This window comes from Aquarana catesbeiana, linkage group LG02 (genome assembly GCF_042186555.1).
Source record: "Aquarana catesbeiana isolate 2022-GZ linkage group LG02, ASM4218655v1, whole genome shotgun sequence".
Lineage (NCBI taxonomy): Eukaryota > Metazoa > Chordata > Amphibia > Anura > Ranidae > Aquarana > Aquarana catesbeiana.
The window spans coordinates 560,755,455-560,827,543 of NC_133325.1; the positions used below are offsets into that span (position 1 = coordinate 560,755,455).

The 72,089-nt window shown below is 43.4% G+C and overlaps 1 protein-coding gene across 1 annotated transcript; it reads left to right on the top strand.

Annotated features, from left to right (window-relative positions):
- The first annotated feature begins 5,935 nt into the window (after positions 1 to 5,935).
- On the top strand, positions 5,936 to 55,715 carry LEMD2 (LEM domain nuclear envelope protein 2). The gene is made up of 9 exons (XM_073616044.1): positions 5,936 to 7,224; positions 45,436 to 45,476; positions 45,929 to 46,004; positions 47,991 to 48,067; positions 48,154 to 48,233; positions 48,386 to 48,528; positions 51,152 to 51,253; positions 51,358 to 51,460; positions 54,681 to 55,715. The coding sequence occupies exons 1-9, from the start codon at positions 5,973 to 5,975 to the stop codon at positions 54,862 to 54,864; spliced, it is 2,058 nt and encodes a 685-aa protein (XP_073472145.1). The 5' UTR covers positions 5,936 to 5,972; the 3' UTR covers positions 54,865 to 55,715.
- Positions 55,716 to 72,089: the final 16,374 nt, after the last annotated feature.

Consider the following 72,089-nt stretch of genomic DNA (forward strand, 5'->3'; position numbering starts at 1 on the left):
TTTTTTTCGTGGGACTTACTGTCCCACTTCCTGCTTCCTATCTTCGGCCCCCTAGACGAATCCTCCTCTCGCCCTAGGCGGCCCCTCCCTGCCAGTAATCTTCTGGGACACAACTCAGGTCCCAGAAGATTGGCTGGCCAATAGGAAAGCGCAGTGCACGCCCGGTCATGAAGCCATAAGCTGTCACGGCCAGATTCCCACAGTTACCATGACAGTGCTGAGGAGAGGAGGGGGAGAGGAGCTAGCCTCCGGCCGGCCACATCGCTGGACCGTGGGGCAGGTAAGTGTCGGTTTATTAAAAGTCAGCAGCTATGCTTTTTGTAGCTGCTGACTTTTAATAAACTAAAAAACGGGTGCAACTCCGCTTTAATAAATACGCTTAATGGGATTTTTTTTTTCTCACACAATAAGTTTTTATTGAGCATAGAAAGAAATTGTACATACATGGTCCAGAGCACACAAGTACACAAGATCTGTAAATTTCAACATATACAGACATCCCAACCTGCAGAAACTCATTTCAGGGAGGTGGCGCTTCGTGCCTGCAAACGCCCCACCCCCTACGGCAAAATATTTTTTCACAGTGCTTTTGGGGAAGGGGGTGGGAGGTGTGTGGTATGTGGATGGGGTAATTCGTTTTTTTTATTTTTAATAATTGATTTTTTTACAATTTAGTTTGTTTTTAATTTTTTTTTTCACAATGCTTTTTGAGGGGAGGGGGTTGGGGCATTGGGCAGTGTTGGTAGGGCAGGGGAGAGTGGTGTCAGTAGTTTTTTATTTTATGTTTTTTACACTTTTTCATTTTTTTTAGAATTTTTTTTACACTTTTTCGCTCACTGTGTCCTATTACTAGTTCCCCCCACAGCCAGCGGGAGAGGAGAGGAGGGGAGCCGGCTGCAGGGGACGAGGGGGGGGCTGAGGGGGAGGATGGGGGGGCTGAGGAGGAGGACGGGGGCTGAGGAGGAGGATGGGGGGCCGTGAAAGAAATGGAGGGGGCTGGAGGAGAACGGGGGGTGGAGAAGGACACGGAGGGGGACGGGGGAGGAGCACACAGAGCAGCTGGGGATGATTGGTGCGGCTGGAGGGACAGCTGTGATCACCAATCTCCCTGTATAGCTTTTTAGCTGACAGCAGCAGGAGGGAGAGAAGGAGAAGCAGCTGTCAGCTAAAAATCGATACAAAGGAGATCAGTGATCACAGCTGTTCCCCAACGCACCGATCATTCTAGGGAGATTGGGAGGCGCTTGTGGGTGTGCGGGAGCTGCCACAGAAATGCGGGAATCTCCCGCACCTCGTGGGAGACTTGAGATGTCTGCAGGCCCGTTGCGACAGGACAGGCAAAACAAGCAATTGCCTGGGGCCCCGAGCTGGCCTGGGGCCCCAGCCGAGCTGCCGGCCGCCGCTTCCTATAAGCCGCAGCCTGTAGCGTGGCCGAGCTCCTCTTCCTTCCTCCTGCAGTCCGCGCGGTACAGGAGATTCAGTTTCCTGTTCCCGTACGGACTGACAAAGTGCACACACTGAGTGCTCACTTCCTTTCAGTCCGGCCAGCTGGGAAAAGAAAACTGAATCTCCTGCCACGCGGTACGCGGTAGGGGGGGGGGGTTAAAAAGAACTTGAGGGGGGGGAGTAGTAAGGGGGGGAGGCAATCATCAAGACCCATTTAGTAATAAAAATATAGTAGCTTGCTGACCATAATAAAAACAATTTCCATAGCTTTCTTTCCATTTTCTTCTTTCTTTACCATTCCATTTCCATCTTATTGCTTCTTTTTTGAATCAATGGTAGAGTGGTGTTTTTTTGCAAATGTTCAATTGTTGAAAATGTTCAAATTTTATGCACATTATATGCAACAGAAGTATTTGCACTGTAAACCTTTTTTGTTTATATAAAGTGTTGGTGAACTTAAACTGTATCGCTATGCTGTGATTCCTGTAGGCTTTGCGTGCGTGCGGGTTTGGGGGGGCCTCCATGTCCATTTTGCTTGGGGCCCCCAAATTCCTTCAAACAGCCCTGGATGTTTGCATATATAAATTCAATACATTATACAAAACATTCTGCAGAATGACACCCCACCCGCCCATACATTCAAATAATACCTTATCCATCAACATAAAGTACAGCCGTACAATCAATCATCCAGGTCTTCAGTTAGGCAGGGTAAAAATGTTAACAAACATTAGAACGTTAGCGTCATACACCAGATCTACTGGGGCTAGGCCCGGGATATCGAACCATGGGGCCCATAGTTTATCGATTTTGCCACTTTTACCCCTGTGTTGATAAATGAGCTTCTTCAATCGAATAGTGTCACCCATTTGGGTAATCCATTCCTGCAACGTGGGTGGCTCTGTGGATTTCCAGTGTCTCAGAATCATTTTCCTGGCCTGGAAGAGAGCTCTTGCTACAGCCTGTCTAGGGATATCTGGATTTTTTTTTTTTTACCAAAAATATGTAGCAGAATACATATTGGCCTAAATTTATAAAGAAATTAGATTTTTTACATTTTTTTAATTGGATGTGTTTTATAGCAGAAAGTAAAAAATGTTATTTTTATTTTTTTTGTCTGTCTTTTTTTTGTTTATAGCGCAAAAAAAAAAAAACTGCAGAGGTAATCAAATACCACCAAAAGAAAGCTCTATTTGTGAAAAAAAAAGACATCTATTTTATTTGGGTACAGAGTCACACGAACGCGCAATTGTTAGTCGCTTCATGCAATAGATACTGTGGGCACGCGCGCAATCGCTCCACAGAGAGGCAGAATGAGGATCTGCCTATGTAAACAAGGTGGACCCCTGTTCTGACAGGGGACAACATGGAGATCTGCTGTTTCTAGTGATCAGGAACAGCAATCTCTGTGTTGTCCCAGTGAGCCCATCCCCCACACAGTTAGAACACACCCAGGGAACACAGTTAACCCCTTGATCGCCCCCTAGTGTTAACCCCTCCCCTACCAGTGTAATTTATACATTGATCAGTGCATTTTTTTTAGCACTGATCACTGTAATAATGTCACTGGTCCCCAAAAAGTGTCACTTGGGGTAAGATTTGTGCGCCCCAATGTCGCAGTCCCGCTAAAAATCGCAGATCACCGCCATTACCAGTAAAAACATTAAAAAAAAAAAAAGTCCAGAAATCTATCCCCTAGTTTGTAGATGCCATAAGTTTTGTGCAAACCAATCAATATGCGCCTATTGCGATTTTTTTTTACCAAAAATATGTAGAAGAATACATATTGGCCTAAACTGATGAAGAAGTTTGTTTTTATATATATATATATATATATATATATATATATATATATATATATATTTATATATATATATATATATATATTTGGATATGTATTATATTATAGCAGAAAGTATAAAATGTTGTTTTTTTTTCAAAATTGTATCTTTTTTTTTTATAGCGCAAAAAATAAAAACTGCAGAGGTGAACAAATACCACCAAAAGAAAGCTCTATTTGTGGGGAAATAAGGACATCAATTTTGTTTGGGCACAACGTCGCACGACAGCGCAATTGTCAGTTAAAGTGACAAAGTGCCATATCACGAAAAATGGCCTGGTCATTAAAGTGGTGTTCCGGCCGAAATTATACTTTTTAAATAAAAATACCCCTATAATACACAAGCTTAATGTATTCTAGTAAAGTTAGTCTGTAAACTAAGGTCTGTTTTGTTAGTTTATAGCAGTAGTTTGTTATTTTATAAACTTACAGTAGGCCGTGGCCATCTTAAGTGTGGGCATCTGAAGCCAGACTGTATTTCCTCCTGGATCTCATCCTTGCAGATCTCGCACATGCTCAATGTAGCACAAGCAGTGTAATAGGTTTCAGGTCAGGTTTCCAGAGCAACGGCAGTTTCAGAGGAAGTTGCCGCCCCTTCCCAGAAGGCATTGCAAACAGGAAATGATGCGATGGGCCGCGACCAGGGAGGAGGAAGTGAAAAATGAATACAGCAGATATACAGTAGGTGCTGAGAAATAAAATAAAAAAATATCCAATTTGTTTACAATGCACAGTTTAGTAAGGGATGCTGAAGAGTTGTAAAAGTGGGTGGAACTCCACTTTAACCACTTCCTGCCGGGAGGGTGTACATGGACGTCCTCCCGTTTCAGTGTTAAAGCTGGGATAATGCCTGCACCTACATTCTCTTCAGCCGGCGATTCCCTGCACTGTAAGAACAATCATAGTGGCTGTTCAGCCGCTTGATTGTTCTTACAGGTGGCAGGAGGGGACCCCCCCCACCACCACCACCTTCCGGTGCATCTACCAGCTCGCCCGTAGTTGACGATAAAGATTTCCAGGGAACAGATGGTCCCCAGTCATCTCTAATGCCCTGTACGCACGGTCGGATTTTCCGACGGAAAATGTGTGATAGGACCTTGTTGTCGGAAATTCCGACCGTGTGTGGGCTCCATCACACATTTTCCATCGGATTTTCCGACACACAAAGTTTGAGAGCAGGATATAAAATTTTCCGACAACAAAATCCGTTGTCGGAATTTCCGATCGTGTGTACACAAATCCGACGGACAAAGTGCCACGCATGTTCAGAATAAATTAAGAGACGAAAGCTATTGGCTACTGCCCCGTTTATAGTCCCGACGTATGTGTTTTATGTCACCGCGTTCAGAACGATCGGATTTTCCGACAACTTTGTGTGACCGTGTGTATGCAAGACAAGTTTGAGCCAACATCCGTCGGAAAAAATCCATGGATTTTGTTGTCGGAATGTCCGATCAATGTCCGATCGTGTGTACGGGGCATATGACTCTCTGCCATATACTCGGCTGGAGAGTCAAGATTGTCCTGTTTTTTTTTTATCTCAGGCTTTCCAGCCTGGAGGAGAGCTGTGGGGTCTTATTGACCCCATATCTCGCCCTAAAGAGGACCTGTCACGTACTATTCTTATTACAAGGAATGTTTACATTCCTTGTAATAGGAATAAAAGTGATAAAAAAAAATGTAAAGGGAAAATGTAAAAATCAAAAAATGAAAATAAAATAAGCAATAAAAAAACAAACTTTAAAGCGCCCCCGTCTCCGCGAGCTCCCACGCAGAAGTGAACACATAAGTACATTGCGCCCACATATGTAAACGTTAGAGCGAGAGTAATAATTCTATACAAGGACCTCCTCTGTAACTCTAAACAGGTAACCTGTAAATAATTTTAAAGCGTTTCCTATGGAGATTTTTGAGTACCGAAGTTTGGCGCCATTCCACGAGTGTGCACAATTTTCAATCGTGACATGTTAGGTATCTATTTACTCGGCGTAACATCATCTTTCACATTATATTAAAAAATTGGGCTAACTTAGATGTTTTTTTTTTTTTTTTTTATTCTTTTTAACACGAAACTGTTTTTTCCACAAAAAAAAAGGCCGTTTCAAAAATTGCTGCGCAAAAACCATGTGACATAAAAAATTGCAACAACCGCTATTTTATTCCCTAGGGTCTCTTCTAAAAAAAAACCATATATATATGACTGATGTGAATGTACAATGTATATGTAAAACGCTGCGTAAATTGATGGCGCTATATAAGTACCTTAAATAAAAATAATATATAATGTTTGGCGGTTCTGAGTAATTTTCTACCCAAAAAAATGATGATTTTTACATGTAGGAGCGAAGTGCCAAAATTGGCGTGGTATGGAAGTGGTTAAGGGAGTAAATCCTTCTGGGGCTGAAGTGGTTAAAGTAACGCAGTGCCATATCGCAAAAAAATTTCCTGGTCAGGAAATTGGGTAAAACCTTCCGGAGGTGAAGTGGATATAAGAGTTTACTACCGCATTAAAAATGATTTATTAAAATGACATTACCATGCTAAAACCTGCTATATGAGAGTTTAGTGATAAGAGTTACATGTACTTTAAACTTGAACGCCAACTAGAACTCCGTGCTCTCTCTATACTGTACAAATATGGTCAGCTTCGGCGTAGACCCCGCCCATCTACTTGCCCTTAACCAACATGGCGCTTCGGAAACGGCGGGCAGGCGACGTCATGGCAGCCACCAAAAAGATGGACGCAGAGCTCCGGGAAGAGTTGCAGGAACTAGGTTTTTCTCCGGGACCTATCACTGACAGTACCCGAGGGTTGTACCAAAAAAAGCTGGTAAAGTTAAAAGCAGACGCTGCGAAAAGCCAGAAAAAGGAGAGCGGGAGGGCGAGGAGAAGCGAGGGGAGCACGAAGACTAGGCGCAGCGAACCCCTAGAAGACAATGGAGGGGATTGGGAGGATGAAGAGGACCGGTCTCCCGTGCTGGACAGGAAGAGCTATGGAGGGAGGTCGGGAAGAGCAGAGGATAGGTTTTACTCTTCCAATAAAAGTGTCCCTGCTCAAGTGGGAGACGCGGGACAATGGAGGAGTGACAGGTTCTCAGTGGTAGGAGGCCCTTTAGCTAGAAGCACTACTGACTATGGTGACTACACGGGATATGAACATAGATCTTCTCTGGGAGGGGACAGGCTTCCAAGAACCACTTTTGATTCTAGTGGAAGCTTGGAACAGAAGAGCAGGTCCTCCCTGGGAGGGGACAGATATACAAGGAACACACCTGATTATGGTGGCTACCTGGGGCAGGAGGTCAGGTCCTCCCTGGGAGGTGAAAGATTCACAAGCAACACCTCCTATTATAGTGATTACTTAGGGCAAGAGGTCAGACCCTCCTTAGGTGGTGATAGATTTCCAAAAACCACCTCTAATTATGGTTCCATGGAACATGAGGTCATGTCCCCCATGGGAGGTGATAGATTTCCAAAAAACACTAATAGATATGGTTCATTGGGGCACGAGGGCAGGTCCTTCTTGGAAGGTGATAGGTTTTCAAAACCCACTTCTGGTTATGGTTCCTTAGAACAGGAGGCCAGGTCCTCTCTAGAAGGTGAGCGATTAAAAAAAAACACTCCTGATTATGGGGGCTACCTGGGACAGGAGGTAAGATTTAGATCAGCAGGTGAAAGGTCAGGCTTGCCTATTAGTAGGGATGAGGGTAGACCTTGGTCCAGATACAATGAAGGGGATGCAAAGGGCCAGCTTTCCTATAAGGACTATCCAAATCTGAGTCAAGGAAAATCTGCTCAAAGTAAACCGAATTGGAGTCGAACTCTAGAGTATTATCTATCAAAACTGGTGCGGGCACTGTCAGCTGGCCTAGTAATTGTCTTCTTTGGTATTCTCATTATGAAGAGTGGAATACTTTACAGTACACAGCAGGATGACAGTAAGTTGGTTTTGTTAGCCATTTTTTTTCATCGTGTAGCTCACTAAATCGAACTAAATGTTAGTCTGTGTATGTGTATATCTATCTATCTCTCCCTGAGTTGTACAAGCTAAGTTCCAGATGTGTTTTTTTTTTTTTTTTTATTATTTATTTTTTTGCAGAGTGGACCTATGCAAATCTGCATATTCCATACCTGAAAGACCGCTTGCAAGCGGAGAACCACTATAGTAATCACATGGATACTGTACAGAGCACTGCCCTTCTGCAAAGTGAACCTAGGGGACCACTTGCTTGGCACAACTATCATTCTTTGACCACCTTGTATATATTTTTTTTTTTTTTTTATTGCATAGAAGATGTTCTGGACAAGGTGGAGATTGTGACATCACTGCCCCACGTCCTCACCTTGTCCAATTAGAGAGGAAATAAACTTCCTTTACTGACTTTTACCTATAGGTAAGCCTATAATAAGGCTTACCTATAGGTAGTGTAAATATCTCCTAAACGTGCGCCGTTTAGGAGATATTTACATTACATGCAGCCAGTGACTTCACTGGTGCATGTGCTGTGAAGGAACGGCCACCCGCGCTGTGTCTTGGAATGGCAGCGCACGTGCAGGAGTGACTTCATCACGGTTCCGACCAGTCACAGGGCCAGAGCCCGCGAAACCCAGAAGCAAGACGGATGAAAATGGAACCTGCTGCAGCGCTGACATTGCGGCGCTGGAACAGCTTCGTTTTAAGGTAGGTTTCACATAATGTGCTAGTATGCAATGCATACTAGCACATTATGATTTTACCTTGCAGGGAAACAAACGTCCAACGGTATACAACCGCTTTAAGCAGTTCAATACTGGGCACTTGCACCCCCTTCACCCCAGTCATGAAACATTGTACCTACCGTATTTACATAGTAAGGTTGAATAAAGACACCAGTTCATCCTGAGTGAGTGTGCGTGTCTACAATTATCCCTATTTATTTAAGGTAACCCATATAGCGCCGTCAATTTATGCAGCACTCCACACATACATCGCACACTCACGATCCCTACCCTCAAGGAGCCCACTATCCAAGGTCCCCAAACTCTCATCCATATACTAGGGCCAATTTTGGACAGAAGCCAATTAACCTACCAGCATGTCTTTGGAGTACCCGGAGGAAACCCACGCAGGCACAGGGAGAACATGCAAACTGCAGGCAGGTAGTGTCCTGGTTGGGATTCGAACCAGCGACCCTTTACTGCTAAGCAAGAGTGCTACCCACTACACCACTGTGCTGCCAATTTAAAAAAAATAAATAAATAAATATTCTGAACCAAATGGTGTACTAAAATATTTACCAGTGCCCATGAAATGCAGCCTGACCATTGCCATTGCTCAGGCTGCTCTTTCTTCTGTCTCAGCAAGTGTCAGGCCCAGCCGGGAGATTGCCCGGCACTCACGGGGGCTTTGGGATGTCTGTCCTCTGCTCTTCTGCCTTTCTTCCGGTACTAGCATGGCGACGGGGGCGGTGCCTGGTGTATACTTGCTCCATAAGACGCAGAGACATTTACCCCCATATTTTTTGTGGAAAAAAGTGCGTGTCTTATGGTCCGAAAAATACGGTATATAAGATTTTTGTGTTTTTCTTTTTGGTGGTATTTTAATCACCACTAGGTGTTTTTGCTAAACATTTGAAAAAAGACAACATTTTATAAAAAAAAAAAAAAAAAAAAACATAAGTAGATTTTTTTTTTTTTTTTTTTTTTCCTTGACTGATGGGCATCGATAGGCTGCTCTGATGATCGGTGTTCTGATAATATACTGAGGGCATTGCCCATTATTGGCTCTCCTTTCCTCAGACAGACACAGCACGTGAGGAAAGCATTTCCGATAACAGGCAAGTCTTTTTTACATGTGATTTGACACAGCTGAACATATGGTAAAGGACTGCTGTGATTGGCGCTTAACCCCTGAATTGGGATCAGCTGTGTCCAGAGGTCACAGAGCGTGCCCTAAGGGGCACATAGGGGGTGGCGTTCTGGGAGGACATCTATGGACTCCCTCCCAGAACTAGCAGATGGCGCTGTAGCCATTTTTCGGGTACAGCGCAGTCAGTAAGTGGTTAAGAATGCCTTGTAATAATTAAAACAAATACAAGTTGTTTTGCAAGTTGTGGCTGTGCCATTTACAATGCAGAAGGGCAACAAGACCCAGAAGAATGCGACAGTAGCTCTAGTAACACCAACTGCTACAGTGATTCTCCACTTCCACAATGGTCCCTCAGGTATAGAATATGCATACTTGCATTGGGCCACTCTGCAATAAAACCATACCTAGAGTTCAGCATTAAAAGGAAGTTCAGCCAAAAACTAACCCTAAATCTACTGGCAACCACATTCTAAGACCAATCTATCTAACCCTGTAAAGCAAAGATCCCTATACTTACCTTTTCTGAAGCCAAATCGGTCTCGTCTCCAGTGGCTGTGTTCAGGAGACAGCCGACAACGGCTGTGAAATTCCTGGGAAGTGATGTCACCCATAGAATTACTATGGGGATTCCTTTGACGGCTCCCTCTCCTGCACACGCCTACACACAGAAGCAGCTGACAGCTCAGCATGGGACCTGCTTGGCTTCGAAAAAGGTATTTATAGCAGTTTTTGCTTTACAGGGCTACATAGATTAGTCTTCAAATGTGGCTGCCAGTAGATTTAGAGTTCATTTTTTGATGAATGTCTACTGTAAGTATTTCAGAGTATCCACTGAGATAAACTTCTAATCCTGCTTTCATTAAAGCCTAACTCCAGCCAAAAAGTTTTTCTGTTCAGTGAATGCTCCCAGAATTTTGAATATGTGGGAACATTTTGGATTTTGGCCAGACACTGTAGCTAATCAAAAAGATTACCTGGTTACTGGGTTATCGGGAGTTTCCTACAGTTCTGTATCCATCACTAACTGGGTGACTGCGTATTTATGTCTCATATTTGGCCACCCAGCAGCAGGAGAATGGATCCGACAGTGTGGAGAGTTCTGGGCTGTTCTCTGTCCTCCTCCCTTTGGCCCTATGTGGCTTATGCTGTCCATACACTATACGAAAAATCGTCCGAAAATCGGTCATTTAGACCATTTTTTCATTTTTTCGGCCCGTTAATGGGCACAAAATCGATAATCGTTGGGATGTTTTTGAGCAGAAAAAACTAAGGACAAGGTTGGACATTTTATGCCGAACAAACGAAAAATTGAAAGGTTAACGTGTTTCCCGTCTGAACTGTCTGCACTAGGTAAAAGTAAAAATTTATTTATGTCCACTGAATGATTTATCGGTCATTTGATGATGGCACAATCGTTTGCGGTCACGGCCGAACGTTCATTTTTCGAAAATTGGTTCGGCCAATTTTTCGTATAGTGTATGGCCAGGATTACAGTCTGCTGCAGGATCAGAACTCTTGAGCAAGGTGAGGAAGATTTGGCTCCAGTTGTTGGCACTGTTAGTTATTGCCACTCCTGTTATATGTTGCCCCAAGTAACATTTCACCCACATGCCCATATGTCACATTTGCCCCCCGTATCCCATGTGTTATCAGGATTGCTGGGATTTTTTAGGTCAGCACTGTTTGTTTAGAGGACAATATTGCTATAATTAAACTAGTTTCCACCTGCCTATGGTACATTTACTGCGGGCAGGCTGGATCACATACATGCATGTCATCCAGCTTGTTCCAAGTTAGGGGCACGCATGCGCACACCCCCTGCTAATTTGCGCTGTCACGGTCTACAGCGGGATTTTGTCAGCAGGTCCCAGCCAGTGATTTATGGCTGAGATCTGGTGATTGGCTGTAGCCAATCACAGCACAGAATCCCGTGTTTACGAACCTACAGGGTTCTGTACACAGATCAGCAATCTGGCTGTTTCTTGCAGGGATTAGAAACAGCTAGATCTGTTAGTAAAAGCAGCATGCGTTACACACATTACGCTTGTTAGGCATGATGTTAACCCCCTTCCTAGCCAGTGTCATTAGTACAGTATTATATCTTATTATTGTCACTGTTGATGTCAGTGTCAGTCAGTGTTACTCCAAGCAAGGGCCTTTGGGGCACCAGATTCCTGCCACACTATAAGACGCTGATTAACGGTGTAGCGTCATAGCTGCGTAAACTGCAGTTTATATACTATCGTTTTTAGATGCTAGAACTTTTTTGTTTTGTGTCTTTTTATTTATTATTTTTGTTGTTTTGTGTCTTTTTTTTTTTTGTCGTTGTCTTGTGTCTTTTTTGTCATTGTTTTGTGTTTGTTTTTTGTGTGTTTTATATATTATTATTTTTTTCCCTGAGTTTATATAATAAGTAGAAAACCTAGCGATGATCAAATGCCACCAAAATAAAGCTCTATTTGTGTAAAAAGAAAAAAAAAAAAAATTATATAAATTTAATTTGCATACAGTGTTGCATGACACTGCCAGTTAAAGTAGCACAGTGCTGACTAGAAATGTCCTGGTCATGAAGGGGTTAAAACCTTCCGGCGGTGAAGTGGTTATTTCCCTGTGGATCCAGGAAAATAAAGACACTATTTTGGCTCCACCTAAATTCACAACAGCACACAAAACCAGACACTTTTTTTTTTTTTTTTTTTTTTTTTTTTTTTTCTCCCTCCAAATATCTTACTGCTATTAGCCAACACAAGGTCACAGCTTTTCTGCAATAACACACTTCTCTGATAATCATCATAGCAAACAACATTATATTTAGAGTAAATCCCACTGATTAAGCCATGACAATAAACAAGAAGGGGGAATAGTGTAGAGATAATGTATCTTCAGCACGCATGCTCACGCTTTGACTAAAGCTCAAGGGAACCCTGGAGATGGAATGAGGTTTGTGTTACACAAATAAAACCGCTCTTTTACATAATGGTAAACTTGTAATGAAGTCAAACATTCTACAATTATTTTATTACAGAATATCGAGTGCCATAAGGTGCCAGGAAAAACTTTACTGTTACTACTTATACCCAGAGTGCTGCTAATGAACCTATGCAAGATGAAAAGCATTAAAACATCAAGTGTTTTGTACTTCTTTGGCGGCACTAGCTAAATAGCTGAAATAATTTTTGAGCTGGCGCAGTAGTTTCTGAAGGAGATCTTGAGCCTGACCGGGAGGGTCTTGGATCAACTCTGGGGCAGAGGTTTATGGAATGGCCTGGGGCTCAGGCTTTAGAGCAAGGGTCTCAAACTGGTGGCCCTCCAGCTGTTGCGGAACTACAAGTCCCATCATGCCTCTGCCTGTGGGAGTCATGCTTGTAACTGTCAGCCTTGCAATGCCTCATGGGACTTGTAGTTTCTCAACAGCTGGAGTGCCGCCCGTTTGAGACCCCTGCTTTAGAGCAATGCTGGTGTTTTGGGCTTTGTTTTTATACATTCAGATGGGGCTGCTTGCAGTTAGATGTGGCAAATCCAGTGGGAGTTCTATGTGAATAGCTGTGGGAGGGACGCCCCATTGAAAGATATGGGAGGCTGACAGGTCCTGTATCTATTTATGGCTGCTCGCATGTAATCGCTCATGGAATGATTACCTACAGAAAAAATATGGTCTAGGACACATACGGTCTGAATTATTACAAGGTGAAAATAAAGCCTGAATTAAAAGTAAATACAGCCTTCTCTAAGAATTGTTAACACTGCAATACATATATTACATTTTTGTTTTTCGGTTTATATATACTTTAACCACTTGCCCTCCAGAAGATTTGACCCCCTTCATGACCAGGCCATTTTTTGCAACGCTATACCTAAATAAAATTTGTCTTTTTTTTTTTTTTTCTCCCCACAGATAGAGCTTTCTTTTGGTGGTAATTGATCACCACTGTTTTTATTTTTTGCGCTTTAAAGAAAAAGACCGTCAATTTTTGAAAACAATATTTTTTACTTTCTGCTATAAAACCTATTCAATAAAAAAAAATAATTTCTAAATAAACTTAGGCCAATATGTATTCTGCTACATCTTTTTGGTTAAAAAAATCCCAATAACCATATATTGATTGTACAGATAATAGGCTGCGCTGCTAGTAAATGAACGTGATCATAATGAATACAACCACCTTAATGACAATTAAACGTAAGCAAAGTATTCCTTGACAATTAAATGTGAACAAAATAGTAAAAAATATACAGTAATTGAAAAAACATAAATCGCATGCAGAAATAGTGAATAAGGAATTCAGTGATCAAAACAATTGAATCAAGTCCATATATTCAAAAAATAAAAAAAAATAAAAATAAAAGTTCCTGTGGGTGCAGAAAATTAATGGATAGAGGGAGAAAGACACCCTTTCTTCAAGTGATGTAAAAAACTATCTCCGTGAGGAGCGTGGTGTTATAGGGAGTTCCTCCACCTTAAGTAGGTAAGCCCCTTACCAGATCCAAAGATCTCCTGTCAAAGAGATCATACACTAATGATGATGTTTCCGCTCCCAATCCTTGGCTCCTTTTTCGATCCAACGCGGCTTTTGGTCAATGTTCCACAGAACTCTGTTCAGCAAACAAATATTCATCTGTGTGAAAATAAAGAAACTATGGATACTCTTGAAGCCCACTAGATTTGTACCCTTTTGCTGTTATGCACAATTCAGAAACTCACCCGGCAGGATATTGATTGGTTTGTGCAAAAGGTTAAAAAAAAAAAAAAAAAAAAAGCATCTACAATCTATGGGAGATGTACTGGAATCTTTATTGATCTGTGCGAATAATATGCCACTGGCTTGGAAGGGGTTAAACATTTAGGGCGATCAAAGGGTTAAATGTGTGCCTAACTAGCGTTTTGTGTGTACTATGTGTGCTGTTTTTACTTGATGTGATGGATTTTTTTCACTACTTTTGCAGGGAAAGAAAATCCATCACTCCCCCCCCCTTCAGGACAGAACTCTGCATTGTTTACATATGCAGAGCTCTGTCCAGCCTCTCTCCTCAACAGTCAGTGGGTTCCGGCAGACATCCATTGGCAGGCACCCGCTGATTGGCTTCGGCTGCGACAAATCACAGTAGAAGTGGCGGCAGTGCGCCCCCTACCTGGAAGTGCAGAATCACGTGTGTGTGTGATTCTGCACAGAGCGGCCACCCTGTAGCATTAAAGAGGAGGTCCAGCCCCCCCACGAAAAATTAAGTCAGCAGCTACAAATACTGCAGCTGCTGACTTTTAATATATGGACATCTACCTGTTCAGGGAGGCTGAGATGTGAGCACCCCAGCCGATCTTCGGATCGGCTGTCGGGTGCAACCGTCACCATTCCAGGTAAGGGAACCCGACAGTGAAGCCTTTTGGCTTCACAGCCCGTTCCCTATTGCGCATGCGCAAAGCGCGCTGCGCTTTCTAAATGGCGTGGCGGAGGAAGGAGGGGAGCTGAACTTCCGAGAGACGGTGCCGTCTCTGGAAGTGGGGAACAGAACGGAGGAGATGGATAAGCGGAAGTTCCACTTTAAATCTGTTTACAGGGCAGTCGGCCGGGAAGTGGGTAAACTCCGGTGCAAACCTAGAGCTCTGCCAACCCATACTTTGAATGCACAGCAGCAAAACTTTGAATGTAGTAAAATTATCTTTATTTAGTGTTGCAGTTGGCTGTTCATGTTGCCTTCAAGGGCCTTCCAGAAATAAACACTATGGATTGCTACTTATTTGGTCATAGGTAATACATTCCGATTGAAAAGTATGTGACCAGCATTAGCTTTTTGCAAATTGTGACAGAACAGAGTAAAAACCTAAATGTAGTGCCCTCTAGATATCACAAGATTCATAATCAAACAAAGCCTCCCACTTGGATTGTTACAAGAAGAGTTACTGCAGAAATAAAAATAAATATTAACTATGTCAGCTGCTTTATTCTAATCCACACACACATAATCAGGGAACATGTTTCATAATAATGACTGGAAGTAGAAAAAAATTCCATTGATATTGCAAAAATAACAGAAATCTCGTTTGAATTTTATAAAGGGTCCCCCCCCCCCCCCCCCCCCCACACACACACACAAAATTTAAAAGTCAGCAACTCCAAATACTGTAGCTGTTGACTTTTAAATAAAAGGACACTTGCCTGCCCAGGGTTCTAGCGCCGTCCCCACCCGTCCGGTTTCCTTGACGGTCTTGGGGTCCCTGGCACTAACATGCTAACTGTAGGAAGCCAGCTGCGACACCTTGTGGCTTCACAGCTACTGTAGCGTCCCACTGCGCATGCATGGGCTGCACTGTGAATTGCCCCACAGCCTTTGATGACCTGTGTAGTATCCCAAGAGGGTGGTGGGATTTCCGTTCTGATTTCCTAGCTGATCCGAGTTTGAGTGGGAGCAGGTACCTGTCAAAAAAATATCCAAAAGTTGAAGGGGGGAGAGGAAGCAGGAATTCAGAAATTTCCCTTTTGGGTGAAGTTCGTTTTAAGGGCCCGGTCTAGGCACAACAAAAAAAAAATACCCTTGCAGTGCCCCCCCGCATTGCAAGGGTTAAATGCTGAGGAGGTTTCAAAAGACGCTGTATTAGGGTTTGTTTCCATGGGTGGGGTTTAAGAGCAGACAGTTGAGCCATGGATTTGCCACCCATCTAAACACAGACATGCAGCTACTCAGGACTGTACACCTGCTACAATGCTTTGCTTCACAGCCATGGCAACAACTGTACTGATGAAGTGAGGGTTAAAACTGGCTGCAAGGTGGAAACCCATTGCCCCCCTCAACAACCATTAAATGCCGTCTGAAGGGCGATCCACTACGAAACGATTTTCAGAGGGGTGTCAATAATGGCCACACCTGGGTACAAACCCTTAACTTTTTCTCGAATCGTCTTCCAGGGTAACATCTGAGAGATAGGCTCCTCCTCCCTGAAACAGGAAACACATTAGTCCACCATTATAAATATGCCTCAGTTGTTTGTGTTTCCTCCGGACCCACAGGAGCTGCAAAATAAACGTTTGTTATTTTGCTTCAGTCTCTGTGCTAGATGTAGGAGACCCCCTGCCAGCATCCCATCCAGCCCTGCGGCGGCGACCTATGAGGCACAAAACCTCACTCCGCCACGCGGGATCAGAGCACACACAACCAGTGCCTGGGCTACCTCGGTCGCAGAGAAAGCAGGGGCAACTCCGGAGCAGATCTGCAGGGCAGCGACATGGTCGAGCTTCAGTGCCTTCGCAAGGCACTACCGCATAGACCAGCTGTCTGACCAAGACCAGGCACTTGGTCGCAAGGCGCTCCAGTCTCTATCCCCACCCTAGTAAGTATTGCTTGATACATTCTCTCAGATGCTGCCCTGGAAGACGATTTGAGAAAACAGAGTTGGGTACCTGGTAACTCTTTTTCTAAGAAGTCTTCCAGGGCAGCACTAGTTCCCACCCTTGAAAAGACAAATACCAGGTACAACGGGGGAGCTTTTAAGATTTGCTGAGATTTCCTTTGGTGCTTTAATACAGCTGAGGCACGCAGGTAAGACTGTGAAATTTTTATAATGGTGAACTAATGTGTTTCCTGTTTCAGGGAGGAGGGGCCTATCTCTCAGATGCTGCCCTGGAAGACTTTTTAGAAAAAGAGTTACCAGGTACCTAACTCTATTTTCTGTACTCCAGCAGCCTACTGTGTCAGCAGCTTTTGGCCACGGTTACCCTCACTACCCCATTTGTTTTTACTTTGAGCAAGTTAAAAAATAGTTTTTGCCGGGAGTTTGCCTTTCCTCTCATTTGTCCTTGCTCCAGACTAGCAATCATCCTTTGCACAGAATCCAGAGACAATCGGGGAACGGCCTCTGGATTCAGTGCAAGGATGATTAATGGGCTGTAGCAAGGACACAAGAGAAGTCAGAACTTATGATCTGCAGACTTGTTCTGGGCTTGGAGAATACAGTATATTGAAGAGGTTAACCACTTAAGGACCGCCTAACGCCGATTTACGTCGGCAAAGCGGCACGGGCAGGCAAAATCACGTACATGTACGTGATTTGCCTTCCGCGGGTGGGGGGTCCGATCGGACCCCCCCCCCCGCCGCCCGAGGCGGTCCCGTTCTGTTCCCCGGCGATCCGAGATGAGGGGGAGGCCATCCGTTCGTGGCCCCCCCCTCGCGATCGCCGCCGGCCAATGGGAACATTCCTTTGCTGCTGTATGCTAAACAGCAGCAAAGGAAATGATGTCATCTCCCCTCAGCTCGGTATTCCGTTCCAGCGCCGAGGGGAGAAGACATCAATGTAAGTGCACAACACACTACACACACAGTAGAACATGCCAGGCATACAAAACACCCCGATCCCCCCCCCCGATCGCCCCCCGATCCCCCCCCAATCACCCCCCCCCCTGTCACAAACTGACACCAGCAGGTTTTTTTTTTTTTTTTTTTTTTTCTTCTGATTACTGCATAGTGTCAGTTTGTGACAGTTACAGTGTTGGGACAGTTAGTATTACCCCCCTTTAGGTCTAGGATACCCCCCTAACCCCCCCTAATAAAGTTTTAACCCCTTGATCACCCCCTGTCACCAGTGTTGCTAAGCGATCATTTTTCTGATCGCTGTATTAGTGTCGCTGGTGACGCTAGTTAGGGACGTAAATATTTAGGTTCGCCGTCAGTGTTTTATAGCGTCAGGGACCCCCATATACTATCTAATAAATGTTTTAACCCCTTGATTGCCCCCTAGTTAACCCTTTCACCACTGATCACCATATAAACGTTACGGTTGACGCTGGTTAGTTCGTTTATTTTTTATAGTGTCAGGGCACCCGCCGTTTATTACCGAATAAAGGTTTAGCCCCCTGATCGCCCGGCGGTGATATGCGTCGCCCCAGGCAGTGTCAGATTAGCGCCAGTACCGCTAACACCCACGCACGCAGCATACGCCTCCCTTAGTGGTATAGTATCTGATCGGATCAATATCTGATCCGATCAGATCTATACTAGCGTCCCCAGCAGTTTAGGGTTCCCAAAAACGCAGTGTTAGCGGGATCAGCCCAGATACCCGCTAGCACCTGCGTTTTGCCCCTCCGCCCGGCCCACCCAAGTGCAGTATCGATCGATCGCTGTCACTTACAAAACACTAAACGCATAACTGCAGCGTTCGCAGAGTCAGGCCTGATCCCTGCGATCGCTAACAGTTTTTTTGGTAGCATTTTGGTGAACTGGCAAGCAAGCACCAGGCAGCGTCAGGTTAGCGCCAGTAGCGCTAACACCCACGCACGCACCGTACACCTCCCTTAGTGGTATAGTATCTGAACGGATCAATATCTGATCCGATCAGATCTATACTAGCATCCCCAGCAGTTTAGGGTTCCCAAAAACGCAGTGTTAGCGGGATCAGCCCAGATACCTGCTAGCACCTGTGTTTTGCCACTCCGCCCGGCCCAGCCCAGCCCAGCCCACCCAAGTGCAGTATCGATCGATCACTGACACTTACAAAACACTAAACGCATAACTGCAGCGTTCGCAGAGTCAGGCCTGATCCCTGCGATCGCTAACAGTTTTTTTGGTAGCGTTTTGGTGAACTGGCAAGCACCAGCGGCCTAGTACACCCCGGTCGTAGTCAAACCAGCGCTGCAGCAACACTTGGTGACGTGGCGAGTCCCATAAGTGCAGTTCAAGCTGGTGAGGTGGCAAGCACAAGTAGTGTCCCGCTGCCACCAAAAAGACAAACACAGGCCCGTCATGCCCATAATGCCCTTCCTGCTGCATTCGCCAATCCTAATTGGGAACCCACCACTTCTGCAGCGCCCGTACTTCCCCCATTCACATCCCCAACCAAATGCAGTCGGCTGCATGAGAGGCATTTTCTTTATGTCCTCCCGAGTACCCCTACCCAACGAACCCCCCAAAAAAGATGTTGTGTCTGCAGCAAGCGCGAATATAGGCGTGACACCCTATTATTGTCCCTCCTGTCCTGACAATCCTGGTCTTTGCATTGGTGAATGTTTTGAACGCTACCATTCACTAGTTGAGTATTAGCGTAGGGTACAGCATTGCACAGACTAGGAACACTTTCACAGGGTCTCCCAAGATGCCATCGCATTTTGTGAGACCCGAACCTGGAACCGGTTACAGTTACAAAAGTTAGTTACAAAAAAAGTGTAAAAAAAAAAAAAAATATATATATAAATTAAAAAAAAATAGTTGTCGTTTTATTGTTCTCTCTCTCTCTCTATTCTCTCTCTATTGTTCTGCTCTTTTTTACTGTATTCTATTCTGCAATGTTTTATTGTTATTATGTTTTATCATGTTTGCTTTTTCAGGTATGCAATTTTTTATACTTTACCGTTTACTGTGCTTTATTGTTAACCATTTTTTTGTCTTCAGGTACGCCATTCACGACTTTGAGTGGTTATACCAGAATGATGCCTGCAGGTTTAGGTATCATCTTGGTATCATTCTTTTCAGCCAGCGGTCGGCTTTCATGTAAAAGCAATCCTAGCGGCTAATTAGCCTCTAGACTGCTTTTACAAGCCGTGGGAGGGAATGCCCCCCCCCCCCACCGTCTTCCGTGTTTTTCTCTGGCTCTCCTGTCTCAACAGGGAACCTGAGAATGCAGCCGGTGATTCAGCCAGCTGACCATAGAGCTGATCAGAGACCAGAGTGGCTCCAAACATCTCTATGGCCTAAGAAACCGGAAGCTACGAGCATTTTATGACTTTGATTTCGCCGGATGTAAATAGCGCCATTGGGAAATTGGGGAAGCATTTTATCATACCGATCTTGGTGTGGTCAGATGCTTTGAGGGCAGAGGAGAGATCTAGGGTCTAATAGACCCCAATTTTTTCAAAAAAGAGTACCTGTCACTACCTATTGCTATCATAGGGGATATTTACATTCCCCGAGATAACAATAAAAATGATTAAAAAAAAAAAATATGAAAGGAACAGTTTAAAAATAAGATAAAAAAAGCAGAAAAATAATAAAGAAGAAAAAAAAAAAAAAAAAAAAAAAGCACCCCTGTCGCCCCCTGCTCTCGCGCTAAGGCGAACGCAATCGGCGGTCTGTCGTCAAACGTAAACAGCAATTGCACCATGCATGTGAGGTATCACCGCGAAGGTCAGATCGAGGGCAGTAATTTTTGCAGTAGACCTCCTCTGTAGATCTAAAGTGGTAACCTGTAAAGGCTTTTAAAGGCTTTTAAAAATGTATTTATTTTGTTGCCACTGCACGTTTGTGCGCAATTTTAAAGCATGTCATGTTTGGTATCCATGTACTCGGCCTAAGATCATCTTTTTTATTTCATCAAACATTTGGGCAATATAGTGTGTTTTAGTGCATTAAAATTTAAAAAAGTGTGTTTTTTCCCCAAAAAATGCGTTTGAAAAATCGCTGCGCAAATACTGTGTGAAAAAAAAAAAATGAAACACCCACCATTTTAATCTGTAGGGCATTTGCTTTAAAAAAATATATAATGTTTGGGGGTTCAAAGTAATTTTTTTGCAAAAAAAAAATAACTTTTTCATGTAAACAATAAGTGTCAGAAAGGGCTTTGTCTTCAAGTGGTTAGAAGAGTGGGTGATGTGTGACATAAGTTTCTAAATGTTGTGCATAAAATGCCAGGACAGTTCAAAACCCCCCCAAATGACCCCATTTTGGAAAGTAGACACCCCAAGCTATTTGCTGAGAGGCATGTCGAGTCCATGGAATATTTTATATTGCGACACAAGTTGCGGGAAAGAGACACATTTTTTTTTTTTTTTTGCACAAAGTTGTCACTAAATGTTATATTGCTCAAACATGCCATGGGAATATGTGAAATTACACCCCAAAATACATTCTGCTGCTTCTCCTGAGTACGGGGATACCACATGTGTGAGACTTTTTGGGAGCCTAGCCACGTACGGGACCCCGAAAACCAAGCACCGCCTTCAGGCTTTCTAAGGGCGTGAATTTTTGATTTCACTCTTCACTGCCTATCACAGTTTCGGAGGCCATGGAAAGCCCAGGTGGCACAAACCCCCCCCAAATGACCCCATTTTGGAAAGTAGACACCCCAAGCTATTTGCTGAGAGGTATAGTGAGTATTTTGCAGACCTCACTTTTTGTCACAAAGTTTTGAAAATTGAAAAAAGAAAAAAAAAAATGTTTTTTCTTGTCTTTCTTCATTTTCAAAAACAAATGAGAGCTGCAAAATACTCACCATGCCTCTCAGCAAATAGCTTGGGGTGTCTACTTTCCAAAATGGGGTCATTTTGGGGGGTTTTGTGCCACCTGGGCATTCCATGGCCTCCGAAACTGTGATAGGCAGTGAGGAGTAAAATCAAAAATTTACACCCTTAGAAATCCTGAAGGTGGTGATTGGTTTTCGGGGCCCCGTACGCGGCTAGGCTCCCAAAAAGTCCCACACATGTGGTATCTCCATACTCAGGAGAAGCAGCTGAATGTATTTTTGGGTGCAATTCCACATAGGCCCATGGCCTGTGTGAGCAATATATCATTTAGTGACAACTTTTTGTAAATTATTTTTTTTTTTTTTTGTCATTATTCAATCACTTGGGACAAAAAAAATAAATATTCAATGGGTTCAACATGCCTCTCAGCAATTTCCTTGGGGTGTCTACTTTCCAAAATGGGGTCACTTGGGGGGGTTTTGTACTGCCCTGCCATTTTAGCACCTCAAGAAATGACATAGGCAGTCATAAACTAAAAGCTGTGTAAATTACAGAAAATGTACCCTAGTTTGTAGACGCTATAACTTTTGCGTAAACCAATAAATATACGCTTATTGACATTTTTTTTACCAAAGACATGTGGCCGAATACATTTTGGCCTAAATGTATGACTAAAATTTAGTTTATTGGATTTTTTTTATAACAAAAAGTAGAAAATATCATTTTTTTTTCAAAATTTTCGGTCTTTTTCCGTTTATAGCGCAAAAAATAAAAATCGCAGAGGTGATCAAATACCATCAAAAGAAAGCTCTATTTGTGGGAAGAAAAGGACGCAAATTTCGTTTGGGTACAGCATTGCATGACCGCGCAATTAGCAGTTAAAGCGACGCAGTGCCAAATTGGAAAAAGACCTCTGGTCCTTAGGCAGCATAATGGTCCGGGGCTCAAGTGGTTAAAGTGATTGTAAAGTCTTTGTTATTAAAAAAAAAAAAAAAAAAAAAAAAAAAAAATGTTATAGTTTCCTCCTTCTGTGCGGTTGGTTTTGCACAGAGCAGCCTGGATCCTCCTCCTTTCGGTCCCTCTTTGCTGCTCCTGGCCCCTCCCTCCTATTGAGTGCTCCCATAGGCAGCAGCTTCCTATGGGGGCACTGGAGCCAAGTCAGAGCTTTGTGTATCCATTCAGACACCAAGCCCTGTCCTGGCCCTGCGCCCTCTCTCTCCTGATTAGCTGACTGACTTTGACAGCTGCGGGAGCCAATGGCGCTACTGCTGTGTCTCAGAGTGTCCCGGACGGCTAAGACACTTGTGGACATCACTGGGGAGAGATTGGCTCAGGTAAGTAATTGAGGGGTGCTGGGGAGGCTGCTACGCACAAGGTTTTCTTTTTTATCTTCACGCATAGAATGCGTGAAGATAAAACACCTTTTGCCTTTACAACTTCTTGAACATGACAAAAAGGCAGCTGGCATTTTTAAAGAGAAAACTCAGTAGTGGTAGCCACTATATTTCTGTTTAGTTAGGCTTTTACTACGTTTTTTGTCCAAAGTTCAGCTTTAAGTTAAAGTATAACTAAAGGCAAAACATAATTTTTTTTTTTTTTTTTACCTTTTGAAAGAGTGGAGAAGGCTGGAAACGCTTGTCAGTTTTTATTGCTGTATGTGCCCCCGTTAGGGAGATTTACCCAGTCTATTTGCCCTGTTTACCATTTTCATTTAAAAAAGAAAATCCTAAATTTTAGGTTGTCCCCAGAAATGTAATAGAGGTGAAATCTTCCAATGGGGGCATTAATTCTAGTGACTTGGGGGTCCCCCAGAAATTCCCCTAATTTGCAGGGATTTCCTTTCACTGCCTGTTTGGCTATGGGACCGGAAATGAAGGGAAATCTCCACAATGGGACACAGATGGCAAAAAAAAAAAAATCTGAGAGGGGTTATATTCTTCCCTTGCTCTATCCAAGATTTAAGTTTTTTTTCCTCGTAGGTTTCCAGAATTTAGTGCAGTACTAGAATCTCAGTTTCCATTTCCCCATAAATACCTCTCTGATCTGCTGAATAAAGAAACGGCACAGGTAGCCTGAAAGGAACAAGTGATGACACCTGTTGCTGGCTAAAATTGGATGAAATGCCATTTGCAGTCCCCGAGAAGTGCCATGCTGTAATATTATCTCCTTGCGAATAAATAAAATGTCATTCAGAGTATAATAGAGAGTGCCCAGTATTTGAATACTTATCTGCTGGTTGTATCTCTGGACTTTCTGTGATATAGTACAAAGGCTACATTATTATTAAGGAGAATGAGCAGAAAATGGTTTTGTCTGTAAAATTGTTGCAGGCCTTGGTATAGTAGCTCATCGATCACGTCATGTAATTTTGTATATGGTAATCATTGCTAAATGTGCATTATTGGAAGTGAAAATGTTATTTTAAAGGGGTTTTTCTACATTTCAACCAAGCATTTCATGAGATAAATATGGTGGCAGCCATTGTCATTTCCTGAAATTGATAGTTGACTAGCTTCCGCTGATATTCGGACTTAATGGCTGATTCACAATGAACGCACAGCTGCTGGTGTTTGTTGGGAGAACACAATGCTAAAGCGCCGATCCTGGTGTATCAACTGATTATTATTTTATTTTATTTTTTTTTGTTAGAACGTTTTATTTAAATATCTTAAGTGACATTTGATTACTCTACTCTCTCACAGCGGTGTTGAGATGCAATGGTTTGCAGCCTGCTGCTATGAAAAAAGTGCTGCATGTAAGTTTCAGCAGACACCACCAAAATGCATTGGTGTGAACTGACATAGGAAACCAGGCAAGTTGCCTTGTCTTTGTGTTGGGACAGTGCTAAGCAAGGCTGGCCAGCACAAATGATATGAATGGGCATTCAATACAGTCACTGGGTCTATTCAAATTTTATTTTTTATTTTTTTTTTGGTACAAATATGGCTTGTTTATAATACAGAGCACCCCCCTTGAGGGGGTTGGGGGCATTTTAGTATAGCACTAAATAGAGCATATGTCACTTACCTCCTTTTTTATTTATTTTTTTTGCAGCATGCTTAGATATGGTTTGCAGCCTGCCAGTTGCTGATCACATCCATTTAGTAAAAATAAAGTCCCTGGCACAGTATAACTGTAGGGCCATGGTCACTAAAATGACCCATAAGCTTACATTCTGGGTAAATGTTTACCCAGCTTGCTGCAAGCTATAGTTGTAAAGTCTGAAGGTTTTTGCCTTTATGCATTCTAGCCAGTAAGCCAATGAGGAGAGAACGGGTCTGGGGCAGAGCTACGGCTCTGTATCTCATGGACGCATAGAGCAGGGCTCGGGAGCCAGCATTCATCATTGCCCCCATAGCCATTGGCTTGCTATTGGGGACGCTGGTCAAGGGGATGGGAGCCAGGAGTGGCGGCAAGGGGCCTTTAAAAAAAAGAGGGTGGTGATAAATGGGGAGTACTCTGAATGGTCAGGGGTGGGTAGTGGGGTCCCCCCCCCCCCCCTTGCAAAAAGTTCTGAACAAATTAATGGGGTGGGCAACTACATGGCAAATGAGGTTCAATGTAGAAAAATGTAAAATTATGTATTTGGGTGGCAAAAATATGAATGCAATCTATACACTAGGGGGAGAACCTCTGGGGGAATCTAGGATGGAAAAGGACCTGGGGGTCCTAGTAGATGATAGACTCAGCAGTGGCAAGCTGCTGCTAACAAAGCAAACAGAATATTGGCATGCATTTAAAAAAGGGGATCAACTCCAGAGATGAAACAAAACAATAATTCTCCTGCTCTACAAGACTGGTCCGGCTGCACCTAGAGTATGCTGTCCAGTTCTGGGCACCAGTCCTCAGGAAGGATGTACTGGAAATGGAGCGAGTACAAAGAAGGGCAACTAAGCTAATAAAGTGTCTGGAGGATATTGGTTATAAGGAAAGGTTGCGCGCACTGAACTTATTCTCCCTGGAGAAGAGATGCTTGAGAGGGGATATGATCTCAATTCACAAATACCGTACTGACACGTGGCCATTAAAATGAGAAGAAAAGACGTTTAACCTAAAACTACGTAGAGGATTCTTTACTGTAAGGACTCATGTACACTGCTGCTGGTAAACGGACGTTTAGGAGCAGTTGGGCATTTTTTTTCAACTGCTCCTGAACTCTCCTCTGTTATCTTATCAGTACATGTACACAGGGTCGTTTCTAGGCAGTTGCGTTTTAGAGGCTTTTTTTGGAACCCAAATAAATGCATTCAGAAGCTGTGTTTAGAGGCATTTCAAACGCTAAACGCGGTAACTCACGTTTCGTTTACAGGCATTTTTCATTTTTGGCTATTTTGAAAAAAAAAATATATATATATATATATATATATATATATATATATATATATATATATATATATATATATATATATATATATATATATATATATATATATATATATATATAATTTTTTTTTTTTTTTTTTCAAAGGCTTCTAAACGCAGCAAAACAGATGATTTAAACATGGGTTACAATCTGTCGAGTTAAATCGTTCAGGAGAGGTTGTAAAAACGTCCTGTGTACATTAAGCCTTAGAGAGGTAAGGATGTGGAATTCCCTTCCACAAGGGGTGGTCTCAGCGGGGAGCATTGATTCGTTTAAAAAACTATTAGATAAGATTTTTTTCAACCTCACCTACTTTGTAAGGTGTACGTGCCTCCTGTCCAAACCTGCTGCCCATTTAACAGGTTTACTGGCATGGTTTTGCCCATATGGTACTGAGATTAGTGCAGGTTTCTTTTTTTAACCCAACAGCAGAAAAGACTACAGTTTTACTATGGCCTGGCCTGCTTTTGAAATTCTTGGACGTGATTATATGGGATCTATTTCCTGTCTATTAAAGGTCAGGTTGTTTTACAATTGTGCTAGAATCGTTCATATTAGGCGACAGTTTGACTAAGTTTATGGTTGCATTTGGATAAATAAAAACTGGTTGCTAAGACTTATTGGACATTTTGCAACAAAATCAATATCAGAAAATGAACTTCTTACTATTCATCTGACTAGAAATCATTTTGCTTACTGTTTACTCTACATCTAGAAACGAGCAAGAAAAATAGGCTCATTCATTCCAGTGAATACTGTACTGTGACCAGTTTCTTCAGATTTCTGAAGGAAACGTAAACTAAGGCTGTATGATATAAGCAAGATTCATGCTCCTGATGTTATTAACTGCTTGCCGACCAGCCACTGCAGTTTTACTGCAGCAGAATGGCACGGCTGGGCAAAACGACATTGCCTTACGACGCTTCGCCTTTTGGCCGGAGGCGCACGCAGCATGTGCCTGGAGCTGATGAGAGTGCCCGCCGGGCACAATGACCACCGGACACCCGCGATCGCTCGTGACAGAGTGAGAACCAGGATCTGTATGTGTAAACACAAATCCCGGCTCTTTCTGGGGAGTAGAGACAGATTGTGTGTTCATACTAAGTATGAATACCCCTCTCTCCCTCTCTCCCTCCTAGACTGTCCCATCTCCCCTACAGTTAGAACACACCTAGGGAACACAGTTAACCCCTTGATCGCCCCCTAGTGTTAACCCCTTCCCTGCCAGTGACATTTATACAGTAATCGGGGCATTTTTATAGCACTGATCGCTGCATAATTGTCAAGTGTCCAATTTGTCTGCCACAATATCGCAGTCCCGATAAAAATTGCAAATTGCCGCCATTACTAGTAAAAAAAAAATGAATAAAAATGCCATAAATCTATACCCTATTTTGTAAACGCTATAACTTTTAGCGCAAGCCAATCAATATACACTTATTGTGATTTTTTTATTACCAAAAATATGTAGAAGTATACATATTGGCCTAAACTAAAGAAAAAAAATAGCTTTTTAAAAAAAAAAAAATGGGGATATTTATTATAGCAAAAAGTACAAAATATTGTGTTTTTTTTTTTTTTTTTTTTTTTTTTTTTTTTTTGGTTTTATAGCGCAAAAAATAAAAACCGCAGAGATGATCAAATACCACCAAAAGAAAGCTCTCTTTGTCAAATTAGTTTGGGTACAACGTCGCACGACCGCGCAATTGTCAGTTAAAGCGATGCAGTGCCAAATTGTAAAAAATGGCCTGGTCATTGAGCAGCCAAATCTTCCTGGGCTGAAGTGGTTAAGGAGATCCAGTAAGCACTGTTACTGACTAAAATGTTCAAATAACCGAGTTCAGTAAAAATAACCCATAGGGAACCAAACCGTATTTGGCTACTGTTCCTTAGAATGTCAGAGCTAATCAAACTTGCCAATAAATGACTCCAAATTTTCTCTTCCTTTTTTCTTCAAATCCCTTACGTCTTGCCTAACAGGTTTTGTATACAATAATATATACAGTTATAGTCCCCTTTTGAGGAGCTATTGTTTACCTCAGTTCTTAATTCAAATCTTGTCTCCTTTTAAATCCATGTTAACAGTCTGGCTGGTATAAATAAAGAGCATTGAGGCCTTGCATGTGATTCGCACCACAGTGCAAATCACCTGTGATGTCTGTGCGATGCGATTTCAGCCATGCAGATAGTATGGCTGAGTTTGCATCGCATTCGGACCAAAGTCCTGCAGGACCCTCTTTTTGGTCCGCACCAGAATCTGATCACACCCATGCGATCCGATTCATTTCCGAATTGACAGTTCGCACTGCAAGATGCAAACCGATCAGGGGGTGTTATTAACTCATTCCTGCTGACCGTACGCACATCTGCGTACTCGGCTTTCTGGGGTTATACCGGGATGATGCCCGCAGCTGCAGGCATCATCCCGGTACCGTTGTTTCGAGCGGGCGATCGGCTACCCGTATATAACAACCGATGCGGCTAAAAGCCGCTCAGCTGTTATACCGGAGGAGCGGGAGGGGACAGCCCGCCTCCCGCCACTCTTACCGGGCCTCCCGTGCGATCGGGAGGCCCGGTGTCCAATCGTCTGCCTCCGGCGGCTGTGGGTGGGCTGGAACGAAGCCGTGGGCGGCTTCGTTCCAGCCTTCTCGATGTAAACGCGGAAGCGACGTCATGACGTCACTTCCCGTTTACTCGGCTGCCAATGGCGCCGAATTTAAAAAAAATGCACAGTATTCAGAATCGCCGTTTTCGGCGATCTGAATACTTTGAAGTGTAAAGGAGGGATGGGGGGTCTTTTAGACCCCCCATCCCTCCATAAAGAGTACCTGTCACCACCTATTACTGTCACAAGGGATGTTTACATTCCTTGTGACAGCAATAAAAGTAAAAAAAAAAACATTTTTTTTTTTAAACACAAATTTTAAGTATAAAAATAAATAAAATAAATATAAAAAAAAAAAAAAAAAATTTTTAAACCGCCCCCGCACAGCGAAGAAAACGCATACGGAAGTCGCGCACGCATATGTAAACGGTGTTCAAATCACACGTGAGGTATCGCCGTGATCGTCAGAGCGAGAGCAATAATTCTAGCTCTAGACCTCCTCTGTAACTCTAACCTGGTAACCGTAAAAAAAAAATTTAAAGCGTCGCCTATGGAAATTCATAGCTACCATAGTTTGTCGCCATTCTACGAGTGCGTGCAATTATAAAGCATGACATGTTTGGTATCTATTTACTCGGCGTAACATCATCTTTCACATTATACAAAAAAATTGGGGTAACTTTACTGTTTGGATTTTTTAAAATTCGTGGAAATGTCCCTTTTCCAAAAATTTGCGTTTAAAACACTGCTGCACAAATACCGTGTGATATAAAATATTGCAACAATCTCCATTTTATTCTCTAGATTCTCTGCTAAAAAATATATATAATGTTTGGGGGTTTTAAGTAATTTTCTAGCAAAAAATATGGATTTTAACTTGTAAACACCAAATTTCAAAAATAGGCTTAGTCATGAAAGGGTTAACTTTGTATTGACACTCCCAGCAGTTTGCATAAGGCAGTGTAAACTGCCGTGCGAGTCTGGTGTTATGTGGGAACCCGTAGGATTTTAAGCATTCCCGCACCTAGACCTATGTGAACTGAGCCTAAAAGCACTTTCTTTCCAAGAGAAAATGTTGCTTCTGTCTCTCGCTGCTAGCCAAATGATCACAGTTTAGATTGGTCGACCCCGTTTAAGTAAAAATCACGTGACATGTGTGGCTTTGGTCACAGGACTGCCAGTGGTGGCAGCCTGAAGTAGCATTTCAAAACCGTTTACATGACTTTTAGGCCTCATGCACACTGGACTATTTTGGACGTTTTTACAGCTGCTATTTTTAGCTTTTTTTTTTTTTTTCTACAGTTAGACTTTCCAGCATGTTATCCTATGCTGTTAGGCTGTTATCAACTGTTTTTGGCTGTAAAAAAACCCCAAAAACTAGTGGGTTCTGAGAGGAGTTTTTCGGCTGTAAAAATGCTCTAATCTCAAACTCTGATAAATGCTCAAAAATGCAGCTCACCGGCGTTAACATTTTTGATCCGATCGATTTAAAAAAAAAAAAAAAAAAGCTATTGCAAAAACGTTGAAAAACTGCAAAGCTACTGACGTTTTTTTCTAATGTTGTTATAACATCCAGTGTGCACGAGGCCTTAAAGTTATTGTAAAGCAGTGGTTCTCAACTCTTGTCCCCAGGACCCACCAACCAGGTTTGCAAGATAACTGAAATACATCACACAGGTGATATCATTTGTTGCTCAGTGATTGCAGTATTCTAGTCTCCATCTCCCCAAGGTAATACTTAAAATCTGGCCTGTTAGTGGGTCCTGAGGACAGGGGTTGAGAACCACTGTTGTAAAGGATTTTTTTTTTTTTTTTTTTTTTTTAAATAACAAACATATCATACTTCCACTGTGCAGCTGGTTTTGCACAGAGTGGCCCCAAACATCCCCTTCTGGGGTCCCTCGGCGGCTCCTCTCCACATCAGATAACCCCCTAGGAGAAGCGCTCTCACGAGGGGGTTACTATGTGGCCGCGCTCCCAAGTCCTGCATTTGCGTCCATAGACACGAATGCCGGACTCAGCCCTGCCCCCCGATGCCCGCATCATTGGATTTGATTAACAGCCACAGCCAATGGCTGAGCTGCTATCAATTTATACAATCAAGAGCCGGTGTTCTGCCGAGAAAGTTCCCCTCTACTGCGCAGACGCAGCGCTTGCGCAGTAGGAAGAACAAGGGAGCCGCCGAAAAGAGCCGAAGCTGAAGACCTGAGTCAGCTGTACACGGTGCCTGCGTGCCAACACTATTTTAATAATAAAGAGTTTGTAACAGGCCCCTCACGGGCTCGCCACGCTTCGGGCACGGCCTCGCTGCGCTCGGCATATTATTATTCTAACTCTATGTCCACTTGGATGGTGGGGCTTTAACGTGGACATAGGGTACAATGTAGTACGCAGGCGCCGTGTACAGCTGACGATCAGCTGCTCATCTTCTTCTATTTTCGGTGGCTCCATAGACGTTGGTACTGCGCAAGCGCAGTACAGGGGGTCCTTATCCGGCGGGGGAACTTTCTCGGCAAGACACCGGGACCCCGTGGAGAGAGGGACAGCGCGGAGGAGATGAAGTGGCTCAGGTAAGTAAAACTGGGGGGCCGGTGACTGCCAGGTGTTTTTTCACCTTAATGCATTCTAGGAATAAATCATGAGGGTTTACAACCCTTTTAAGGACACTGTTAGGCTGGAAATAATATAGATGCCGTCAGTGACTTGTTTTTGAAGGTGTATGCTTTAAGCTGTCCTCGTCATCCTTTTTTTTTTACACAGTCCTTGGCCCTGAAGAAGCATATACATAGCTCAACACCTGATAAAGGGATATTCAGACCAGACCATTAATTTGCCAAGCGAAGCAGGAGAGATAAGGATGACAGACTTGGGGCTAACAAGTCATCAATAGCAGAACCCATATTTTCTTTCCCTGTTCTTTTTATGTTAACATTTCAGTACAATTATATTTAATTTCATAATCTCTTCAGATGCAGGTATTCTTGTACTCTATTGAAATGGCCCCAGAGAATGATAGAAAGTTATATTACTCTATAAAATCTGAAGAACAGAAAAAAAAAATTAAAAATGACCATGGTCTTTTATTTCATAAGAAATCCCCTTAAATATAAATAATCGGTAAGCTTTAGGCTCCATGTACACGGGATGCTGAGGCAAAGTCCTCTGAACTATTTTTAATTTTTTTGACACCTTGAAACCGGTGTTTAAAACATTAGATAGAACAATAGAAACGTTTTTGCATGCCGCATTTAGCGACGTTTTACCGTGTTTGCGTTTAGTTAAGATAACATCATAAGACCCTCCCCGAGTTCAAAAAACAGTATTATTTAACTATTTCAGCCATTTTGTGAGACCAGAGTGAGTAGCAGCAGCTGAGAGAGTAGCAGTGTACTTGTATTTAGCGTGTCACTTGCCACGTCACCTGCCACAAGTTACGGATTGTCACTTGCCACACGTTGCGGATTGTCCACTTGCCATGTCACCTGCCACAAGTTCAAGTGGACACCTGGCATCTGAAACGTGGAAATCTTCGGCGTCTGAACCCATTTTTTTGCTTTCAAAGAAATGCTGTTAAACGCAACTGCCTAAAAATGGCAATAAATGAGACTGTGTACATGGTCACATAGGATAACGTTGAATGAGTTCAGGGGCAGTTAAAAAAAAGCGCCCAACTGCCTCTGAACGTACGTTTAGCAGCGTCCCGTGTACATGGGGCCTTAAATAATAAATAGGGACGTAAGAAGGGAATTTTTCCTGATTTTCACACTTTTTCACACTTTTTTAATTTTACTTAGTGGTTATTTCAATATTTCCTTTTTAAAGTATAGTTCTCCACTTACCCTCCCAAAATGGCTTTGTCAGAGATGATTTCATTCACCCACAAGAAAATATGTAATGGGGAGGTTAAAATATGTGACTGCACATGATGCACAGTTCTTATGTTCTCTAAATGCATAGAAGATATATGATGGTGTTAAGTGGGAGTTTGGAGGAAAGTGTTAGGCATGATTATGGGCTCTGATCTGTTTCCTTGCATTTTGTTGTTGATATTGGCTCCTGGCCTATGGCCTATTTGTGTTATCATGCGATCCACCTGCAGTTTGCATAATTCCAGAATCTGTAAGGCTGGTTTCACACTGGGGCCGCTCAATTTAGTGGCTCTTTACTGCCATTTTAGCTGCGCTTTTCGGCTGCTAGCTTTTAACCCCCGCTAGCGGCCGCAGAAAGGATTAAAACCGCCCATGTTGCGGTGCTTCAGAAGTGCTTTTCAGGCGCTTTAAAAGTGCTGCCCATGCATTCCAATGGGCAGGGGCGGTTTAAGAGCACACTGTATACAGCGCTCCCAAACCGCCCAAAAGATGCTGCTTGCAGGACTTTTTGTAACGCCCCGCAAACGTACCGTCCCAGTGTGAAAGGACTCGGGCTTATACACTGGGGTGGCATGGGAGGCGCTTTTGCTAAAACGCCTGAAAAACGCCTTCAGTGTCAAAGGGGTCTAAGTACAGGCTGAAGTTCTACGGTGGGGGGGGTTCTCATGTGTGTTTCTTTGTCTTTCAACTGATCTGGGCACCAAAGATTTGAAAATCAGGAGGCAGAGGCTACAGCGTGCCAAATCACTCTGGAATGTCTAGTGCTTCTATATTTTCTTTCTATCCAGGCCTGAATGATAAAGACTATGGCAAAGCAGAGTAGGGCCTGGGATTGGCAGTTGTAAAGGATTCTTTTCTCTTTACTTAGTGCATGGTTTGAATCATGGTTTACAGTGGGTATAGAAATAAATCATCCCCCCCCCCCCCCCCCCCTTTACCCTTGTAAAATAATCCCATCTTGTTGCTTCGCAGACTGAAATAAAGGATACAGTTTTTGTTTTATCCAGCTGTATTAACTCTTAAGGCGGAGTTCCGCCGAAATGTATTTATTTTTTTTTTAAAAGTCGGGAGCTACAAATACTGCAGCTGCTGACTTTTAAAATCTGGGCACTTGCCTGTCCAGGGGCGCCCGCAATGTCCTCACCCGAAGCCAATCTGTCCCTCGGCTCTCGGGTGGAGGCGCTACCATCTTTGGTAAGGGAATCAGGAAGTGAAGCCTTGTGGCTTCACAGCCTGGTTCCCTACTGCTCATGCGCGAGTTGCGCTGCACATCCTCACTGGTCCCTGCTGTCTTCTGGGACCTGTGTGTCTCCCAGAAGGCAGTGGGGGGGACAGAGGAGGGGCCAGACATGGCGTAGATCACCGCGGAGCCTGCTGTGATTTATGCCCGGAAGTGGGAGCAAATACCTGGATTATACAGGTATCTTCCCCCCCCCCCCCAACACCGGGGGGGGGGGGGGGGATCTGATCAGCAGAAGTTCTATTTTTGGGTGGAACTCCGCTTTAACATAACATCCAAGTGAAGGATATAATACCAACATGTCAGTAAAAAAAAATTCAGAAACAGAATCACTGAGTTGGAAAAAAGACCCCCTTATGTTTTGTTGGACCACATTTTGCTTTTCTTTACAGCCTTTAGTCTGTTGGGATATGTCTCTACTAACTTTGCAATATTTGCCCACTCTTTGCAGAACTGCTCAGGTTCAGTTAAATTTGATGGTGACTGTTTGTGGACTGAAGTCTTCAAGTCATTCCACAGATTTTCAATGGGGTTTAAGTCTGGGCTCTGACTAGGCCATGCATGGACATTCATATTTTTCTCCTTCAACCAGTGTGTAGTCATTTTTGGTGTGTGGGTCATTGTCATGTTGGAAGGTAGCAGATTCTCCTCAAGAATTTGGTATCTTGCCCCATCCATTTTTCTTCTATCCTGACAAGTGCTCCAGTCCCTGCATTGAAACCCCCCCCCCCCCCCCCCAAATAACAGGATATTACCACCCCCACGCTTTACTGTAGGAATAGTGTTATTTGGATGGTGAGCTGTATTGGATATTCTCCTAGATATATTGTTTAACTGGAGGAAATCCAGACATTGTTTAGACCAAATAATTAAATTATTTTAGTCTCTTTTAACCACCTTTAAAATGCACCTTGAAGATTGTGAGGCCACATAGAAAAAGGTGTTGTGGTCAGATGAGACTAAAATTTAATTATTTGGCCTTGGGATTTGGGGGTGCCTTCTACTTTTTTTTTTTTTTTTTTGGTGCAGTGTTTCCCTTTAAATCCACATCAGACCCGACAGAGCCTGGTGTTAACTGGGGGGAACCCCACGCTGCTTTATTCATTTTCTCTTTTATTACCGGCAATTGTTCAGTTTACATTCAGCTGTCTAGCTGATTTAGCTTGAAAACATGAGTTGTGTTTCTGGATCAAGTGTTTAAGGCTGGGTTCACACTGGTGCGACATGACAGCCGTCCTACTTTGGATCCGACTTTGCCCTGCGACATGAAGCCGGCATGTGTCCGACTTTCAATGAACGGGGATCCGACTTGGATCCCCGCCAATGCCGGCACTGTGTTTGGTATGAATCTTTAGGGGGGAACTCCGCGCCAAATTTTAAATAAAAAACCGGCATGGGTTCCCCCTCCAGAGGCATACCAGGCCCTTGGGTCTGGTATGGACCTTGAGGGGAACCCCCTACGCCGAAAAAAACGGCGTGGGGGTCGCCCCCAATCCATACCAGACCCTTATCCGAGCACGCAGCCCGGCCGGACAGGAATGGGGGTGGGGACGAGCGAGCGCCCCCCCCCCCCCTCCTGAACCGTACCAGGCCGCATGCCCTCAACATGGGGGGTGGTGCCTTGGGGGAGGGGGCGCGCTGCGGCCCCCCCACCCCAAAGCACCTTGTCCCCATGTTGATGAGGACAAGGGCCTCTTCCCGACAACCCTGGCCGTTGGTTGTCGGGGTCTGCGGGCGGGGGGCTTATCGGAATCCGGGAGCCCCCTTTAATAAGGGAGCCCCCAGATCCCGGCCCCCCACCCTATGTGAATGAGTATGGGGTACAGCGTACCCCTACCCATTCACCTAGGAAAAAGTGTCAATTTAAAAAAAAACACTACACAGATTTTTAAAGCATTTTATTAGACAGCTCCGGGGGTCTTATTCCGACTTCGGGGGTCTCTCCGGTTCTTCTCCACGCTCTCCGGATCTTCTGCCGGGCTCCTCCGCTCTCTTCTGCTCTTTTGCCGCTCTTTTGCTAAAGCGGAGGAGCCTGGTCTTCAATCTTCTGCCTTCTGCCTTCTGCCTTCTGCCCTCTTCTCCTGATGCTGACACGACGCTCTCTGGGGCTAGAATGCTCTCTGTGCGCTCTGCTCTGACTTATATAGGCGGTGACCCCGCCCCCTTATGCCGTCACAGTCCCTGGGCATGCTGGGACTATGACGGCATAAGGGGGCGTGGTCATCGCAGCGCGCCCCCCTCCCCCAAGGCAACAACCCCCCATGTTGAGGGCATGCGGCCTGGTACGGTTCAGGAGGGGGGGGGGGCGCTCGCTCGTCCCCACCCCCATTCCTGTCCGGCCGGGCTGCGTGCTCGGATAAGGGTCTGGTATGGATTGGGGGGACCCCCCACGCCGCTTTTTCGGCGTAGGGGGTTCCCCTCAAGTTCCATACCAGACCCAAGGGCCTGGTATGCTCTTGGAGGGGGAACCCATGCCGGATTTTTATCTAAAATTTGGCGCGGAGTTCCCCCTCAAGATGATCTGAGCACAAGTCGCGTGCCGAAGTCGGATCATGCAAGACGGCAATCCGACTTTGATCCGACTTCAATGATAGTCAATAGGATGAAGTAGGATCAAAGTCGGACCAAAGTAGTACAGGGAGCATTTCTAAAGTCGGAACGACTTGTGTCGGACCAGTTAGGACGGCTCCCACAGGGAAACATTAAATTTCACACGTCATGCGACATGAGCTCCCAATGTCGGAGCGTTTGTCGGACCAGTGTGAACCCAGCCTTAGGGTTGATGTTTTGCAGGTCACCTGCAATGCAGTTAGCTACTGTATGTAGCAGTTGATTATGTTGACGCAATCTGTAACTCTGTTATTTCCCTGATTAACTCAAGTTGAAGGGTGTCTGGTGTGATTACTCGGCAGGGGTTTAGCTTCATATGTGGTCATGAATCTTCTTCATTGGAAAACATCTATTTTGGCCTTAGTTGGTGAATGATTGTTGTTTCTAGTATTCTTTGGCAGGTCATATTTTGGTAAAGGCTCTGATTAGAACCTGTCTTGTTCTTTTTCTGTGTTCCTCCCTGGGATCCTCCTATGGTACACATTGCTGCAGCAGCTTTTTCCCACTCTAATGTCCAGCAATTCTGATCTGGAAAAGTGTAAAAACCTGCTAGTGTTGGAGTGCCTGCTATCACTTGCCCCCATGCATTTCCGTTGGCCTATTGCTATGATGGGCCTCACCAGCCAGTAAGGAATGTGTGGAAGGTAGAAGGGGTGGGCACACTGCCAGGAAGTGCTAAAGCTTTGCCTGTTCAGAATACATTCAGGCAGAGGAGGTGCACTTAAAGCTGCTTCGAAGTCAAACTTTTAAAAGTGGATCTCTAGTGGCTGTTACCTCTGCTGGAGAGTCGGGCTCCATGCATGGTAGCATTTTTCATAAGCTCAAGAAAAAAACGCTGGATAAAAAATACTGATGAGATGCTCCTAACAGCTTTGCTTTTATGTATTTTTTTTTTTTTTTTTTTTGTACTGCAAAAACGCTAATAAAATGCTAATGCTACTAGAAGCTGGCACAAAAAATGCTATCAGCATTTTCTCCCCTCGTCTTTCAGGACAGGAGAGAGCGCAGCTCCACCCACTTTTCCCAGGAAACACTGCAGTCCGTTTTTTCTTTAAAGACCGGACACTTCCACCATGGCCTCAGTTGTAGTGTTTCCTCCGCCACGGTGGAAGCGCCGCAGGGAGCCAGGGGTGTGCTACGCTTTCTCCAGGTGGAGAGAGTATGGGGCATACCGGTATTCATTTGTCTTTATTTGCAGGCCAGCCCAGCTTCCTCCCTTACGTGTGGTGGTTGCTCCGGCGTCCTCCCCTCTTCATACCCGGCGAGGGTCAGGCTGCTGGGGGTCCCCGCTCCTTCAGACCGGCGGCTAGGCTAAGGGGGAGCGGAGTCTACCTTCATCCCCAAAGCCTCAGCCTTCCGGGTTCCGGTGGCAAGCGCGTCACTACGGCCGGGGGCGGGACTTTCATCGGCCGGAACGGGAAGCCGGGTCGCTAGAACGCAGGAGGAGAGGGCGGCCTCTTCCAGCTGACGTAATTTCCGTCCCTCGCAGCGGCGAGCGGACCGGGAAATTTGAAAAAAAAGGTACTAAATGCTATTGGGAATCCGTGCAGCATGGAGGAGGAACAAACCGTGGTAGCAGGAGCCACACAAGTCAGCCAGGCCCAGGTAAGCGGGGACAACGGTCTCTGTATCTTACTCTATGGGCATGTTTTATTCTCCCTCTTTTTAAATTCTGGGAATTTAAGAGCCTGCCAGCACCCTTCCTGTAGGTTAATCAGGAAGTAAGTGTGTTTAATTGTTGTAAAGTAGATCTGTGGGGGGATTTACTGGCTGATCTCAAGTAGAGGGGTTAAAGTGTTAGCTCCTCCATTTTTTCAGCATGCTATGGTTTTTTGTGTAAGGACAAAAACATACGGTTATTTTCTTATGTATTTCAGAAAGCCAAAGAAAAGACCAAACATTCCTCCTTTCCTGTTAAAAGGAAATGTCCATCTTGTAATAATGTACTTAAAGAGTCTTGGGCAAAGGTGTTATGCAGGGCCTGCATTGCAGACTTAGTTAGAGGAGACCACTATTACTACACCTGTGGTTCAGCAAGGAGAATTATTGAACTCCTTCAGAAAGGAATTGGCCAATACCTTTGAGACATTCAGGTCTTATCTTGACAAACATCCAGCTGCAGGTAGCAGCTCAGTACCTTGTTCCCAGTCATCTGTTTCTGCATACAGAGGAGGCAGTGACTCGGAAGAGGAAGATCGTAGCGTGGTTACAGACTCTGAGGAAGAAGTAGAGGAAAAGAAAGAATCTTCTTCTCACTACAAATTATCCCTAGAGGAGGTGGATGATCTTTTAAAAACTATCCACACTACTCTAAATATTACAGAGGATAAAACCCTATTGTCATTACATGATAAAATGTTTCAGGGCATGGGTGAAGTGAAGCACAGAGTGTTTCCTGTGCATAAGTTTCTATCAGAAACAATTAAAAGGGAATGGAAGGACCCAGAGAGGGCCCCTTTCTTTTCTAGATCCCTCAAACGCAGGTTTCCCTTTGAAGAGGATAGCTCCCAGGTTTGGAACTAAAAACCTAGTCTGGATGCAGCTTTCTCTCAAGTGTCGAGGAACACTGACCTTGCGTCCCTACCTACTAAAGAAAGCTTGGGATTCCACCTAGCAAATTTAAAGCCAGCCATGGCCTCAACAGTTGTGGCCAGGAACTTAGAGCATTGGCTGGAACAACTAAAAGCTCATATCAAGGCAGGAACTCCTCGTAAGGATCTTTTAGAGACACTACCGGTGCTACTAAAGGCGGTAGGATACATAGCAGACGCTTCAGCTGAATCAGTTAGAATGTCAGCCAGATCCTCTGCTTTAATTAATTCAGCCCTTAGAGCTCTATGGGTCAAGACATGGACCGGGGATACAGCCTCAAAGTCCAAGTTATGTGGTCTACCCTTTGAGGGAGATTTGGTTTTTGGCCCGGGTCTTGAAGCCATACTTGAAAGAACGGCTGACAAGAAAAAGGCTTTCCCTATAAACAAAAAAGGGATCCCTCAGGGCAATAAAAATTTTCGTCCTTTTCGGAAAACCTCAGACACAAAGGAGACAGAATATAAAAGACCATGGAGGTCTCAGAGAGGCAGGGGCAGGTCAGGAGTACTTTTTCGCCCCCCTACCCCAAATACAAAGAGCCAGTGACTATCCTCCAACTGTGGGAGCAAGGTAACAAACCTTCTTTTCACAGTGGCAGAGGATTACAGACAGTCCATTTATCCTCAAAGCGATAATGGAGGGTTACAGACTGGAGTTCTCCCAACCCCCACCTGTTCGTTTTTATATAACTCAGGCTCCCTGAGACCCAGAGAAGCTGGCAGCAATGACTACAATCATACAGGAATTAATTCAGCAGAAGGTGATCATAAATGTTCCTTCCAAAGAAGTAGAACAGGGGTGCTATTCGCACATATTTCTGGTAAAGAAGCCTTCGGGCAAATTCAGATTAATTCTGAACCTGAAGATTCTCAACAGATCTGTCAGGTACAAGAAATTCAAAATGGACACGATCTTTTCAGTAAGGGGTCTCCTGACCCCAAACTGTTTTATGGCATCCATAGACCTGAGGGATGCATACCTCCATGTGCCTCAGGGTCTATCCTACATCTTCAGTTCAGAGCTCTCCCTTTCAGGCTGTCATCCTCTCCGAGGATATTCACAAAAATCTTAGCAGAGGCCTTAGCCCCACTCAGAGTAGAGGGAATTTTGATTGTCCCATATTTAGAAGATCTTCTAATATTTTCCAAGACAAGGGACATGTTAGAGAAGGATCTGGAAAGGACAAAGAGACATCTGGAGAGTCTCGGCTGGTTAATAAACAAGGAAAAATCAAACATGATTCCATCACAGATAATAAAATTCCTAGGATTCCATACAGGAGAGAATCTTCCTCCCTGAGGAAAAGATAGAAAAACTTCAGAATGCAGTAAAAAAGACCCAGACAAACCTGCCAATTTCCATCAGGGCAGCGACGTCTGTCTTGGGGCTCCTTACTACATCGATACCAGCAGTGCAGTGGGCACGTTTCCACGCAAGGGATTTCCAGCAGGCAATCCTGAGAAATTGGTCCTATGGAGAGTCCCTGGAAAAGATGATAAAAATGTCCCCTCAAGTTCAGAGGAAGCTCTGGTGGTTGAGGAGCCACTCAAATCTGGACAGGGGCCTGTTCTGGTGTTTCCCCCTGGAGAGTAGTTTGACAACGGATGCAAGTTCTTGGGGTTGGGGCGCCCACCTGGAAGGACAGATGGCTCGGGGGAATTGGACGAACAGGGAAGCCAGGAGATCCTCCAATTGGAGGGAACTAAGGGCTATTCTCCTAGGACTATGGGCTTTCAAGAAACTAGTCCAAGGTCACCATGTCCAAGTTCTATCGGACAATGCCACAGCAGTGGCATATATTACAAGGCAAGGAGGCACGAGAAGCAAGGTCTTGCTAGCCTCGTCCCTTCAGATTTTATCCTGGGCAGAAAACAACTTAAGGTCCCTAACAGCTGTACACTTAAAGGGAGATCTGAATCTAGTTGCCGACTTTCTGAGCAGAGAAAGGATGCTGGAAGCAGAGTGGAGTCTAAACACAGAGGTATTCCAAAAATAAACAGAAAAATGGGGAGCTCCTCAGATAGATCTGTTCGCATCCCAGAAGAACTCAAAGGTGAAGGCCATTTTTTTCACTAAACAGGCAAGATCAAGCAAGAGGATTGGATGCGCTGGCACAACCGTGGAACTTCCACTTGTGCTACGCTTTTCCCCCCTTTCAAATGATGCCTTTTGGTTTTAAGGAAAGTACAAAGAGACCACAAGTATGATTCTAGTGGCTCCTTTTTGGCCCAAGAGGCCCCGGTTTGCAACTATATAGAGGATGGCAGTGGAACCTCACTGGGTTCTTCCAGTTCGAAAAGATCTCTTAACCCAGGGACACCTTCAGCATCCAAAGATTGACCAGCTCAAGCTGACAGGGTGGTTACTGAAGAGCAAATTCTAAAAAGAAAAGGCTTCTCAGATAAACTGGTTTCGACACTGTTAAGTATCCGAAAAAAGGTTACCAGAGTTATTTATTTTAAAATGTGGAAGCGGTTTAACTCCTGGTGTATGACTAAAAAATTCTCACCACAGGAATTGCCTTCAGTATTAGTTTCTCCATGAAGGAATGGAGATGGGTTTGGCAGCCAGTACCCTGAAGGTCCAGGTGGCCGCCTTGTCGGTTTTTCTTGAGAGAAAGTTATCACAAGAGCCGCTTATAATTAGATTTTTCAAGGCATTGGCCAGAGCGAGGCCAATACCTTTTAAATTTTTTCTTAAATGGGATTTATCATTGGTTCTACAGGGTTTGATCAAAAGACCTTTCGAACCTCCAGAGGAAGCGACAATTAAATTATGGTCGCTCAAATGAGTTCTTTTGGTAGCAGTTACCTCGGCCAGAAGAGTAAGAGAGTTGCAAGCTCTATCTATAATAGAACCCTTTTGCTATATTTTTCCAGATCGGGTAGTGCTAAAAACTGACCCGGGTTTTCTGCCAAAAGTTGCAACAGCTTTTCATAGGGCACAAGAAATAATTCTACCTACCTTTTGTCCTACACCATCCAACTCTGAGGAGTCTTTCCATACTCTGGATGTGAGAAGGTGTTTACTGCATTATTTAGAAATCACGAGAAAGTTCAGGAAGTCAAATTCTCTCTTCATTCTTTTCTCTGGATCTCGTAAGGGTTATAGTGCTTCCAAGAGCACTATAGGCAGGTGGCTGAGAATGGCTATCAGTGAAGCCTATAGAGATTCAGGGGCAGACCCTCCCACGGGGGTAATGGCCCATTCAACAAGGGCAGTAGCAACGTTCTGGGCGGAAAGAACAGGGGCTTATCCAGGTCTGATCTGTAAAGCGGGCACGTGGACGAGTTTCTCCACCTTCACCCGCCACTACAGGTTGGACTTGCTATCAGCATCGGAACAATCGTTCGGCAGGAAAGTCCTGCAGGCTGTGGTCCCACCCTAGAGTAAGTACTCTTTTATCATCTCCAGGTGCTGTCCTGAAAGACGAGGGGAGAAAAACCCTAGTTAGACTTACCGGTAATGGTATTTCTACGAGTCTTTCAGGACAGCGCCGATGACCCGCCCTAATTGTTTTATAAAATGTGGTGTTATTGCTATGTTTTGCTTATCTACTTTCAGCATGGCTGGAGGTACTCTGAGAACAACTGAGGCCATGGTGGAAGCGTCCTGTCTATAAAGAAAAAACTGACTGCAGTGTTTCCTGGGAAAAGCGGGTGGATCTGCGCTCTCTCCATGTGCTGTCCTGAAAGACTCGTAGAAATACCGTTACAGGTAAGTCTAACTAGGGTTTTTTCATCCAGTGCTTTTTTGAGCTTATGAAAAATACAAGTTTGCATAGAGCCTTAGGTGGTGGTATCTCCTGTTCACTGCTTTCAGTTTTTGGTTTTTCTATCTTATCAGTTGTCATATTTAAAGCAGTAGTAAACCGCAGGTGATTACAAAAAAAAAATCCCTGCAAGGCAATATCATAATGTGCTAGTATGCATTGCATACTAGCACATGATAGACCTACCTTAGAACGAAGCCTTCCAGTGCTGCAATGTCACAGCTGAGACGGCTGACATCTTCCGCCTGGTCTTCCTTCTGGATTTGCGGCCACATGAGTAGCCGGGGGTGCGATGACATCACTCCTGCGCATGTGCTGAGGTTTACGACATGGGCTCTGAAGGTCTGGCACTGTAAGCTGAACCTTCAGAGTGCATGCGCCTGGTGATGTCATCGGCTGCATGCACTCTGAATATCTCCTAAAAATGTGCAGGTTTAGGAGATGTTCACGGTACCTACAGGTAAGCCACGTTCTACCTGTTGGTACAAGTGGTAGTACAGAGTTTACTACCACTTTAACAATTAATAATTTGAAGTCTGACGAGATCATATGTGGTTGCTAAGTGCTTTCAAAGACTGTAGAATTCCAGTTCACCTTGTGTTCAGAGGGCCAAAAAAAGATATCAACCTAACAGTTAACTGCACCACATATATTAAACTTGCAATGAAGACAATGGGGTTGATTTACTAAAGACAAATAGATTGTGCACCTTGCAAGTGTAGAGCTCCAGAGTTTAGTAAATGAGGTAAAGCTTCACTTTGCAAAGAATAAAAAAAAAACACAGCATTTTAGCTTGCACATGATTGGATGATGAAAATCAGCAGAGCTTCCCCTCATTTACCAAAATCTGGAGCAACTGCACTTGCCTGACCTGTTAGCTAACCAAAATAAGTGTTTTTGAAGTAATTTTCTTTAGGCTTTAGACCCCCTAGGTCAGGGGTCCGCGGCCCGCCACCGCTGATGTTCCAGCCCGTCAGTGCCTGTGATTAATTCCCGGGCACCCGGCCCATGGACATGTTCGCCGCTGTCCTCCTCATAGTACATCGGTGAGCTGCTGGTATCACAGGGCCAGATGGGGGACGGGAACCGCTGAAATACCCTTTTACATTAAACGGTAGGTGATTGGCTGCTGGGCGATCCTAGCAACCAATCACCAGCCTGTTAATGTAAAAAGTTAGTTTCAGCAGTTCCTGCCCCCATTCAGCTTGTGATACCAGCCGCTTTGCTCTACACCTGTGTAAGGTAGGAGAGTTCTACCTGCACAGTGTGTGATTGTGTGTCCGTGAGGGGCAGAGGGTACTATGGGGACAGAGGACACTACAGTGGGGGGGTGCAGGGGGCAGAGGACCCTATGAGGGCAGAGAACACTACAGTGGGGGGGGGGGTGCAGGGGGCAGAGGACACTACAGTGGGGTGGGGTGCAGGGGACAGAAGACACTATGGAGGCAGAGGACACTACAGTGGGGGGGGATGCAGGGGGTAGAGGACGCTGCTTTGCCGGTACAGGAAACTTTCTATAGGGGGGAAGAGCACCCTATGGAGTTATGTGAAGGGGGGCAGAGGACACTGCAATGGGGGAGGAACCTGTTAGGGACCCCTTCTCACTTGGGGACAGGGACCCCATCTGCCCTTGGGGCGGGACCCCCATCTCCAGACCATGCTGGCTGGTAGGGCTGGCATCAGCCACCCTTGGGTGCCAGCATGGGAGAGGGGGCAGTAAAATCTGAATCCCCAGCCACATGCTCCCTCAGGGTGAACTGGCTTTGTATTAGTGAAGCACCTTTAAAGTGAGGTAAACCTGTACTGTTATTACTATGTTAGGAAGATTATTGTCATTTATTAGCAAGTAAATGTGGCCCTCCATGCATACACATACATTGAATCTTGCCCTTAAGTGGAAAAAGGTTGCTGACCCCTGCCCTAGGTATTTGTCTTTCTTGGCTGTCCTGTAGGATAAATGGGGAAGGGACTAGTGAGCTATCTCATATTTTCTTTTCCAGGAATCCACCAAGACAGCACTTTAAACTTTTTTGACTTTATTTTTCTTCTTGTGCATACTAAAGGCTAGTATGTGCAGTTGCAAACTTTTTTGTTTCCTTTTTAAATGAGCAAAGCCCTTCCTTGCATAGCTGTCTTGAGAGATTACTGGCAAAGGAACTGTCACACACACACATTTAATGGCTGACTGTTTTTTTTTTTTAATTATTTATTTATTACAGGTACTTGTATAGCGCCATCAATTTATGCAGCGCTTTACATATATTATACATACACACTCACCGGCCACTCTATTAGGTACACCTATTCAATTGCTTGGTAACACAAATTTCTAATCAGCCAATCACATGGCAGTAACTCCAGAATGGGGAAGAAAGGAGATTTAAGGGACTTTGAACGTGGCATGGTTGTTGGTGCCTGACGGGCTAGTCTGAGTATTTTAAAAAACTGTTAATCTACTAGGATTTTCACGCACAATCATCTCTAGGGTTTTACAGAGAATGGTCCGAAAAAGAGAAAATATACAGTGAGCGGAGGCTGTGTCGCCCAAAATGCCTTGATGTCAGGAGAATGGGCAGACTGGTTTGAGATGATCGATGGCTTTCATTCAAGACAGCTTGCTTTTGTGATTGCTGTGATTGGCTACAGCTATCAAATGGTACAGTGCAGCTGTGAATGGCCCTGTACCCTGTGATTGATCACAGCGATTGCAATCGTAAGCTAGCTGTAATGAATGAAAACCATCCATGACATTTCTCTTACTTGTTCTCGTGTGATCGCTATTATTGGTCGCACTGATCACATGGTACCTGGGCCAATCACAGCAGTATGGTACTGAACGTTGTGGTCAAAGGAGCTTTTACAGGATTGTGCCACTGCGCATGAGTGGGAGGATGTCTCTGGACGTTGTCCTGGAACTTTAAAACATTCGCTGGCTGTATACTGTACTGCATGTACATTTGGCTAGGCGGGAAGTGGATAAAGGGAACTTTCACCTATTCTGGCAAAAAGTTTTGGCTGGAGTTGTGCTTTAGCGATAATTTTGGAAAAAAAATGTTTTCCCTTTTCTGAAATTCATGGTTTTATTTTTTTAGTCAAACTCATTCCTCCTGACTGTGAAGGCAAAGCCGATAAGGTAAGATGTTTTTTTATTTTTTTTTATATAATTTGTGATGAACTATAGTTTTTCTTTATCTGTACATCCTTGAAAATTGCTACCTGTCTACCAATAAACTGTATAACAATGTTGCATTCTGCATTATCTAAATCCTAATCTTAAATAACCAGTCTGTATTCTGTGTTTTTATGTGTTGTTTGTCTGTTATGTAAATAGAATTAAGGTATTGCCATCTTTAGCTGAAAAGCAAACATTTTTCTGAAAAGAGCAATCATAATCTTTGGATCAGTTTACTATAAAAGTTTTACTTATAAAAGTTTAGCGTACAAAATTTGAAATGTTTGTCGTCGGGCCACTCAGATGCGAGGATGGACCATTGTCCAGGGGCATGTGGTATTGTATGTTAATATGCTGTGCGTGCAACTTAAATGGCCTCTCAGATCTCCTTTCTATTTTTTTTTTTTTTCCAGTATTGCCAAACCATGCAGAAGCAGATCATTCTTCAGATCCTTTCAGAGCTGTATAATTTTCTGTCATTAGAGGCAGGTGAGTGGTTAATGCTCCTTTATTACAAATAGACAGTATAGTCTGCCAGTCGTTTTCATGTACTTGTGTCAGTTTAAGCTAACAGGCTACATTCATTGATGTTACTCTGCTTTGTTGCTCATTATATTTAATGCTGGTTAGTAACATCTCTTTGCACAAAAGTAAACTTGCATATTTATAGGATATTCAAATGTACCCTGCTTCACTGGAGTCAAAGCTGCTCTAAGTATTTTTTTAAACTCTGCGAGTGTAAGGCCATATACACATACAAAACCATAAAGGTAAAAACAAAGCACCCTGGCTAGTGCAGAGTAAAGCAGGTTGATAGGAAAAAAAAAAGTTAAAATTGCACTTATAAAGAAATGACATAAGGGCATATCGCCAGAATAAAATCCCAACAGGAACATTGCTGGACAATCTCTCACTAGATAGCTGACAATGGAAGAGGAAGTTAGGCAAGATGGTAATGCTGATGTGGTCACTAGGAGAATCGAAATGGAACAGGGTACAAAAATGGAGCAGGATACAAAGACATTGCAAGTTTGTATGGAAGAGAGGACTGGTATTGTACTCGGTGACAGCCGTACTTCTGCTAAGCACAAAAGTGGAGGTACAGCTGTCACCTAGTGTACAATGGTTTAATCTGCATTATTCAGTACACTGGTTTTATTTTTACATATGCTTAGGTTGTTAACTCCAGTGCAATGTGAACAGAGGAGGTAAATTTTATTTCTTGCTCGCATGAAGTATGCTTCAAGCAATCTTGTTATTAGTAAATATATTTGCAAAAATGGCATACTTGTGTAAAAAAAAAAAAAAAAAAAAAAAGACATAAATGCTCACCTTTTTACTGCTCCATTGAGTAGAAATCTTCTTCTGAGGTCTGAATGGGGTCGTTCTGCTGATTCCCAAGTCATTTCTGTACTTAAGGCCACAAGTTTATACTTCTTTATTTTTTATTTTTTCCCTCCCCCTAGGTCAGGTGCCTTATGCGCCCTTCCCTTCTCAGAATCTGCCTTTGATGTTGCCTGTCCTCCTCACCTTACCAATACTTAGAGAAAGTCAGTATCCTTACCCAGTGTTACGTCAGCAGCCTGATTGCAGAGGCAAAATCATTACTGTACTGACACGACCTGAACCTTTGTTTATTTCTTTAAGAGCTACGATCGGTGAAGAATCTTCTGATTGTTACTCACTATCTGAGTGTGTTGGATGTCTAGTTGCCTATTGCTGTTGGAGGGCATAGGCATCTGACAAACCCAGAAGTGTGACAGATTCAGAAGGCTCTTTTTCAACTGTAGCTCCTGAAGCGAAGAACTGAGGCACCACCAGCCAGAGATGTAGGTGTTCTACCTACTTTATTTTTATTTTTTTCCTTCTTTGCAGGCCGTTTTTTTTGGACTTATTAGCAAGAGCATTGCTTTAAGCCTTCAGAAGGGATTGGTCAAGCAGTTACGGTGGTGGCAGGTTAACTGAAATATAAAGTAACCTTAATAACTTTAACTTCTTATGATAGCTTTAATGTATGCATCTTAAACATAAACACAAAACCTTTTATTTTACACAAAAAAACTTGATTTAACATATTGTAAAGAAGTGCCACCATTTTAAAGCAGTAGTAAACAACCACATCAAAATGGACATTTTGGACCCCCTTATTGCCATAATGTGCTATAAGCCATAATATATACCATATTTGCACATTTATGGCATATTACCTAACAAGTGATCCTTCTAGTGCTGCAGGCTCAAGGCCATCTTCTTCTAGTCATCTTCCTGGTTTGGAATATTTGGCTGCTCTGGGATGATGGAACTGCTCAGGGGTTACTTTTTGTCCTGGCACAGAACTGTGCAAAGTGTTTTCATTACAAAAAAGAAAAACTGACAGAGGAGAGGATCTGTGTTTTTTTTTTTTTTTTTTTTTTTTTTATTTCATTTTTTTTTTTTTTTTTTTAACCTACATTTCTTTTTTCATCATCATATTAGGTAGCTTTGAGTGTGGAAATCCTTCCAATCTGAAAAGCAAGTGTATACCCGTTAGAAGAGCAAAGGAACATGTAATGGTAAGTATCAGTGACGACTGTCATGTTGTCATGAGTCATTGGATTTTAAAGTCTTACCCTCATGTTGTTGCATATCCTTTTTATAGAATGTTTTTGACCATCCACCAGAGAAATTTGATTCTGCTCTAGATTGGCTGCTGAACAGGGATGAACATTTAGGCATATGGTGAGTTAAACTGCATACTGCTGCTAATCTGTATACTTCTGGGCATCCTTTTTTCCTGATATCTGATATCTTAGTCTTAGAAACAACATTTGATATTGTAATAATTTATTGCTTCTTTCTTCCTAATTTGTGGCCACGTGTGCATTTTTTAGGGCAAAAGATGAAGATGGTGAGATTGTCACCACAGGCTCCCTCGTCTTCTGTGTTGAGTCTTCACGACCCCATTTTGGAATTACTTGCCGACTGATAAATGCTCTTTACACGGCTATTTCTAACCTTTTCCTGGCCCTTTTTGGTATGAAATGCTTTGTTTTCAGTTATTTTACTTGTTCCTGTTTAGTCTGGTCACTTTCAAAAGGGTATTAAAGGATTAGTTCACCTTTCATAATATGTTGCACGTTACTCCCATATTCAGAGTGTAACATGTTATGAACAGACCAGCCCCTGTATCTCCTTGATTCCCCGATCTGACAACTATAATAAATGTGCATTTATATATTTTTTTTCCTAAATTGTGAACTTATCCTTTAAACCCAACACCAAAAAATGAATTATATCGCAACTTTCCAATCAACCTACTATTTTCACCTGGTGATCTGGCCAGTAATACACTACCTGTATTAATAAGACACAATTCTGGAGGAATGAGAACATCAGGCACAGTAGATAGCGGCATTGTCAGTTTGCATGGGGAGGGTAGTCCTAAATGTATTAGTAGATTTAGATACACTAACAAAATGAAGGCAAACTCCAGCTCACACTTTATAATCAGTTCTAGCAAACATTTTGGGATAAAAGTTTTGTATGAATAAATTAAAAGCTGATCATTTTAATCACCCCTGTCAGTGTTTAAGTGGTTTGTCTCATCCATATAAACTGATACATTCTGCTGGAGATCTTGTGCTTTTCAAAAACAGACTTGCTGGCTGAATTATCAGATACAATTAGAAAAAGAGCCTGAAAAGGAAAGTAATATAGCCATCACATCTAAGAATTGTAAGCTGCAATATTATAAACGTTTACTTTTGCATGTATTCGTAAGTATTTGTGCTCCATACTGGGTTTATAGGGCTCTTCTGGCTGGCTCTTATCATTTAAAGCCCAACTCTGGGCATAAAAAGCTTTTCCTTGCAGTGGGGCTGTACCTGCACTGCAAGGGTTAACAGCTCGTTTTTGTCTAGGGGATTGGAGAAGGGGAGATATACTTGCCCATTCTTCCATTCCTCCCAGCACAAGACTGGTTCCTGTGACTCCTGCCCTCCTGCAGTGTTGTGCAGTGGATTATTCTGACGTCCTCATGCCCATGGACCTGCTCTTGACGCGAGGACGTCAGGAACAGTCCACAGCTGAATTGTGGGGGAGTGCCATTTGCCACTGGAGCAGAGGATTGGGTGATTATAAACTTTCTGGTCGCCTCTGGACAAAACAAGCAGATAAGTCATGCAGTGCAGGCACAGCCCCACTGCATGGGAAAACTTTTTTTTTTTGCCTGGAGTTGGGCTTTATATGTTGTAATATTAGTGTAAAGTATAAAAAGGACAACTCCTCTAAGCACTATTTGTATTAAAACATCAGCATGGCAGAACAACTTTATAATTTTAAAAGATGATACTACTTCTGCAAATAAAGACACTGCAAGGGAAAGCTTTTTTATGCCCAGAGTTGGGCTTTAAGTTAGAAGAGCCAGCCAGAAGACTCCTATAAACCCAGTATGGAGCACAAATACTTAGGAATCACATGCAAAAGCAAACGTTTATTATATTGCAGCTTACAATTCTTAAGCCTCGTACACACGGTACGATTGTTGGCCAACCGAGCGTCTGTTTTTTGTCAAAAGGGCGTATACCAGGATCTTGTCTTGCATACTAACGGTACACAATTATCGTGCCACAAACACAAATGTAGTGACTGCTGTCCCTAGATATCTTGGCCTTTGTGGCAGCTTTTTAAAATTTTAAGAACTAGTCTGAACAAAGAAAAGCATGGTGCAGTGTACTTTTCCACGGTTTTGCTTTGTATAGATGGTACTCTGTCATTTAGGGACTCCTTTATAGCAGAGCGGATATTGCTAATTTGCAATACTACTACATATCGCGCATACTGTTTGTGGTACCCCCACAAAGTTCTCACTGCCTAATGCAGTAGAAGGGCTCTCCTCCAATCAGAGTTCTATCATTTGACTTTGGCAGGTATGGCAGTTTTTCTTCTTCTTTTTTTTTTTTTTTTCTGTCTCAATTCATTTAATAGCTTTCTGCCGGCTTTAGAGTCCCATATTCAAATTAAAGAAAACAAAAAAAAACGTATTCCACTGATAAAAAGTTTGAAAAATATTTTTGTACTTTTGTATACCTCCTTTCTTTAAATTTTAGTTAGACGTGTCAACAAAGTCATACTTCCCTGCTGTGTAAAGCATTGGCCAAGTATCAAACTGTGACTTTATCATTAGGTCAGGGTCTTAAAGTGCAAGCCACTATGGCACTGATAAGCAGCGAGATGCATGGTCACAACAAGGAGACTACAGATACTGTATACGATACACCTGCCTGTATTCCTTCATTATGAGTGAGCATTATAAAGCGGTGGGTGCGCTTTCTTGCCCTACCACAGGAACTGGCAGGATCGCCAGGTAAGATTTAGCAGAACAAAAGCCCTACAGCATAAAATCTTATATTAGGCAATGCCAATTTTAGTTCCCACCTCCTGCAAACCCAGAACGCTGTGGCTGTGTCCCTCACCCTGGACTTATAGGAGTATGTTAGAGGGTGGCATGTTGTATCCCGCCTTCTGTTTTGCAGTATATCGTTTTTTTCCAGGTCTGCAAGAGCACTTTGCTACTGATAATGCTTAGTTGAGATTCTACTGCTATTGATTTTACATTTACCAGTGTTTTTTTTTTTTTTTCTTTTTTTTTCCATCAGTTGTCTTTGCTCTCTGGTTATGTTTGATCTACTTGCGCTATCACTGGAGGAAGGTAGAAGAGGGGCAAAAACAGATGTTTGCTATGGTCGAGAAAATCATTGGTATATATCAAATATCTTGTACTGTTAATGCAATGCGACTGCACAAGTCGATGGATGCCTAATATCGCTCTTGCTTCTCTTTCTCTTCTCTCTCATTTTCAAAGATGTTGTCAAACATCACTACAAAGACTATCAGCATGGAATCGAACACAACCCATTCATTGGTATCTTACATGTCAGAGATACACTTATAATGCCTCAGGACAGGTAAGCAACAGCAGCCCATACTGATCTTGTCTTAAAGTGCATAGATAAAGGAAATGGTGCACTTGTGCGCCATCATATGACCAAAAGATTAAGCCAAAAAAAGATTGCGCTTACTAGGGGCATCCTGCATTTTTCAGGTTATTGGAGCTTGCAGAGTGTCTCTTTTCAAGAAGAAAGACCCCTGTGTGGTTGAATTACAGTGCAACAACAGGATCAGCAATACAGTCACCCAGCAGCACTGCTAAAGCAAGCCATGGGTTATGTGATTTTTCTCTTCTGTAACCCGTGGAGCAATTGTGTTCCCCTGGTGACGGGGAGGGGTGCGCGTTGGGAAGCCGCCCCTGCCAGAGGAACACAACGTGAGTATTGCTAGTGGCTAAAGCCGCTGGCAATAATCGCATCCTAAAAATCCAACATGCTGGTAGTACCCAAGTCTTGCCCATACATGGTTCGAATCTCGTCCGGTCCCTGCTGAACCGGCCAAGATGTGAACCATCCATGGCTGGCTTAAACAAGCCTGCATTATATTAGTAGACCGCAAAATCTACTTCAAGCTTATCTTTATAATGTAAAACATTAAAGCTGAACTCTGGACACTTTCATTGGCCTATATTCATCCATAGCCACAAACAATATAAATCCATATTGTTTGCAGTAAATGCTTTTGCAAACCCAGTGAAAGTAAGTGACCTCATCACTGTGCTGGAACACCTGCACAGATAGCAGAGCTGTGGGAGGGACCCAGCAGGCCCCACCCACTACAGACTATCTGCAAAAAACTATAGAAGGGGGGAAAACAAGACCTGCCACCCTGCACAAGGATAGAGAGCAGCAGAGACTGGTCATTATTACAGGAAGCTCCTGCACAGGGACAAAGTTTCACACTAGATTACTGTACAGATCTGAAAACAATACACAAAGCACACCAAGATTTAAAGTGGAACTTTAGTCATAAAATGAAGTCCTGCTAGATCACTTAAGTCTGGTCCCTTTTGCAGGTATAGCTATGTAAAACATTAAAAATAAGGGCCTTTGCTGTTTAAAATCCAGTAATACTGTCTCGCCCTGCTCTCCACATGCTCAGTTGCTTTCCGTTTTTAGGCACTGCTGAGTTTGTAGAGGCTGATCCGCTTACAGCCTTTAAAGTGGGATTAAACCCTCCTATCCTTTTACAGCCAAGGTGCTGCACATATGATCAGTTATGACACCAACCATTTTGATGGTTTCACAGTTTGGTTGAGGGCACAAGCAAATGTAACAGTTGGCAATCCCAGCATTCCACAAACGTAACTGTTTTTTGAAACCATTACATCAATGGATTTAGTTCTGCTTTATGATTTTACTACTGTTCAGGGGCTCTGGGCTTCAACAAAATGGCAGCCTCCACTAAAAAGAAACCAGAGCAATGCTGGAGGCAATTTACAGCGCACACTAATTTTGGTAGCATAATTATTAATGTGCAATGAACATTATTTATTATCAAGTTGTTATGGGTAAAGTTCACTTTAACTGCTTCAGGTCTGCCCTATAGCAGTTTTACTGCTACAGAGCGACGGCACCTGTGTGCCAGATCACATATACACTATATTGGTAAAAGTATTGGGGCGCCTGCCTTTTCCACGCTCATGAACTTTAATGGCTTCCCAGTCTTAGTCTGTAGGGTTCAATTTTGAGTTGGCCCACCCTTTGCCGCTATAACAGCTTCAACTCTTCTGGTAAGGCTGTCCACAAGGTTTAGGAGTGTGTCTATGGGAATGTTTGACCATTCTTCCAGAAGCGCATTTGTGAGGTCAGGCACTGATGTTGGACAAGAAGGCCTGGCTCGCAGTCTCCACTCTAGTTCATCCCAGAGGTGTTATATCGGGTTGAGGTCAGGACTCTGTGCAGGCCAGTCAAGTTCCTCCACCCCAAACTCTCATTTCTCCTCTTCTGGTGTCTCCTCGCCGGCGTTACTAGCTCCTCCTGCCTTTAGGGTTCTCCTATAGCAAGCTGCAAAGTATAGTATTGGGTGCCCCTATAGCAAGTTAAAAAAAAATCTGCCTTTAGAATCACTCACTCCCTTTTGCCCAGGACTACGTGTCCGATGAGACATTACTCCTCTCACATACACAAGTTCTCAGGCACTTAGTGACGTGTATGAATGGTGTACTGAGCTGTATCTGTGCTGCACTGTTTATACTCAAAGGTATGGATAGTGTACTGAGCTGTATGTGTGTTGCACTTTTTTTTTTTTTATTAATAAAAAAAAAAAAAAAATTCTCACTGTGTTTTCTAACACGTAAACAAATAATGCATTCTGGATGCAGGCCAACTAATCGGCTGACCAACTAATCGATTAAAAAAATAGTTGACAACTATTTTTTTTTTTAGCTTATGCCGATTAGTTGTTTCATCCCTAGTTCGGCAAGCCATAATTAGCGGGGAGCCGACAAGTGGATTGTGACCACGGCTCTGCCTCCCCCCAGCCTCCATCGCTCTTATGTTGACTGCAGAGTGGGAGGCAGCATAGTGCCACTGCTTTCAGAGGGCAAGGGGACACTACAGGGGGGGGGGGGTTTGATGTGAGAGAGGGCAGGGGTCACTGCTATGGGGGACAGAGGAGACTACAGTTGGGGGGGGGTTGATGTGAAGGGAGTAGAGGACACAGCATTGGGGCTTACAAAACACTACTGTGGGGGGTGGAGGACACTACAGTGGAAGGGTGATGTGAAGAGAATAGAGGGCACTTTTGTGTGGGGGGTGATGTGAAGGGGGAGCGAGAACTTTGCTTTCCTCCCCTCCATGTTGTCTAGGTAGATCTCAGCCTCTGAGAGGTTGCCTACCCCTGTCCTACTGAGCTTGTTTAATCCATAATTTTTCCACCCCACGTTTTGATTATGTGTAGTCTTCGGGCACTTCATTCCAGGTAAGCGTGTTTTATAGTAGTGATGATATTAGGACAGTTATCGTTGATTCAAGTGGATGTTGCACCTTTTCATAGCTGCACAACAGCTTAATTGCAGTTTCTTGGAATAGTATTGTCTTGTTCCATCCCCATGCACTGTATTGCTTGCGCATAAAAATTTAACTTCGGAAGGTTGGCTCCTACTGTTTGTCCACACCAGGTTATAACATATCTTATAACAGAAAATATGAGGGGTAGCATAGACATGATGGTATATAATGATAAACTTAAAAAAAATATATCTACCCATCTCCTTTTTTCCATTAATCTTTCTAGGAAACGTTTAAAAAGAGTCTGGGATCGGGCTGTGCAATTTATTGAAGACAATGAATCTCGACTTCGTACAGAATCCCAACGGGTGGCTGGAGCAGATTTACTTGTGTGGCGCTGGACCCAAACACGACACGACATTTCCAGTGAAAGATTTTCACCCACTTTGTTGTCTAAATTGGGCAGATAGATGCTAGTTTGGGACATGAAAAGTAATGTTCAGCAATTGTAAGCAAGTTATTTCTGTTATGGCACACTACTTGGCTTCTGGGATTTATGCATCCTTGCACTGAAGATGGTATTCTGGGAATGTCAGGAATCTTTTCCACCTTTTTATAACTGACTTTTTATATACATGGCAATACATAAATATACCTGTGGTGCAGAATGACTCACACTTTGCTTTCTGTTATTGGGAGTACAATGTGTTGTACTTTTATGTTTCCTTTTGTACATTGTATTTAAATGTTTTCATGTATAAAATTTGTAATACTCTGCAGTCACCTACATCTGTTTGTGGATGCCCGACAAGCAGTTCTGTGCCCCATACAGTCTGTTGAACCTAGCATTACACTATCCAAATTTCTTGGTAACCTAAAAGGTGATGGACTCCATGAACGCTTATTATCCCTAACACTTTTGCAAGGCTCTGTGCTATTCTTTGACTGTAATTGCTTTATGAGTAGGAAGAGGGTTGGGGGGAGTGAAGGGGTGGTGCATGAGATGTTGTAATTTGTTCTTGCAGGGGCTCATGGGAGATCTAGACACTTGCTGTCTCCTCGCTTGGCTGCTCTCGTTCTGGACAGCAGTTATTCCTGCACAGCAGAGATGTTGTTTATAAGCTGCAGCAGAGAGGCATAAAATTCAATTATTACAGAATAACACAATACCTTCACTGGATTTAACCAGTGCCTTGCCACCGTTCTGTGATGAAAATCTGTTTCTTTGACACCAGCCACTATGTAGAACAAAGACCTGTATTGATATGTTAGTCATTGCTGTATTTTATTGTGCTGAATAAATGTATCATTCTGAGTGCCAGTCTGAAGCACCTGTATGTTGATTAGCTATAATTTCAAGGGTTATTTTGTGCTTTCTTTTTTCCTGATTTGTTCATTACGATAGAGAACAATGAATTTTGTGTAGGCAGGAGGTCTGTTTCCACATTTTCACCACCTCTGTGTGTCAAATCAGCAATTAGACCCCACCAATGGAAAGACTGATAAAATCAGAGCAAATTCGAGCAAATTCAAAGAAGCGTGACAAAAGTGAGGGTCTTAAAGGTGGACTAAGTAAAATATATTAGTAGCTACCCAAAAACAGATTTAATACGTGGGTTTAACTTGCTTGTCACATGCTTCCTTATTTCCAGCCAGGTAGAAGGCAGTTTAACAATTATCAGAAGTTTTACTTTCTAAATGTCTCAAAAAGCAAACCTGCTGTGAGAAAAATTATGCAGCCTACCATTGTTGCTATATAGATATAGATATAGAGAGAGAGATTATATATATCGCAATTTATTTGTCCTGTAAATGCTTGGCTTAAGTATGTTCTGAACTAGAAACCAGTATAGTTTTAAGGAACTCTGATTTTGTCTGAATTTAACCACTTAAGGACCAGCCTCGTTTTGGATTTTAGGTGTTTACATGTTTAAAACGTTTTTTTTGCTAAAAAAATTACTTGGAACCCCCAAACATTATATGTGTTTTTTTTTCTAACACCCTAGAGAATAAAATGGCGGTTGTTGCAATACTTTTTTTTGCACCGTATTTGCGCAGCGGTCTTAAAAGCGCACTTTTTTTGGAACAAATTCACTTTTTTGAATAAAAAAATAAGACAACAGTAAAGTAAGCCCTTTTTTTTTTTTTTTTTTATATTGTGAAAGATAATGTTACGCCAAGTAAATTGATACCCAACATGTCACGCTTCAAATTTGCGCCCCTGGAATGGCGTCAAACTTTTACCCTCAAATCTCCATAGGCGACGTTTAAAAAAATTCTACAGGTTGCATGTTTTGCATTACACAGGAAGTCTAGGGCTAGAATTATTGCTCTCGCTCTACCGGTTGCGGCGATACCTCACATGTGTGGTTTGACCACCGTTTTCATATGGTTAAATTGCCACATGCTTTTTCATGGTCTGTGACTCAGAAGTGTGGAAGCCATGCAACTAGCATTTTCCAAAGGAGGTCAGTAATGGCAGTCCACATATTTTTGCCATAATTGGTATACTTCCTGTGAGTACAGTGCCAGACTCTGCATATCACCTCAATAATCATGCTTTTGCCAATGGAGGAATGGTAAGAGGAGAAGACACTGCCAGCTTGTCCAATCGGCTACATTATCACTGTGTCATCTTATGCCATAGATTTAAACCTTTTGATGATTGCGTTTTTTATTTTATTTATTTATTTATTTTTTTGTTTTATCTTGCCTGATCCATAGTGGTTTTAAACACCAGTAAACACATTAGATTGCCAGGGTTATACATAAAATTGTAATTTAAGAGCCTGTCATGTTAAGAATAATAAAAGGTAAGAAGTAACTTTAGATCAGCGTCCTCTGTTCCTTGTTCCACCTGAATGCCAGAGCGAGTGTGAATTTGCCACTTAACATTACCCATACACATTATTATTAGCCAACCCCTGTGATGAGCTGCTTCACTGGTAAATAAGATTGCAAAGAATGGCATGTAAAAGTATTTGCTGAGCGTGCTAAAGCTATTTTGCCTGCTATTCAGGTAAAGCAGAGAATTCCTTGGGTGCTGCTCTTTTATACCTGTAAGCAGCTTTCAATTGTCTCAAGCCAGCTTCTTTAATTGCTAACCGGCGTCCCGTAATTCTTTGGAGCTCCTGCCATGCATTCTTATTGTATTTCTCATGTTCCCGCTTATGCAGAGCAGACACGGACATAGCCCTCTTTCTTCTGTGGGCAGTCAGATGTAAACGACCACCTGTCTGTTTACATATCACTGTCACCTGATCCACCAGACAGATGGGGAATGGATCCCCCATCTGACTATTTTTAGCAGATAGGAACAGACATGTGTCTGTTTACATCCACTGCTCCATAGAGGGCAATGGATGGTCCCATCAGGTCCATCTAAAAAAAAAAAAAAAAAAAAAAAAAAAAAGGCAAGCTGAACACCTAACCCGGTTGGTCTGCCCATGTGAAAGGGGCCAAAGATACAGGGGATCCCACAGAGAAATGAGAAGTGGCATCTAAGTGCAATAGTTGAAAAAACATTTATTAAAACTTCAGTAATAAAAACTCACAAGATGGTGGATATACATTTGCCCATCATGTACTGAATAAGAGCTTCTGTTTTTCCTGCCCTGTATTTTATTCCTGCAGCCATGGAAAGGCTGTTGGTGGTGAAGAGCTGTGTCAGGGATACTGAGTGGGATCCTGGAAATGCCCCTGACCAGTGTAAGGCGCACACCGAAAAGAGATGTCTGTGACGGGGGAGTTGGCAGGCTGCTACAGGCTATGCACTCAGAGCTGACACTGCTTCTTCTACTGGCTTGAATGATTAGCATGCGGGTTGTATTTACACACACAGGGACAAGAGAAGAGTTGGAACTTGTACTATCTACATATGTTTGCTTATGCAACTATTAATGTATATATAAATATACAGGATGGCAAGCTGGAAGCTTTTATTTTGTACATGATGTGCATATGTCTATCCACCATCTTGTGAGTTATTACTTAGATCGTTACATGGGGGGTTTATTTACGAAAGGCAAATCCACTTTGCACTTGGAAGTGCAGTCGCTGTAGATCTGAGGGGGGCATGCAAGAAAAATAAAAGCTTCCCCTCGTTTCAGATCTACAGCAACTGCACTTGTAGTGCAAAGTGGAGTTGCCTTTAGTAAATCAACCCTATAGACTGGTTGAAAAAAGACACAAGTCCATCTAGTTCAACCATTAAAAGATGGGGAAAAAAATATATATACAATCCTATACCCACAGTTGATCCTGAGGAAGGCAAGCAAAGCATGATGTGTACAGCCCATGACTAGAGGTTAAGAGAACAAGGTCTGTGAACTTGGGAAGAAAGGCATTAACGTATACAATCAGAATCCATGAAACCTAGAATAAACATTGTAATATTGCTGGAAAACGCAACAGTTCCTGAGTACAAATATTACCAGCGCTGTTGCCTGGGAGGAGGGGCTTGTGGGGACATAGATTTTCTCCTGTGAAGAAGATGCTGCTTCTTCCTGGGAGTTAAGACTCATTGGAGGTACAGAGGCATACTACTATACTAAACTATTTTATGTACTTGCTGTATAAAAGTGTGGTCACTAGTTGGGGCCCAAGACACAGCAGTATTAACAGCCAAACATTAGGAAGTCTTTTGCTGGAGGCATGGCTGTACCTTTAGCCAAATTTAAACATAACTGGAATAAATACTGACACAGTTTGTAATTTTGGTGAATACAATAAATTAGCAGACTTGGATGAACGGCTAGGCTGTGCCAGCTATTAGTATTCTTTGTTTCTAATTATATAATACACAAGCAATTAAACATGGGTCTGTTTTGCATACGCATATACAAACACACCTCTAGAGATGTGTGTGTGGTGCATAGTTGCGTGTATATAATTTGCATACATTATTCCCCATTGCAGCGATGAGTCTGCTAGCAATGCATCCAGAATAGGTTATCACTGCCATTATGATAAACGTGTTCTTTTACCAGTGTTGAGCATTTAAAAACTGAAAATGAACATGAAGTGCTACATAAAAATCTGAGTGTCTGCAACAAACTTAGTGTAGGTTAAAAGCCTATGTCTCTGCTCGGTCCATTTCCCTCCATATGATGCATCCTCCAGGCAAATATCTTTTAAAGGCAGAATCAGTGAACCACAGCAAATGTGCTTTTCTGAGTATTTATGAGGTTTGGAGAGGGGACAGAATTTTAGATTACACATGGCAGCTATTGTTACTATAGATAATCTTCAACATTGTGCTCATTATGTTGATGTGTTTAATCAAAATGCAGAATAGAGGGTGTGCTAATTTTTCTTTCATACCCTCAAGTTGATGATCCTTATTCAATGAATCACTTTTATGTGTGCACATTTTATGAATGCAGTTAAAGGCATTACATAAAGAAAGCTTTGTCTTGAAGACTAGCAGGGCTGCCCATCTTTTTATTTGTTTCACTCCACACATCATTTCTCACTCATCTTCATTTTTCCATTGCTTGGGTTCCTAAATATATTCCCCTGTTCATATACTTTATCTTAATTTTTGGCCCATTAAAAACACCTAAACAAGGTACATGGTGTACATTTGTATTTATTATGTTAACTTACAGGCATTACATATTTGATGTACCAATGTATATATGTAGCTGACCATTTTTATTTTATAATTAAAAGTACAAAATAGCTTGCCCATAGTAGTTGCTGCAGCAGATGGAAAACATTTGTGGAACTCAACTAGTAAAGTTGTCTTGATGTGACATGTGCAGCTACCTTTGCAACTGATATTTAGTTGCTTCAAAGTTCAGAGGACCATAGCTGGACAGATGTTACTCAGTGAAGGATAGGCAGGAAGATGCTGCTGCTACTAATTTGACTCACTGAACAGACTGAAGCAGCCAATTTATGGTTAACACCTTTCTTCCCGCTTTGTAGTGACAAGAAAAATGTATGAGCTTTGGAAGTGTAACAAGCCATGTTTCTTTGTATGATCATATGGATGCTTTATGCCCAAGTGATTTTCTGTTTAATAAATTTCTGCTTGCACAGACCCATCCAGATGTAAGAAATAGGATAACAGAGTACTATATATATATATAATATACACTATATTATCAAAAGTATTGGGATGCCTGCCTACACGCACATGAACTTTAAGGGCATCCCAGTCTTAGTCCGTGTTGTTCTGTTATGGAAATGATTAAGAGCTCCAATCGAGCCCAAGGTTATCTGCTACTGTCTCTAACTGAAAAGTGTGGATATGCATGCATATAAAAGTAAACACTCTGAGACACGCTCAGCTCCGTTACTTCTTACACTTCTAATTTATTCAAGGCGGTGCTAATGTTTTATATACACAAATACGTCATTGCTATGTTAGTCTAATAGGTACATCTCATTGGTTAAGATAGAAAAAGAAAATGGAGAATCTTCATAACGAGGTCTGTCCTTGGTTTTATCTTCAGTTCCGCGTTCTTCTGATGTGTGGGATGTAGGGGGTACTCGCCATTTTTAGAAAATATAGGAACAGAGCAAATCTGTATACTTATATAATGAGTAAGGAGAAAAATATGTATGCACATAAGAAAATAGACATTTTCAGATTATTATTATTATCTACATCACATTCCTTCACAGTTCAATATTGAGTCGCCCCCCCCCCCTCCCCCCCTTTGCAGCTATAACAGCTTCAACTCTTCCGGGAAGGCTGTCCACAAGGTTTAGGAGTGTGTCTATGGAAATGTTTGACCATTCTTCCAGAAGCGCATTTGTGAGGTCAGGCACTGATGTTGGATGAGAAGGCCTGGCTCGCAGTCTCCACTCTAATTCATCCCAAAGGGGTTCTATCGGGTTGAGGTCAGGAAGCTGTGCAGGCCAGTCAAGTTCCTCCACCCCAAACTCGCTCATCCATGTCTTTATGTCCCTTGCTTTGTGCACTGCTCTGGTGGAGGGGGGGGTTATGGTGTGGGGTTGTTTTTCAAGGGTTGGGCTTGGCCCCTTAGTTCCAGTGAAGGGAACAACATAAGGCATCAACATACCAAGACAATTTCCCCAAACTTTGTAGGAACAGTTTGGGGATGGCCCCTTCCTGTACCAACATGACTGTGCACCAGTGCACAAAGCAAGGTCCATAAAGACATGGATAAGGGAGTTTGAGCTGAAATTTTGTAGAGGGGGGGGGGGGGGGGTCTCCTGGTGTAGGATGGGGGGATAGGGGAGCCTCTTTCTCAACCCTCCTTTCTCTCTTACCCCTATTTCTCTATCTCACCCCTCCTTTCTTCCCCCTCTCTCTCTCTTACCTGGCTCTCTCATCCCTCTCTCTCTCACCTCCCTCTCTCTATCTCACACCCACCTCTCGTTCTCATCCCCCATCTCTCTCACGTCCCTTTCTCTCTCTTATCCCCCTGTTTCTCACCTCCCTATCTCTCTCTCCCCTCCCTTTCACCTGCCTCTCTCTCCCCCCCACTTCGTTCCCCATCCCTCTTTCCCCTTCTGCATCTCTTTCCTGCTTTTCCTATCCCTGCTCTCACCTCCTTTGCCTCCCCCTTCCACTCTTCTGTCTCTACTATGTAACCAGCTGGCGCTGCCTACAGCCTCCGAATACCACATCCAATTTTTGCAGCGGCGCACTTTGACCCAAATTTTGATCTTGCACACAGGCCCACTGCTTTCATAAAACGCCCCTGATTGCATCCATCTTTAAACCGTGAAGTGCCCAGCGGCTTCTATGGAAAGAAGCCAGGAACTTCCATGCAGACTATATTTAAATATGCCTTCTCTGCAGCTGAGCTGCAATATGTGGGTGGGGCTTTGTGTGGGTGGGGACACAGGGGCCCCATGATCTATTGTTATACAGTATATTGTTGTTGATTCAGTATGTAAGTATAGCATGGACTATTTTGTTAATATTATATTGGTATTATTAAATGTGATTGCTTTCTAGACATACCCCTGCTCTATCCCTGAAGAAGGAGTTTCTTCAAAACGCATTGGGTTTTGTCCTGATGTCTTTATTAAAAGTCAAGCTGCAATAGGCATACTACAACATTTTTTTTATATACCATTGACACATGGGGTTTTAAACACTTTTTTTTAGCCGTGTTTAAGTAATAACACTGATATAGTATTTCTCTTTGTACACTATGGGGTTCATTTACTAAAGGAAAATCCACTTTGCACTACAAGTGCACTTGGAAGTAAAGTCGCTGTAGATCCAAGGGGGACATGCAAGGAAAATAAAAAAACAGCATTTTAGATTGCACATGACTGGATGATAAAATCAGCAGAGCTTCCACTCATTTCAGATCTAAATTTAGAGCGACTGCACTTCCAAGTGCACTTGCAGTGCAAAATGGATTTGCCTTCCGTAACTAACCCCCTGTGTTATTTAACTGTATATTCTGTTGATGTTTTGTAGTAAATTTGGCATACCAGATTTTTATTGAAATATACACAATTGGCATCATGTATATTTTTCGAACTAGACAGTGCAGCAGTGACTCCAGTCTTAGCAATTGTTTTTACTTTACAGATATTTTCCATAAGCAAAGAAACTAACACTAGATTATCCGCCAAGTAGTAGTAATACATAGTTTTACATACTATGAAATAAGTGCATTAGGGGAGATTTCCCTTAACTTCCTGTTTCATAGCTAAAACAGGAAGTGAGAGGAAATCCCTCCAAAAGGAGGGAATCTCAGGGTCACTAGACTAGTGTTACATAGCTAGTTAGTAAGGTTGAATAAAGACACCAGTCCATCCTGAATGAGTATGGGTGTGTGTCTACAATTGTCCCTATTCCTGTACACTGCGTCTCATTAAGATGCTCATCTATTATATTATTATTTTTTATTTAAGGTACCCATATAGCGCTGACAATTATTTACGCAGAGCTCCACACATACATCGCACCCTACCTTCAAGGAGCCCACAATCCAAGGTCTCCAACTCACATTCATATACTAGGGCCAATTTTGGACAGAAGCCAATTAACCTACCAGCATGTCTTTGGAGTGTGGGAGGAAACCCACGCAGGCACAGGGAGAACATGCAAACTCCAGGCAGGTAGTGTCGTGGCTGGGATTCAAACCAGCGGTCCTTTTACTGCTAGGCGAGAGGTAGTGTCGGGGGGTTTACCTTCACTTTTCGATGATAATGATAAACAGGACAAATAGAGAGGGTGAGACTCTCTAATGAGGGCACAGACAGCAATTAAATTTGACAGCTGCTCTAATCCACTCTATTCAAAAAAAAAAAAAAAAAAAAAAAAAAAGTTTTGCCTTTAGTTACACTTTAATTAGAGTTTTTAAAGTGTTAATAAACCCACAGCAATAAAATCAGTCTGTATTTGCAGTAAAGCATGCATGTTATACTTACTGTGGAACCTAAGTAGTTAATCCTCTGCATTGTGTAAAAAAAGTCTGTTTGATCTAGTATGTACAAATCCTCCCCTTCTTCCATAAGTGGATAAGATAGAGTCTTTGGAATCAGGCTGCACATGCTCAGTTCGGTGTGTATTGCTAGAGAGTCTTTTTTTTTTTTTTTTTTTCTTGGGAGAGTGCATGTGATCAGCACAGGGCCAGACAGAGGGTCAGAGGTCCTGGATCCTGATAGGACAACTCAGTGCAGTATGACAACTCCTCCTACAAGCTTTATCAGGAACTAACAAGTCACAAGGCTGCTACTGTATATATTGCTGATGGGGAAAGGTATTTTGCAGTTTATATTTACTAAAATAACTGCATTTCCATGTACTGCGGGAGACCAGATATACAGTAGTGAATGCAAGGTCCTGGGTTTAGTAACACTTTAAGTTAACTTTTAAAGCAACATATAATAGATCATTTTAAAGAGGACAAAACATTGGTGCCTAAAATACAATTGAGACAGCTGTAAAGTCAAATAAGGGGTTCTGCCTACAAATTACTGTAAGAAGACACATGTCCAGCCACTCCCTTTAAAAATAGGATCCTATGTGTTTTATATGTGGGTCAGATGAGCCCAGCTGGAAGGAGGCCAGGATATGAGTAAGCCACCAGACAGTACTGTCCTGCAGCTCATCCCAGAACCATTCTTACCCTTTTTCCAGCAACATGCTTTGTATTTGCTAGGAAAAAGTGGCAAGAGACTTTATGGTGTTAACATGACAAAATATATAAGGCAGAGTGATTCAAGATGCTTAATGTGATTCTATGGCCTTATGTTAGTGTCTTTTTATTTTGCATATCATTGTATAAAAGTATCCCATCCTTTTTTCTTTTGGTTGGTTCATTCTGCATTCTTTTTTGACAACTTGATAAGGATGAGCTCAGGCGAGTTCGCAAACAGCACGTGCAGAGCCCGCCAGGAAGTCGGCATTGCGGAGCACTAATCACAGGCAGTGAGACATTGTCCTGATATGCGGCTGCAGAGATCGGGAAATGTCGCACTGCCTGTGATTAGCGCTGTACAGTCCCGACTTCCTGGCTGGCTCTGCACGTGCTGTTTGCGAACACGCCTGAGCTCATCCTTACAATTTGAAAGACATTGAGAAAAGATTTCTAGGTAGTTGAGCATATGCTGTTTGAATTGAAATAATCAGGAGTATTTTTTGGATGCTCTGAGCAGTGAGCAGGAGAGCAGTAGGGTCTGAAGATTTATTGGTTATACTGGCTTCTTTCCCACTAAGCTCACATGACCCATATATCAGTGTAGAGTCATGACTTTTTGGTGAGTGATTTTACATGTGTCCTTGCATTTGGATGCTTTAACCCTTTCAAAAACAGAGGTAATATATGCCTAGGTGCCCAGGCCAAATTAAACAGCATCAGCATGCGTTGGTCAATGTGACAATCACTCAACGTCTGCTACCTAAATAATTGTATATTTTCCTAACAACATATAAGGCTTTTATTTGGTATGCTCTGTGTTTTTTGTAGTCTGACAAAGGCACAAACATGTAAACTCCTTAATTTTTAATTTATTAATTTTAATACTGCCTTTTTTTTTCAATGGAGCCCTCAGCCTGCAAGTAATTACTTTGTCATAGCTGACATGTTTGGGAAAAACTATGATTGGTTCCTGATTGTCAGTGGGGAACCAAGCTGTCAGTGATAGCCAGGATTAAGACAGCTGGAGAAAGTTTCAGCTGCTGCCTCTCAAAGAGGTTAATGTTTGTTAAATTATCCCCAGCACAGGCAGATTGCGGGTATGAATAGAGTAAAGGTCCGTACACACGATCCGATTGTCGGACGAATGATCATCCGTTTTTTTTGCATGCTAATCTCACGTCGAATCTGATGAGTTTACTAAAGTCACGATAATTCCTGTATGACAGAATAAAAATTCGGAAGTGATGTCATGTGTTGCAATGCATTTGTATTGCATTTTCGAATGATAGCTGTACTGATTAAACGAAAATCATACGATCTGGCATCGTCCGAAAAAAATTTCCGTGCATGTCCGATAGAATAATATTGGATGAACTGTCCTGATCGGCTCTTGAAAGCTCTGTACTAACGATCCGATTATCGTACGATCGATTCAAATGCGGCATTTTTCGTACGGTTTACGGATCGTGTGTACGGGGCTTAACGCGCTTTACATGCGCTAAAGCTAAAGCTAAAAGCTAAAAATAGCGACTGTAAAGAGCCTCTCCTGTCTCTCCAGTGTAAAAGCCTGAGTGCTTTCACACTGGAGCGGTGCGCTTGCAGGACAGTAAAAAAAGTCCTTCAAGCAGCATCTTTGCAGCGCTGTAGGGGCGGTGTATAAAGCGCCCCTGCCCATTGAAATAAATGGGGCAGCAGCGACTTGCGGGCGGTTTTAACCCTTATTTGGCTGCTAGCAGGGGTTAAAAGCACCCCGCTAGCAGCCAAATAGCGCTGCTAAAATGACGGTAAAGTGCCGCAAAAAATAGCAACGCTTTACCGCCGACGCCTCAGTGTGAAAGTAGCCTAAAGAAAAAGTTCTTATATTTAAGTTTTTTGGTACCAGGCATTGTGTTGAGGAAATTTTTTTAGGGGCTCATACACTTTATCTATTTATAGAACTCAATTGTAATCTATATTACTACTGTTCCCCATAACAACTAAGGTTAGAAAAATAATTTTTGGCTGTTGCCAACTTTTATGGGGGATTCATAATAAAACTGGTTGCAGTAGGCTGGGTAAGGTAATTTTACAGGACTGTGTGTATCTTGTGATGTAAAAATTTCTTGCTCACTATGTTCCTACTTCCAAGGTGTTAATGTACCCATTTAAACTGCTCTAAAAAAGCAACGTACATTAAGTGTCCACTTTATTTGATAAACTTGCTAGTTGAAGTAAATATAAAAAAATTAATCATGTGGCTGCAATGCAGTAAATTATAATAAAAAAACAGCAATGAGCATAAATGGTGCAGCTATCAATGCAACAATATAAAGCAGTTAGTGCAACTTAACTGACTGTCTAGGGAGAGGCAGGAAACAGGTAACACAAAACAAACAAGGTACAGAGTGCAAAATCTGCTTTGAACCACAATACTATACTATAATTTTTGTAAAAGAATATGTAAGTATGTTTATGTATGTATTGCACAAGAGTAAGGAGGGGCGAACGGTTCAGCCCAAGCAAAAGTTCAGGCCGAACTTTAGCTGTTTGGACGTTCGACGAACAGCCGAATAAACAGGTTGTTCGACCGCCCCCCAAACCGACCACAATGCATTGTGGCACCGAACAGTGCATTGCAAGCCCTGATTGGCTGAAGCAGTGAAAACTTCAGCCAATCAGGGCACAGAGCACTGTCAGAGTCATGATTGGACACTGTCATCATGACTTTATCCAATCATGGCTCATTCCTGCCCCACAGTATAAAAACGGAAAATTGTATACTCACCTTTCCGTAATTTTCCTTTCCTGTCGCATCTTCATGGCAGCATACACTTTGGGTTGTGACTCCGCCCCCACAACCTGATAGGACCACATAGCTATAAATTGTAGAGATGGCCCCCGCCCCAGTATTCTCTGTATATATCACCTCAGAAGGGTGGGAGATTGTATGCTGCCATGAAGATGCGACAGGAAAGGAAAATTACGGAAAGGTGAGTATACAATTTTCCGTTTTCCTGTCGCATCATGGCAGCATACACTTTGGGGAATAACTCGCACAACTGGGTGGGAATGCAAACTAAGTTTATTAACAAAGAATAGAAGAATTGACCTGGATAACGGATCTTCCGAAATCAACTGTGGATAAGCGAGCGGAATCCACCTTATAATGAGACATAAAGGTGTTCCTGGAAGACCAGGTAGCCGCTCTGCAAATTGTCTCCGCCGAGACTCTACAATATGCCGCCCAGGAGGTTGCCCCTGCCCTGGTGGAGTGTGCCCTTAAGCCCTCAGGTATTTGATGGTTACTTAATGAATAGGCCTTCTTGATGGTCTTTACTAGCCATGAAGCAATGGTGCGTGAGGATGCCGCTTGACCTGAATCCATGCGGGATGATTAGGAGACTCTCCGTCTTTCTGATGGATTTGGTTGCCGAAGGATATCCCAAGACGCTACTCTTGACATCTAATGGGTGAGGGTCGCCCTGATCCATGCTGGGAGATTAATCTCCTGGTTGAAATGGAAGGATGAGGATACCTTGGGGATGAAGCGATTCGAAGGTTTTAGGACTAGTCTGTCTGGAAAAACAACCAGATAGGGTTCACTAACCATTAGAGCTTGCATCTCTGACACCCTTTTAGCCGATATTATGGCTATTAAGAACAAAACTTTCAATGTTAGATCCCAGAGGGAGATGTTCTCGATTGGGAAGAAAGGCTCCTTAGATAGTGCTTCCAGAACAACTGAGAGGTCCCAGACCGGGAAGGAAGGTTTTCTGGGGGGCCTCAGTTTTAGACAGGCCCTTTGAAACTAAATTACAAGGGGATCTTGTGCCCATTTAACTCCTGTCAAGGCGGACAGGGCCGACACCTGAACCTTCAGGGTGCTTGACCTAAGGCCTTTCTCTAGGCCTAATTGAAGAAATTCCAGGATCTGTGACACCGACGGGGAGGATGAGTCCCAAACTTGCTGTTGAGTGAAAGTGACAAATTTCTCCCAGACCCATCTGTATGTGTTGTTGGTGGTAGGTCTTCTGGCCTGGAGTAAGGTATCCACCACCTTCTGGGAACAGCCTTGCTCTAAGTACCTAGCCCTTTCAGTCTCCAGGCCATCAAATGTAGCTTCTCTGGGTTCGGGTGAAGAAGATGACCCTGGGAGAGCAGGTCCGTCGATAATGGGAGGGGCAGGGGATCTGCCGTGTTCAGCTGCATGAGGGTAGAAAACCATGGCCTCCTCGGCCAGAAAGGAATTACCGCTACCACCAACGCCGTTGATTTCTTGAGCCTCAGCAGGAATCTCGCTATGAGGTGAGTCGGAGGGAAAATGTACCCCAGGTGAAAGTCCCAGGGGTGTTGGAGGCAATCCGTCCCCTCCGCCGAAGGAAAAGGTATCCTTGACAGGAATCTCTGGCATTTTGTGTTTTCCGGTGTTGCAGCCAGGTCTAGGTCCGGGATATGAGAGCATAGGCCTGGGGACTCAGACACCACTCGTTGTTGGAGGTAAAATTCCTGCTCAGCAAATCGGCCAAGGTGTTCTGGACTCCCGGAACATAAACCTCCCTTAAGTCCAACAGGTTCAGCTGTGCCCATTCTAGAACAGGACGGACCTCCTGCATCGTGGACCTGCTTCTGGTGCCCTCCTGCCTGTTGATGTAGGCGACAGCCACTTTGTTGTCCATCTTCAGAAGGACATGCTTCTCCCTCAAGTGAGAACTGAAGGCCAGGAGAGCCTGAAACGCCGCTTTCATCTCCAAAACATTCGACACTGAGTCCTGTGTCCGGAATGGCCAGCGGCCCTGGGCCGCGTAATTCTGATAGTGAGCCCCCCATCCCTGCAGACTGGCATCTGAGGTCACTATTTCCTGATGAGGAGTGATTATGTGATTGCAGCTTCTCAAGTTGCGAGGTCGGGTCCACCAATGCAAGGATTGTTTTACCTCCTGAGAGATGGAGATCGGCTGGGACATTGACGTACTGTTCCACTGGCGCAGAAAGGATATTTGGAGAGACCTCGAGTTCCATTGCGCCCACCGGACCATTGGAATGGTGGACGCTAAGGAGCCCAGGATACTGAGGCATGCTCTGGCCGGTAGCATTGTAGCCGAGATTGCCCTCTTCACCTTCTGTATTAGGAGAGGAATTTTTTCCCGTGGAAGCTCCACTGTGTTCTCCCTTGTGTCCAGCTCGGCCCCCAGAAAGACCATTCTCTGAGTGGGTTGGATGTTGCTTTTTTTCCAATTTATCAGCCACCCTAGGGACTGTAATGTGGAGACCAAAACTTCTCGATGTTGGATGAGAGACTCCTTGCCGTCTGAGAGAAGCAGGATGTCGTCCAAGTAATGGTGGACCCTTAGTTCCTTTTCTCTCAAGTGGGCTATTACAGGTAATAGGACCTTCGTAAATGTCCTGGGTTCGGTGGAGATCCCGAACGGGAGACTTCGGAATTGGAAGTGCCGACGGTTTAGAGTGAAACAGAGGAATTTTTGGAATTCGGTGTGGATAGGGATATGTAGGTATGCGTCCTGGAGGTCGATTGAAAGCATCCAATCTCCCCGGTTTATTGCCTGGAGGATTGATTGTAGGCTCTCCATCTTGAACGTCTCTATCCGGATTGACCGGTTGAGGTTCTTTAGATCCAGGACTGGCCGAAAGTCCCCTGACTTCTTTTTTACTAAGAAGAGCGGGGAATAGAAACCTTTTCCTCTTTGTGATGTTGGGACCTCCACTATTGCTCGCTTTTGAAGCAGATCTTGAATATACTGGACTAAAGACAGCCTTTTCTCTCAGGAAGGAGGAAGTTTGTTTGAACACCTGTGTCCGAAATGGATGGTGGATACTGTCCACGGGTCTTTTATCATTCCCGCCCAAACCAGTTAGATCTTTGTGAGCCTGGCACCCACTACCGCTGGTTGGGCGGGCGTACCTTCAAAAAGACTTCTGGTCATTGAAGGCAGGGGTTTTGGGTTTCTGGAACTTGAGGAAGGAAATCTGAGGGTTCTTCCAACTTCTCCTGTATTCTTTCCCGGGTCTATAGGCTTTCGCATCCCTATATCTCTCCAGGAGATTGCGCCTCAGGGGAGGCGGCCTTTGTTGTTTCGTTGTTGCTGTTGTTGCTTCTGTCTGATGGGATGAGACCTGACTTCCCGCCTGTCACTTTAGAAATTGCAGTATCCAGCTTTGCCCCGAAGAGGCTTACCCCATCATACGGAATTCAGCACCAATTGGATTTTGAGGCAGGGTCGGCCGACCAGGGTTTAAGCCATAGCGCCCTTCTGGCCATAACAGTGGCTAGCATGGATCTTGATGCGGATCTAATAGTGTCCACGGAGGCTTCCATCACAAAGTCCCCTGCAAGGCTAAGTTCTTGTAAAGCCTTAATGATTTGCTCTTGATCTGCCCCCTCAGTGACGAGTTTTGCGGTACTTGAAGACCAACTGGAAATAGCTTTCCCGACGGTGGCCGGTGTCACTGCTGGGCTGCAGGCGCCACCAGCAAATAGGTAAGCCCTTTTAAGGTCTGTATCGACCTTTCTGTCCAGCACGTCTCTGAATGTCACTGCGTCTTCAATGGGGAGCGTCACATGTTTGGCTAGGCGCATCAACGAAGCGTCTACTCCTGGAGCAGAAACCAAAGGAGATACCTTGGGTTCCTTCAGCGGGTACAATTTGGCAAGTCTGTTGGATAGACTAATCTTTTTTTCGGGGTTCTGCCATTCCTCTTTAATCAGGTCATCTAGCTTTTCGATGAACGGAAAAGCTTCTGGTACTCTTTTGAGATTCGGAAAATACTTCCTCTGCTTCTGCTGAACCTCCTCCGGTTCCTCCCAGCTTATCGCTTCTTTGATCGATTTCACGAAAGGTCCTATAAGCGAAAAATCAAAACCAGCTGATGCTTCCAGTTCTTCATCGTCTGACGGGAATTCTTGTTCCCTTGATGTACTGGGATGGGATGATGAGGCGCTCTGGGCTGTAACCTCCGCATCTGGAGTTGAGACATGCAGAGTAGGGGCCCCCGTAGGTTCTATAGTATCCAGCTCTTTCTCCCTGGTGGCCTCAACAATACATCTGCGGCAAGCTAGTTTGTCTGGTAGGGCTGTGGCCCCGCATACTCAACAAGCATTGCCGGACGGGAGGGGTGCACAGGAGACTGGTGTCTGCGTGCAGGGGATCTTCTGTGGTAGGAACTTCTATGCCTTGAGTAGAATCGACTCCTTCTACGGCTTCTATGGCCTGAGCGGCTTCGCCTATGGCTGGAACGGCTTCTCCTGTGCGAGGTCTCTTTTCGTCTTGATTTTGACGACCTTGATGACCTGATAGGGCTGACCAATTAGGCAGCGTTAGTATGATCCTGCTCTTTTTTTCAATCTTCACTACTTACCATGGCAATCCCCCCCCTTACCTATTTGGCTGATGGTGATCTGCTGGGGCAGCGGCCTCCATAGAAAAGGAAGTGATACACCTGGGAGAGATACAGGCAGGTATAAACACGCAGGCAGACAAGAAAGAAACGTGCATGGAGAAAGGAAACCACTTACCCAGGAGGGTGAATGTCAGGAGTGTAAACAAGCTGAAAGTAGGCAGAGTACCTTCCAGGGAACAGGAGGAGCACAGAATGACAGGCTGGATCCTTTTAAA

Bases quoted from the DNA above. Each gene is read 5' to 3' on its own strand.
- LEMD2 (XM_073616044.1), top strand. From the start codon at position 5,973: ATGGCGCTTCGGAAACGGCGGGCAGGCGACGTCATGGCAGCCACCAAA. The intron at 45,477-45,928 runs GTAAGATGTTTT...TTTTTTTTCCAG, and splicing joins GTGAAGGCAAAGCCGATAAG to TATTGCCAAACCATGCAGAA. The intron at 51,254-51,357 runs GTATATATCAAA...TCATTTTCAAAG, and splicing joins TATGGTCGAGAAAATCATTG to ATGTTGTCAAACATCACTAC.